General features: G+C 39.4%; 4 protein-coding genes and 1 non-coding gene across 7 annotated transcripts; 2 read left to right on the top strand and 3 right to left on the bottom strand.

The window, feature by feature from the left end:
• Positions 1-135: 135 nt before the first annotated feature.
• LOC121993285 lies at positions 136-291 on the bottom strand. The gene has a single exon (XR_006115152.1). It is a non-coding gene; the product is annotated as a 5.8S ribosomal RNA (ribosomal RNA).
• A 40271-nt stretch (positions 292-40562) lies between these two features.
• On the top strand, positions 40563-44590 carry LOC121991723 (3-hydroxyisobutyryl-CoA hydrolase-like protein 3, mitochondrial). Its single transcript, XM_042545742.1, has 7 exons — positions 40563-40722; positions 40812-40908; positions 41293-41422; positions 41792-41970; positions 42791-42918; positions 42995-43096; positions 44230-44590. The coding sequence occupies exons 1-7, from the start codon at positions 40654-40656 to the stop codon at positions 44326-44328; spliced, it is 804 nt and encodes a 267-aa protein (XP_042401676.1). The 5' UTR covers positions 40563-40653; the 3' UTR covers positions 44329-44590.
• A 618-nt stretch (positions 44591-45208) lies between these two features.
• On the bottom strand, positions 45209-52255 carry LOC121991722 (26S proteasome non-ATPase regulatory subunit 12 homolog A-like). Its single transcript, XM_042545741.1, has 11 exons — positions 52101-52255; positions 51479-51667; positions 50169-50276; positions 49965-50069; positions 49771-49827; positions 49479-49675; positions 48017-48116; positions 47830-47942; positions 47573-47726; positions 47407-47484; positions 45209-45722 (listed from the first exon to the last, which is right to left on the bottom strand). Exons 1-11 carry the CDS (start codon positions 52113-52115, stop codon positions 45504-45506), a joined length of 1335 nt encoding a protein of 444 aa, XP_042401675.1. The 5' UTR covers positions 52116-52255; the 3' UTR covers positions 45209-45503.
• Positions 52256-53611: 1356 nt separating this feature from the next.
• Positions 53612-59310, bottom strand: LOC121991720 (E3 ubiquitin-protein ligase At1g63170-like). 2 transcript variants are annotated; one of them, XM_042545739.1, is made up of 5 exons: positions 59029-59310; positions 57422-58304; positions 54569-54694; positions 54201-54492; positions 53612-54069 (listed from the first exon to the last, which is right to left on the bottom strand). In XM_042545739.1, exons 2-5 carry the CDS (start codon positions 58066-58068, stop codon positions 53860-53862), a joined length of 1275 nt encoding a protein of 424 aa, XP_042401673.1. In that variant the 5' UTR covers positions 58069-58304; positions 59029-59310; the 3' UTR covers positions 53612-53859. The 2 variants fall into 2 exon arrangements, with proteins under 2 accessions (XP_042401673.1, XP_042401674.1); XM_042545740.1 differs by having other exon boundaries at positions 57422-58301.
• An 8207-nt stretch (positions 59311-67517) lies between these two features.
• Positions 67518-70987, top strand: LOC121991719 (palmitoyl-acyl carrier protein thioesterase, chloroplastic-like). Of its 2 annotated transcripts, none has more exons than XM_042545737.1 (7): positions 67518-67635; positions 68161-68654; positions 68740-68873; positions 69485-69598; positions 69688-69859; positions 69947-70015; positions 70561-70987. In XM_042545737.1, exons 2-7 carry the CDS (start codon positions 68169-68171, stop codon positions 70822-70824), a joined length of 1239 nt encoding a protein of 412 aa, XP_042401671.1. In that variant the 5' UTR covers positions 67518-67635; positions 68161-68168; the 3' UTR covers positions 70825-70987. The 2 variants fall into 2 exon arrangements, with proteins under 2 accessions (XP_042401671.1, XP_042401672.1); XM_042545738.1 differs by having other exon boundaries at positions 67529-67612.
• The last annotated feature ends 735 nt before the right edge of the window (positions 70988-71722 follow it).

Genomic DNA, 71722 nt, shown 5'->3' with positions numbered 1-71722 from the left:
CACAGCGACCAACATCTATCGTGCCCGACGACTACCGACTACCCACTCTTCAATCGACTGTGCCCGAGGGCACACGAGGCCAAGTTCTGCGCTCGGCACCAACTGACAATGCATGGAGTAAAGGCAACGATGTCATGACACCCAAGCAGGCATGCCCTTGGCCACAAGGCCTCAGACACAACTTGCATTCAAAAACTCAATGGTTCACGAGATTCTGCAATTCACACCAAGTATCGCATTTCACTTTATTTTTTACCAATGCAAGAGCCGAGATATCCATTGTCGAGAGTCGTTTGATTATGAGAAAATCTTCGATGCATTAAGCTCCCCTGTGCATGACAAGGGGCCCTCCGCTTCCGAGTTCATTGTTACTTAGTGTCGATCACACCGAACTATGGTCAATCGCCCATCGACGTGGGTGGGGCGAGGAAAGGGACACATTCACACATTCATAACTATCCGTCATTCTATATGCTCTCTCAATAATGATCCTTTTGCAAGTTCACCTACGAAAACCTTATTACGGCTTCTCCTTCCTCTAAATAATAAGGTTTAATGGACTTCTCAATACATCGCGAGTGGCGAACCACCCATGCCCCCCCCCCCCATCCGAACACTTCACCAAACCATTCAACTAGTAGAAGCAACGAGCGGTGTGTACAAAGGGCAGGGGCATAGTCAACATGAGCTGATGACTCGCGCTTACTAGAAATTTCTCGTTGAAGACCAACAATTGCAATGATCTCTCCCCATCATGATGAAATTTGTTAAGATTACCCAAGCCTGTCGGACAAGGCAACAAACTCATTGAATACATCAGTGTAGCTCGCGTGCGACCCAGAACATCTAAGGGCATCACAGACTTGTTATTGCCTCAAACTCCCGTGACCTACACGACTATAGTGTTGGTGCAATCGACCTAAGTTTTGATCGGTACGATTATAGTTTTGATGTGTGTGTCAAAGAGTTTAAGTTAGGTTCACCATTGTATCTGATATGTGTATTTGAGTTGTGCAGGTTCGCAGGATACACATGCGACTCAGGTTGATGGCTTCGGGTCCGGTCAAGGATGAAGCATCGAGGGACCGTGGACAAGGCAGCGAGGACAAGGGTCGAGGGAAGCAATTTTGAGGCATACGCGAAGGATGGCATTGGGGGCGAGCCGCGGGCTTGAATGCATCCGAGGGACGAGAGCCAAAGAAAGTATGCTTGAAGGTTCTGTTAAAGCTGCAAAGGAAGCGTCAAAAGAGTCGTAAGGGTGAGGGTACGAGTGCACGAGAGATTGTACTCGGAGTAAAAGCATAAATTTTAGGGTTTGTTGTAGCAGTACCGTAGCGTTACTGTAGCAGTATTGTAGCAGTCGACTGCATGTTTTAGCAGTCGACTGGGCGCGAACAGAATGGTTCTGTTCGTTCGGTCGGTGTAGATCAGTCGACTGCAAGTTTTAGCAGTCGACTGGTAAATGACCGTTGGTGCTGGAAAGTAGCCGTTGGCTACCTCCAATGGTAACACCAATCGAATGCATTTTTAGCAGTCGACTGGTGTCGAGATGAGTTGATATGATGATCAACTCTCTCCTCTAATTTATAGGAAGCTTTGGGGCTTGAAGGAGACTACTCATGCTTGTTGAATAACTCCTTGTCATTGCCCAAAGCTTCCAAGCCTACTCTCTTCCTCCTAAACCTAAGTTCATCATTGTAAAGAGGAAGAGATCCTTTGTGAGAGGTTTGCTCTGTTGGGACCTTAGATGGCTAGAGGGGGGTGAATAGCCTCTTTGAAAAACACTAAACAACAATTTCTTCAAGAACTTTGTTAGCACAGCGGAATTAGAAAACTAGAACAAGAAAACACAGCACACTAACTCAGAGATTTACGAGGTTCGGGGATAACTTGCCCCTACTCCTCGGCGTGTCCGTAAGGTGGACGAATCCTCTTGATCTTTCGGTAGATCATACCCCGGAAGCTATCCGGCTAAAGGATTCTCCTTCTCGGTGGAGTAACCTCTCCACAAAGTCTTTAACAGCAGTAAGAAATTAAGCACAAGACTTACAGTAGTGGCTCAAGTGAAATGATCAAAGGAAGCTCACAGCCACAATCAGCGAAGAACAAGCGCACTGCTTCAATCTTCCAGAGAGTTTTTCTCCACAGTATTTTTCACAGCAAGAGCACAAAAAGCATTGTTCCGAGAGCCTCTCCTCTCCACCTTCATATGCCTCTCTGCTCTGTAACGGATCTCTGCCAAACCTGCAGCAAATCCCTGCAAATCCCTGCAACCGTCCACGACGTCGCCAATCACACTTCTTCCTTGTCTGATTGTCTCAGCTCCCACCAATGGCATCCTCGTTTCCACTGGTACCTCTGAGCTTGAACCTATCAGCACAAGTCAAGCTGATTTCGACCAAACGGCTGCCAGCAGATCGCAAACGAGACGTTGCTACCAAAACTGGTTTGTCCGCAGCGAGACACAGCAAAAGCTTTTTGTTGCCTTCTACTAATGATCCTTAATTTGAATTCACCCAACATCGTAATCTGTAACCTGAAACTTCGAGAAAACTTGCAGCAGATGGTTAGAAACAAAATAGGTAAAAGCAATTGCGAATCAGAAACAATAAGAGAAAGCGCATGCAAAACAAGCCATACTGTGGATCGGTCAGCAGACCGATCCACGCTTCTATTTATCGTCACTGATCGGTCTGGGGACCGATCAGGTGCTTGTCTGATCGGTCCCAAGACCGATCCACCCCTTCACGCGAAATCTGGTAACGAAGCCTGATCGGTCTGGGGACCGATCAGGACTCAGCTGGATCGGTCCCCGGACCGATCAGTATCCACTCAGTGTGCTACTGAGTGTTATCTGATCGGTCCCCGGACCGATCAGTATACACTCAGTGTGCTACTGAGTGTTGCCTGATCGGTCCCCGGACCGATCAGGCAACTGGATCGGTCCCCAGACCGATCAGCCGTGCCACTGTGCCACTGGATCGGTCTGCAGACCGATCCAAAACTGTGAGTCTCGAGTCAAGCTTCAAAGCTTGCTGCCCTCACCCCTGACGGTCCAGAGAGCGTGCTACCGAACCCTCTCCGACATACATGCCAAGCTTCCACACTTGGGCTTCCCAATTGCCTGGTTTCACTCACCAGGACTTTTCAATTGCCTAACATCCCGGTTAGGACTTTCCCGGCTTCACTCACCAGGACTTTCCCGTGCCAAGCTCCTCGCTTGGACTTTTCCCAATCAGGTCAATCAGGTTAACCAAGTCAACCTTGATTAGTAATTAGTCTGAGTTAATTTAATATCTGATTCAAACTTAAATCAGTGTCAACATCAAAACAACATCCAGGTCAGACTGTATCAACAATCTCCCCCTTTTTGTTGTTTGACAACACAATTTAAGTTTAGATCAGAAAAATTCTCATATCCATAATTTCAGGGAAATTAAGATCTCCCCCTAAGATGGATATAACTCAGTTACTTTCTCTTTTTTTCTTTATTGATTCAAAGAGGTCAAATCGTCTCTAAACTTAATTATTTTCTCCCCCTTTGTCAAACACCGAAAAGGTGTAAAATAATGAATAAGACTGACAAGCACCTCCCCCTTTTAACCAATAACGCCTTAATCTTAATCCACAAAAAAACGGTATATGAAAAACAATGGCATATGAAACATCATAAGTGTATCATGAATAGGGAAGCATCATAAATAGCATGAATATAAGAAACACAGCTAACATCCAGTTCAGATAAATGTATCAAAGACATAGTATCAACAAAGCAATCAAAACATAGAGAATGTCAGCCAACATCCTCATCAAGAGGATCATCTGCAGCATCAGCTGGAAGAGTGGAATCCTGAAGAGGCATGCTGCTGCCTGAGGGTAGCTCGCCCGCAGAGTGCTGAGGAGGTGGATGGCCGGCCATCCATCCTAGAAATGCCTGATGTGTCGCCAACTGCTGTCTCTGTAGAGTATCGAAGCGCTGATCAATCTGGAGGCGCAGGCCATCGAACTCTGCAGCCACCATCTCCTCGTGGCGGTCAAACCGGCTCTCCAGCTCAGCGATCTGCCAGCGCAGATCTGGATCCTCCTCGCCATATGCAGCAGCAGGAGGACGAGCAACCTGTCGTGGAAGTGGTAGCTCACCCAGTGCCCTCCCATCCTTCCACCTAACCGTCCCATCCTGACTTAGGATTCCGGACTTGGAAAACGCACGTTTCCCAAGTCGACAATCCTGCCTGACCATCTTCACTATCCTCCCCCTAGAGACGTCAATACCCATGGACTCGAGCCAATCAGTAATTATATGCCCAAAAGGCATATAGATGTTGTCGCCGCTCGGTTCGCTATGGGAAATGATAGACATATAGACACTCGACATAATATCAAAATCTAGACGTCGACGTAACCCATAAAGCATCAGACAGTGATATGGTCGAATTTCTGCCAACGGTTTAGAGGTGATAGGTAGAAGACATTGTGTGACAATTTTGAAAAGAATGTAGTCAGGAGCAGAAAGTCTAAGGGCTGCAAATGTAGGAAAGTCGTCATCTAACTCATCTAAACCATCCAGTCTCGGATGACCAAAGAAGTACTCATAGATTGAGTCAGAAGAGACATTAAGAGGATGAGGTACGGGTTCAGGCAAAACAGGATAGATGGAGAACACCGTCCCCGAACACAAACGACAACCTAAATACCCAAAGAAGGCAATTATGTCGAGATCAATGTTTTGCTTAGCCACTCTTGTTCTATAACTACCATCAGGAGTCGGATGAAGGTTGTTATAGAATTCAGATACAAGATCGAAGTTGATGTCCCTTTCTAGAAAAACCAAAGAATCGAGCTTGTAGTAGGCAATGGTTTCTAAAATAGAGGGACAAGATTCCTGCATGAACTTCTTATCAACAGATCGACAAGGGAGTAATTTGAAAGTCCTCTCCTTAAATGATTTTTCAAATTTTTGGTTGGGGAATCTCCCCGAACTAGCTGGTTGAGGTCGGGAGGTAGCAGGAGCTTTGGACTTGGATTTGGATTTCTCGGTTGGTTCCTTAGAGGTACCCTCACCACTAGTGGGTTTCTTCCTAAGGGGATTCAATGTGGTAAAATGGAGCAATGAGTGAGCACCGGAGCCACCAACAAATAAGAACCGAGACAAACACAACAACAGAAGATGAGAAATGAAAACACAATGCCAAGTTCTATAGAGGTAGGAGTTACCTTGGAGCCATGGAACTCTCGGCTAGGGCTTCCGAGGGATGGAGCTTCGGCGTGCAAGGAGAAGAGAAAGGGTGGGCTGTTGGGAAGAGTCGGCTAGGGTTCGCGTGAATGAGGGAAAGAGTGGATCGGGAGGTTATAAGGGTTAAGATGGGTGTACAGTGAAGAAATGATCGGACGGTTGTCCGATCAGAAGGTATCCGACGTCCCTGATCGGTCACCAGACCGATCAGGAAACCTCCTGACCGGTCTGTGGACCGATCAGAAGGTGATCAGTAGCATTCAGCGAAGCCCCTGATCGGTCACCAGACCGATCAGGGAACTTCCTGATCGGTCCGTAGACCGATCAGAGATCGAACAGTAAGCCCCTAATTCACAGCCTTAAGCAATGGAACCACTGATCGGTCTATGGACCGATCAGAAGAGCCTTATGCGTAACAGATTATCCTGATCGGTCCCTGGACCGATCAGTGAGCCGCACAAAAATAACCTGATCGGTCCCTGGACCGATCAGATTACAGACAGAAAGATTGGGAAGTTTTTGGATCGGTCTGTCGACCGATCCATCTTCTCCTGATCGGGCTGTAGCCCGATCAGTGTCTGATACTGAATTTTCAGTGATTTCAGTAACCGAAATCCTTTGATAGTTCGTAGAAGTTTTTCCAGTAAAACTTTCAAAATCAATATCTAGAACCCTGAGAATCTACAAGCATAACTATGTCCTAACGATGGGCTCTTATGGTGTGAATTTGTTTATAATTTGAGACTTTCATATTCGACTACAAACACTGATATTTCAGACAAGTTTCAAGTTTATCAAAATAGACAACTTGTCCTAATTTGCAATCAAGGCATGAAAGCTGAAGTTCTTGATTCTTGTTATGTTTAGTTTCAAGTTTGTCAAAATATATCCAATTTATTATTATTTCCTTTAATAACCTATCGTTTTATCAATCAAAAGTCATGACATGAACCAATCAACAATACCAATCAACACATTAACCATCAACCATGATTAGAAAAATTTCTAGGCAAATGTCCAACCAAGATTCCTTGGTTGGAATATATGAGTAAGATCTAGGAGCCAAATACACATGAATTATGTAATGGCCTTCCCCATACTCAATTAATGTCTCCTCAACCTAATTATTCAAGGGATGCATAATACATTTTGAATAATTAGGTTGATCCTAGCATCTCACCCCATTTCTAGCAAACAAAAATATTTTGTTAAACCTTATCGTTTGTGTGAGATGTCCCCAAATTGCCCAAATCAGTTTCCCAATTACTCTTGTCATTTTAATAGTCCTTATTGATCATGGTGAAGTTCTAATGACCTAAGGAGCCAAACACATTCCCAACTCCCTCCTTAAATGACTAAATTCATTCTCCGGAAGGGGTTTTGTGAAGATATCGGCTAGGTTTGACTTTGACTCAACATATGTGAGCACAATGTCTCCCCTAGCTACGTGATCTCTTATGAAGTGATGACGCACTTCAATGTGTTTGGTCCTCGAATGATGGACTGGATTTTTAGTTAGGTTGATTGTGCTAATGTTGTCGCATAGCACTTGTACACCCTTATAAGAAAGTCCATAATCCTCTAGGGTGTGTATCATCCACAACAACTGTGATACACTCTCTCCCATGGCAATATATTCAGCCTCGATCGTGGAGAGAGCAACACAATGTTGCTTCCGACTTGACCAACTAACTAAACATGAACCTAAAAATTGGCAACCCCCACTCGTACTTTTCCGATCCAATTTGCACCCAGCATAATCGGAGTCGGTATAACCTATCAAGTCAAATGATTCAGTACGAGGGTACCAAAGACCTACTCTAATTGTGCCTTTAAGGTATCTCAGAATTCTCTTAACTGCAATTAAGTGAGATTCCTTGGCACAGACTTGATACCTAGCGCACATGCCCACAGCAAAGAGTATGTCCGGTCGACTAGCCGTGAGATATAGAAGACTACCGATCATGCTTCTATATTGCGTTAGATCAACTGATTTTCCACTCTCATCATTGTCAAGACGAGTGCTCGTCGCCATAGGAGTGGATACTTCCTTAGAATCACTCATTTTGAATTTCTTAAGCATCTCTTGAGTGTATTTTGCTTGATGGACATAAATGCCATCTCTAGTTTGTTTGATTTCTAGTCCAAGGAAGAATGTCAATTCTCCCACAAGACTCATTTCAAACTCACTTTCCATGTGAGTGATAAATTCATTTAAATAGCCCTTGTTATTTGAGCCACAAATTATGTCATCGACATATACTTGGGCTACAAAAATATTTTCACCATCTCGACGAAGAAATAGTGTTGGGTCTATTTGACCCCTTACAAAACCCTTTTCTAATAGATAAGTCGACAACCTTTCGTACCAAGCTCGAGGTGCTTGTTTTAGCCCATAAAGAGCTTTCTTGAGCTTGAACACGTGGTTTGGAGCTTCGGTATTCACAAACCCCGGTGGTTGTTCAACGTAGACTTCTTCTTTAATGAAACCATTTAAGAAGGCCGATTTAACGTCCATTTGATAGAGCTTGAAACCTCTATGTGCAGCAAAAGCTAGCATTGAACGAATGGACTCCAATCGTGCCACAGGAGCATAGGTCTCATCATAATCGAGGCCTTCAACTTGACTATAGCCCTTGGCTACTAGTCTTGCCTTGTTTCTTACTACCTCTCCCTTTTGGTTTAGCTTATTTTTGAAGACCCATTTAGTTCCAATAATGGTGGTCTTCTTAGGTCTAGGAACCAAGTCCCACACTTGGCTTCTTTCAAATTGACCTAACTCATCTTGCATAGCTATGACCCAATCAGGATCATGCAATGCCTCATCAACTAGTTTAGGTTCGATTTCTGAGATCAAAGCAACCTCATTCGACTCATTTCTGAAGAATGATCTAGTCCTAACCCCTTGTTGGATGTCTCCCACAATCTGGTCTTGTGGATGACTAGAGACTATCCTAGATTGCCTTGGAGTTGGCGGTGCCTCATGAGTGGTCTCACTCGGCACAGGCAAGAGATCAGATTGAGCCCTTTCTTGCCTTTGCTCATCATCTTCAGAGTCAACTTCGACTCTTCCAATGTTTTGATCATTCAAACTTAGATTTCTAAGTTCGAATTGAATTTCTCCTACATCCCTTGATTGATTATCAGGGATTTCTTCAAATGCTACGTCTGAGGACTCTTCAATCAATTTAGTCCTCTCATTGTAGACTCGATAGGCTTTGCTGGTAAGAGAGTACCCGACCAGTATCCCTTGATCAGCCTTAGCCGTGAACTTCCCAAGATGGTCCTTGGTGTTTAAGATAAACACTTTACAACCAAACACCCTAAGATGTTTAATTGTAGGCGGTTTCCCAAACCAAAGTTCATAGGGAGTCTTTCCTAAAAACCTATGTATTAAAACTCGATTTTGCACATAGCAAGCTGTATTCACAGCTTCAGCCCATAAGTAACTCGGTAGTGAGTACTCATGAAGCATGCTTCGTGCAGCCTCTTGTAGGACTCGGTTCTTTCTCTCCACAACCCCATTTTGCTGTGGGGTCCTTGGAGTAGAGAACTCATGCCTATATCCCTTTTCTTGACAAAACTCTAAAAACCTATGATTTTGAAATTCCCCACCATGATCACTTCTAATGGTTTTAATTGTTGTCGATTTTTCATTTTCAGTTCTTCTACAAAAGGAAATAAAAATATCTATAGTTTGGTCCTTATGTTTCAAGAAGAAAGTCCATGTGTATCTAGTAAAATCATCAACGATTACCAAACAATATCTACTTCCATTCAATGATATTACACTACTGCAATCAAATAGGTCCATGTGCAATAAATCTAAAGCAATAGATGTACTTACATTGCTTTTACCTTTATGGACAGCTTTTGTTTGCTTACCCTTTTGACATGCATCACATAGTTTGGTCTTGTGGAACTTGATGCTTGGTAAGCCTCGCACTAATCCTTGGTTGGCCAACTTCGAGATGTTCTTCATGTTTACATGTGCCAATCTTCTATGCCATAACCAAGACTCTTCTTCTTTCGACATGAAACACTTAATCAAAGCATTAGTAGCACTTTTAAATGATACTTGATAAATATTGTCAACCCTTGTGCCTACTAGTACAGTGTCAAGTGTGTCAATGTGTTTAACCAAACATTGACTTGAATGAAATTCAATTGTGTAACCCGTATCACACAATTGGTTGACACTTAGGAGATTAAAAGTCATCCCCTTGACTAGAAGGACATTCTTGATATGAAGACATTCGGATATATGAATGTCTCCAATTCCTACAACCTTAAGGCTACCATTATTACCAAAAGACACATTACCTCTACTTTTGTTTTGAAGTAGTGATTTGTTCCCATCATGTGCTTGGAGCATCCACTATCAACAAACCAAGTTGATAGATGCTCCCCTCGACCAATGCCTACAATACACGAAAAATAGAGGTTTTAGGTACCCAAATCTTGGGACATAATGCTTCTACAACGAAAGACCTAGGAACCCATGCCTTGGTCATACCTTTCCTAGTTCCATGAACTCTAGAAACATGTGATCTACTATTTTGAGTTCTAGACATTAGAGAAATGAAACTCGACTCCTTGGGTTGATACCCTAACCCGGCTTTGTTGTAAACTGCCCTTTGGGCATTTAGAATCATGTCTAGAGTCTTAGAGCTAGTTGAGAATTTCTCAAGCATTTTCTTGAGTTTCTCAACCTCACCCTTTAAGGCCTTGTTCTCATCCTCAAGGACTTCTAGATGTAGGTCATCGACCTCATCTTCCCTAAGGGTCCTTAAGGTTTTTACTTCTTCTTTCAACAATTTATTTTCTGTTTTTGACTTTTTAAGCAATGTAGATAAGTGAGTGATAGTTTTATAACACTTTTCTATATGAGAAGGTTACCTCTTCATCATCCGAAGATGATGAAGCCGTGGTTGAAGCGCTTGAGTCATCACTCTCGGATTCGGACTCTTCCCTTGCCATGAGTGCCAATTGCCGAGTGCTCTTTTCCATCTTCTCTTCTTCCTCCGATGAGCTTGATGAGGACTCATCCCAAGTGGCCTTGAGGGCCTTCTTCTTCTTGGCTCTTTCCTCCTTCCTTTTGGCTCGTTCCTCCTTCCTCTTTAGTTTCGGACACTCGCTCCGAATGTGTCCTTTCTTGCTACACTCATAACATGTAACATTAGATTTATCAAAATTTTGATCATTAGTTTTACCTTTTCCTTTGTATCTTCGGCCTCTTCTCATAATCCTCCTTACGAAGTTCGCCATCTCGCTTGATGATGATCCACTTTCATCATCGGATTCGGAAGAAGAGGTGGATGAGGAAATCTCCTTTTCTTTCTTCTTTTCCTTCTTCCTTCTTCCATCCTTGCTCTTTGGTCCTGCAAATAAAGCAATACCCTTCTCTTTTGACCTTTGTTAGCAAGCTCATGAAGTTCCATCTCACAGAAAAATTCATCTAGTTTAACAATGGAAAGATCCTTGGATACCTTGTAGGCATCTACCATGGATGACCACAAGGCATTCCTAGGAAAAGATTTAAGAGCGTACCTTACTAAGTCACGGTTTTCTACCCGTTCATCCACGGAGTGGAGACCATTGATGATCTCCTTGAATCTCCCATGAAGTTCACTCACCGTTTCATTGTCCTTCATGGTTAGATTTTGGAGCTGATTCAAGAATAGGTCCCTCTTGGCAATCCGAGAATCCCGAGTTCCCTCTTGGAGCTCGATGAGTTTGTTCCATAGGTCTCTTGCACTTGAGAACGGACCTACCTTGACGAGTTGGTCCTTGGCGATTCCTCATTGCAAGGTGACCATAGCCTTGGCATCGGCTTGTGCTTTGCGGAGTTGTTCGGTAGACCACTTTGACGACTCGAGTTCCTTACCTTCTTCATCCTTTGGTGGTGTGAAACCTTCCTTGACTGAGAACCACATGGCTATGTCGGTTTTGAGGTAGTACTCCATGCGGCCCTTCCAATATTGAAAATCTGCTCCTTCGAAGTAAGGTGGACGGTTGGTGCTAAATCCCTCCTTCATGGCCATTGTTTTGCTCTTCGGGTTGTTAAGCCGAAATGAAGAGCGCCAGGCTCTGATACCACTTGTTGGGACCTTAGATGGCTAGAGGGGGGTGAATAGCCTCTTTGAAAAACACTAAACAACAATTTCTTCAAGAACTTTGTTAGCACAGCGGAATTAGAAAACTAGAACAAGAAAACACAGCACACTAACTCAGAGATTTACGAGGTTCGGGGATAACTTGCCCCTACTCCTCGGCGTGTCCGTAAGGTGGACGAATCCTCTTGATCTTTCGGTAGATCACACCCCGGAAGCTATCCGGCTAAAGGATTCTCCTTCTCGGTGGAGTAACCTCTCCACAAAGTCTTTAATGAAATTAAGCACAAGACTTACAGTAGTGGCTCAAGTGAAATGATCAAAGGAAGCTCACAGCCACAATCAACAAGCGCACTGCTTCAATCTTCCAGAGAGTTTTTCTCCACAGTGTTTTTCACAGCAAGAGCACAAAAAGCATTGTGCCGAGAGCCTCTCCTCTCCACCTTCATATGCCTCTCTGCTCTGTAACGGATCTCTGCCAAACCTGCAGCAAATCCCTGCAACCGTCCACGACGTCGCCAATCACACTTCTTCCTTGTCTGATTGTCTCAGCTCCCACCAATGGCATCCTCGTTTCCACTGGTACCTCTGAGCTTGAACCTATCAGCACAAGTCAAGCTGATTTCGACCAAACGGCTGCCAGCAGATCGCAAACGAGACGTTGCTACCAAAACTGGTTTGTCCGCAGCGAGACACAGCAAAAGCCTTTTGTTGCCTTCTACTAATGATCCTTAATTTGAATTCACCCAACATCGTAATCTGTAACCTGAAACTTCGAGAAAAACTTGCAGCAGATGGTTAGAAACGAAATAGGTAAAAGCAATTGCGAATCAGAAACAATAAGAGAAAGCGCATGCAAAACAAGCCATACTGTGGATCGGTCAGCAGACCGATCCACGCTTCTATTTATCGTCACTGATCGGTCTGGGGACCGATCAGGTGCTTGTCTGATCGGTCCCAAGACCGATCCACCCCTTCACGCGAAATCTGGTAACGAAGCCTGATCGGTCTGGGGACCGATCAGGACTCAGCTGGATCGGTCCCAGGGACCGATCAGTATCCACTCAGTGTGCTACTGAGTGTTATCTGATCGGTCCCCGGACCGATCAGTATACACTCAGTGTGCTACTGAGTGTTGTCTGATCGGTCCCCGGACCGATCAGTATACACTCATGTTGCCTGATCGGTCCCCGGACCGATCAGGCAACTGGATCGGTCCCCAGACCGATCAGCCATGCCATCGTGCCACTGGATCGGTCTGCAGACCGATCCAAAACTGTGAGTCTCGAGTCAAGCTTCCAAGCTTGCTGTCCTCACCCCTGACGGTCCAGAGAGCGTGCTACCGAACCCTCTCCGACCATACATGCCAAGCTTCCACACTTGGACTTCCCAATTGCCTGGTTTCACTTACCAGGACTTTCCAAATGCCTAACATCCCAGTTAGGACTTTCCCACTGCCTGGCTTCACTCACCAGGACTTTCCCGTGCCAAGCTCCTCGCTTGGACTTTTCCCAATCAGGTCAATCAGGTTAACCAAGTCAACCTTGATTAGTAATTAGTCTGAGTTAATTTAATATCTGATTCAAACTTAAATCAGTGTCAACATCAAAACAACATCCAGGTCAGACTGTATCAACAATCTCCCCCTTTTTGTTGTTTGACAACACAATTTAAGTTTAGATCAGAAAAATTCTCATATCCATAATTTCAGGGAAATTAAGATCTCCCCCTAAGATGGATATAACTCAGTTACTTTCTCTTTTTTTTCTTTATTGATTCAAAGAGGTCAAATCGTCTCTAAACTTAATTATTTTCTCCCCCTTTGTCAAACACCGAAAAGGTGTAAAATAATGAATAAGACTGACAAGCACCTCCCCCTTTTAACCAATAACGCCTTAATCTTAATCCACAAAAAAACGGTATATGAAAAACAATGGCATATGAAACATCATAAGTGTATCATGAATAGGGAAGCATCATAAATAGCATGAATATAAGAAACACAGCTAACATCCAGTTCAGATAAATGTATCAAAGACATAGTATCAACAAAGCAATCAAAACATAGAGAATGTCAGCCAACATCCTCATCAAGAGGATCATCTGCAGCATCAGCTGGAAGAGTGGAATCCTGAAGAGGCATGCTGCTGCCTGAGGGTAGCTCGCCCGCAGAGTGTTGAGGAGGTGGATGGCCGGCCATCCATCCTAGAAATGCCTGATGTGTCGCCAACTGCTGTCTCTGTAGAGTATCGAAGCGCTGATCAATCTGGAGGCGCAGGCCATCGAACTCTGCAGCCACCATCTCCTCGTGGCGGTCAAACCGGCTCTCCAGCTCAGCGATCTGCCAGCGCAGATCTGGATCCTCCTCGCCATATGCAGCAGCAGCAGGAGGACGAGCAACCTGTCGTGGAAGTGGTAGCTCACCCAGTGCCCTCCCATCCTTCCACCTAACCGTCCCATCCTGACTTAGGATTCCGGACTTGGAAAACGCACGTTTCCCAAGTCGACAATCCTGCCTGACCATCTTCACTATCCTCCCCCTAGAGACGTCAATACCCATGGACTCGAGCCAATCAGTAATTATATGCCCAAAAGGCATATAGATGTTGTCGCCGCTCGGTTCGCTATGGGAAATGATAGACATATAGACACTCGACATAATATCAAAATCTAGACGTCGACGTAACCCATAAAGCATCAGACAGTGATATGGTCGAATTTCTGCCAACGGTTTAGAGGTGATAGGTAGAAGACATTGTGTGACAATTTTGAAAAGAATGTAGTCAGGAGCAGAAAGTCTAAGGGCTGCAAATGTAGGAAAGTCGTCATCTAACTCATCTAAACCATCTAGTCTCGGATGACCAAAGAAGTACTCATAGATTGAGTCAGAAGAGACATTAAGAGGATGAGGTACGGGTTCAGGCAAAACAGGATAGATGGAGAACACCGTCCCCGAACACAAACGACAACCTAAATACCCAAAGAAGGCAATTATGTCGAGATCAATGTTTTGCTTAGCCACTCTTGTTCTATAACTACCATCAGGAGTCTGATGAAGGTTGTTATAGAATTCAGATACAAGATCAAAGTTGATGTCCCTTTCTAGAAAAACCAAAGAATCGAGCTTGTAGTAGGCAATGGTTTCTAAAATAGAGGGACAAGATTCCTGCATGAACTTCTTATCAACAGATCGACAAGGGAGTAATTTGAAAGTCCTCTCCTTAAATGATTTTTCAAATTTTTGGTTGGGGAATCTCCCCGAACTAGCTGGTTGAGGTCGGGAGGTAGCAGGAGCTTTGGACTTGGATTTGGATTTCTCGGTTGGTTCCTTAGAGGTACCCTCACCACTAGTGGGTTTCTTCCTAAGGGGATTCAATGTGGTAAAATGGAGCAATGAGTGAGCACCGGAGCCACCAACAAATAAGAACCGAGACAAACACAACAACAGAAGATGAGAAATGAAAACACAATGCCAAGTTCTATAGAGGTAGGAGTTACCTTGGAGCCATGGAACTCTCGGCTAGGGCTTCCGAGAGCTGGAGCTTCGGCGTGCAAGGAGAAGAGAAAGGGTGGGCTGTTGGGAAGAGTCGGCTAGGGTTCGCGTGAATGAGGGAAAGAGTGGATCGGGAGGTTATAAGGGTTAAGATGGGTGTACAGTGAAGAAATGATCGGACGGTTGTCCGATCAGAAGGTATCCGACGTCCCTGATCGGTCACCAGACCGATCAGGAAACCTCCTGACCGGTCTGTGGACCGATCAGAAGGTGATCAGTAGCATTCAGCGAAGCCCCTGATCGGTCACCAGACCGATCAGGGAACTTCCTGATCGGTCCGTAGACCGATCAGAGATCGAACAGTAAGCCCCCTAAGTCACAGACTTAACCAATGGAACCACTGATCGGTCTATGGACCGATCAGAAGAGCCTTATGCGTATCAGATTATCCTGATCGGTCCCTGGACCGATCAGTGAGCCGCACAAAAATAACCTGATCGGTCCCTGGACCGATCAGATTACAGACAGAAAGGTTGGGAAGTTTTTGGATCGGTGTCTGATACTGAAATTTTCAGTGATTTCAGTAACCGAAATCCTTAGATATGTTTGATAGTTCGTAGAAGTTTCTCCAGTAAAACTTTCAAAATCAATATCTAGAACCCTGAGAATCTACAAGCATAACTATGTCCTAACGATGGGCTCTTATGGTGTGAATTTGTTTATAATTTGAGACTTTCATATTCGACTACAAACACTGATATTTCAGACAAGTTTCAAGTTTATCAAAATAGACAACTTGTCCTAATTTGCAATCAAGGCATGAAAGCTGAAGTTCTTGATTCTTGTTATGTTTAGTTTCAAGTTTGTCAAAATATATCCAATTTATTATTATTTCCTTTAATAACCTATCGTTTTATCAATCAAAAGTCATGACATGAACCAATCAACAATACCAATCAACACATTAACCATCAACCATGATTAGAAAAATTTCTAGGCAAATGTCCAACCAAGATTCCTTGGTTGGAATATATGAGTAAGATCTAGGAGCCAAATACACATGAATTATGTAATGGCCTTCCCCATACTCAATTAATGTCTCCTCAACCTAATTATTCAAGGGATGCATAATACATTTTGAATAATTAGGTTGATCCTAGCATCTCACCCCATTTCTAGCAAACAAAAATATTTTGTTAAACCTTATCGTTTGTGTGAGATGTCCCCAAATTGCCCAAATCAGTTTCCCAATTACTCTTGTCATTTTAATAGTCCTTATTGATCATGGTGAAGTTCTAATGACCTAAGGAGCCAAACACATTCCCAACTCCCTCCTTAAATGACTAAATTCATTCTCCGGAAGGGGTTTTGTGAAGATATCGGCTAGGTTTGACTTTGACTCAACATATGTGAGCACAATGTCTCCCCTAGCTACGTGATCTCTTATGAAGTGATGACGCACTTCAATGTGTTTGGTCCTCGAATGATGGACTGGATTTTTAGTTAGGTTGATTGTGCTAATGTTGTCGCATAGCACTTGTACACCCTTATAAGAAAGTCCATAATCCTCTAGGGTGTGTATCATCCACAACAACTGTGATACACTCTCTCCCATGGCAATATATTCAGCCTCGGTCGTGGAGAGAGCAACACAATGTTGCTTCCGACTTGACCAACTAACTAAACATGAACCTAAAAATTGGCAACCCCCACTCGTACTTTTCCGATCCAATTTGCACCCAGCATAATCGGAGTCGGTATAACCTATCAAGTCAAATGATTCAATGCGAGGGTACCAAAGACCTACTCTAATTGTGCCTTTAAGGTATCTCGAATTCTCTTAATCGCAATTAAGTGAGATTCCTTGGCACAGACTTGATACCTAGCGCACATGCCCACACAAAGAGTATGTCCGGTCGACTAGCCGTGAGATATAGAAGACTACCGATCATGCTTCTATATTGCGTTAGATCAACTGATTTTCCACTCTCATCATTGTCAAGACGAGTGCTCGTCGCCATAGGAGTGGATACTTCCTTAGAATCACTCATTTTGAATTTCTTAAGCATCTCTTGAGTGTATTTTGCTTGATGGACATAAATGCCATCTCTAGTTTGTTTGATTTCTAGTCCAAGGAAGAATGTCAATTCTCCCACAAGACTCATTTCAAACTCACTTTCCATGTGAGTGATAAATTCATTTAAATAGCCCTTGTTATTTGAGCCACAAATTATGTCATCGACATATACTTGGGCTACAAAAATATTTTCACCATCTCGACGAAGAAATAGTGTTGGGTCTATTTGACCCCTTACAAAACCCTTTTCTAATAGATAAGTCGACAACCTTTCGTACCAAGCTCGAGGTGCTTGTTTTAGCCCATAAAGAGCTTTCTTGAGCTTGAACACGTGGTTTGGAGCTTCGGTATTCACAAACCCGGTGGTTGTTCAACGTAGACTTCTTCTTTAATGAAACCATTTAAGAAGGCCGATTTAACGTCCATTTGATAGAGCTTGAAACCTCTATGTGCAGCAAAAGCTAGCATTGAACGAATGGACTCCAATCGTGCCACAGGAGCATAGGTCTCATCATAATCGAGGCCTTCAACTTGACTATAGCCCTTGGCTACTAGTCTTGCCTTGTTTCTTACTACCTCTCCCTTTTGGTTTAGCTTATTTTTGAAGACCCATTTAGTTCCAATAATGGTGGTCTTCTTAGGTCTAGGAACCAAGTCCCACACTTGGCTTCTTTCAAATTGACCTAACTCATCTTGCATAGCTATGACCCAATCAGGATCATGCAATGCCTCATCAACTAGTTTAGGTTCGATTTCTGAGATCAAAGCAACCTCATTCGACTCATTTCTGAAGAATGATCTAGTCCTAACCCTTGTTGGATGTCTCCCACAATCTGGTCTTGTGGATGACTAGAGACTATCCTAGATTGCCTTGGAGTTGGCGGTGCCTCATGAGTGGTCTCACTCGGCACAGGCAAGAGATCAGATTGAGCCCTTTCTTGCCTTTGCTCATCATCTTCAGAGTCAACTTCGACTCTTCCAATGTTTTGATCATTCAAACTTAGATTTCTAAGTTCGAATTGAATTTCTCCTACATCCCTTGATTGATCATTTGATTTAGGGATTTCTTCAAATGCTACGTCTGAGGACTCTTCAATCAATTTAGTCCTCTCATTGTAGACTCGATAGGCTTTGCTGGTAAGAGAGTACCCGACCAATATCCCTTGATCAGCCTTAGCCGTGAACTTCCCAAGATGGTCCTTGGTGTTTAAGATAAACACTTTACAACCAAACACCCTAAGATGTTTAATTGTAGGCGGTTTCCCAAACCAAAGTTCAGGAGGAGTCTTTCCTAAAAACCTATGTATTAAAACTCGATTTTGCACATAGCAAGCTGTATTTACAGCTTCAGCCCATAAGTAGCTCGGTAGTGAGTACTCATTGAGCATGCTTCGTGCAACCTCTTGTAGGACTCGGTTCTTTCTCTCCACAACCCCATTTTGCTGTGGGGTCCTTGGAGTAGAGAACTCATGCCTATATCCCTTTTCTTGACAAAACTCTAAAAACCTATGATTTTGAAATTCCCCACCATGATCACTTCTAATGGTTTTAATTGTTGTCGATTTTTCATTTTCAGTTCTTCTACAAAAGGAAATAAAAATATCTATAGTTTGGTCCTTATGTTTCAAGAAGAAAGTCCATGTGTATCTAGTAAAATCATCAACGATTACCAAACAATATCTACTTCCATTCAATGATATTACACTACTGCAATCAAATAGGTCCATGTGCAATAAATCTAAAGCAATAGATGTACTTACATTGCTTTTACCTTTATGGACAGCTTTTGTTTGCTTACCCTTTTGACATGCATCACATAGTTTGGTCTTGTGGAACTTGATGCTTGGTAAGCCTCGCACTAATCCTTGGTTGGCCAACTTCGAGATGTTCTTCATGTTTACATGTGCCAATCTTCTATGCCATAACCAAGACTCTTCTTCTTTCGACATGAAACACTTAATCAAAGCATTAGTAGCACTTTTAAATGATACTTGATAAATATTGTCAACCCTTGTGCCTACTAGTACCGTGTCAAGTGTGTCAATGTGTTTAACCAAACATTGACTTGAATGAAATTCAATTGTGTAACCCGTATCACACAATTGACTGACACTTAGGAGATTAAAAGTCATCCCCTTGACTAGAAGGACATTCTTGATATGAAGACATTCGGATATATGAATGTCTCCAATTCCTACAACCTTAAGGCTACCATTATTACCAAAAGACACATTACCTCTACTTTTGTTTTGAATGGTAGTAAACAGTGATTTGTTCCGGTCATGTGCTTGGAGCATCCACTATCAACAAACCAAGTTGATAGATGCTCCCCCTCGACCAATGCCTACAATACACGAAAAATAGAGGTTTTAGGTACCCAAATCTTGGGACATAATGCTTCTACAACGAAAGACCTAGGAACCCATGCCTTGGTCATACCTTTCCTAGTTCCATGAACTCTAGAAACATGTGATCTACTATTTTGAGTTCTAGACATTAGAGAAATGAAACTCGACTCCTTGGGTTGATACCCTAACCCGGCTTTGTTGTAAAGCGCCCTTTGGGCATTTAGAATCATGTCTAGAGTCTTAGAGCTAGTTGAGAATTTCTCAAGCATTTTCTTGAGTTTCTCAACCTCACCCTTTAAGGCCTTGTTCTCATCCTCAAGGACTTCTAGATGTAGGTCATCGACCTCATCTTCCCTAAGGGTCCTTAAGGTTTTTACTTCTTCTTTCAACAATTTATTTTCTGTTTTTGACTTTTTAAGCAATGTAGATAAGTGAGTGATAGTTTTATAACACTTTTCTATATGAGAAGGGGTTACCTCTTCATCATCCGAAGATGATGAAGCCGTGGTTGAAGCGCTTGAGTCATCACTCTCGGATTCGGACTCTTCCCTTGCCATGAGTGCCAATTGCCGAGTGCTCTTTTCCATCTTCTCTTCTTCCTCCGATGAGCTTGATGAGGACTCATCCCAAGTGGCCTTGAGGGCCTTCTTCTTCTTGACTCTTTCCTCCTTCCTTTTGGCTCGTTCCTCCTTCCTCTTTAGTTTCGGACACTCGCTCCGAATGTGTCCTTTCTTGCTACACTCATAACATGTAACATTAGATTTATCAAAATTTTGATCATTAGTTTTACCTTTTCCTTTGTATCTTCGGCCTCTTCTCATAATCCTCCTTACGAAGTTCGCCATCTCGCTTGATGATGATCCACTTTCATCATCGGATTCGGAAGAAGAGGTGGATGAGGAAATCTCCTTTTCTTTCTTCTTTTCCTTCTTCCTTCTTCCATCCTTGCTCTTTGGTCCTGCAAATAAAGCAATACCCTTCTCTTTTGACCTTTGTTAGCAAGCTCATGAAGTTCCATCTCACAGAAAAATTCATCTAGTTTAACAATGGAAAGATCCTTGGATACCTTGTAGGCATCTACCATGGATGACCACAAGGCATTCCTAGGAAAAGATTTAAGAGCGTACCTTACTAAGTCACGGTTTTCTACCCGTTCATCCACGGAGTGGAGACCATTGATGATCTCCTTGAATCTCCCATGAAGTTCACTCACCGTTTCATTGTCCTTCATGGTTAGATTTTGGAGCTGATTCAAGAATAGGTCCCTCTTGGCAATCCGAGAATCCCGAGTTCCCTCTTGGAGCTCGATGAGTTTGTTCCATAGGTCTCTTGCACTTGAGAACGGACCTACCTTGACGAGTTGGTCCTTGGCGATTCCACATTGCAAGGTGACCATAGCCTTGGCATCGGCTTGTGCTTTGCGGAGTTGTTCGGTAGACCACTTTGACGACTCGAGTTCCTTACCTTCTTCATCCTTTGGTGGTGTGAAACCTTCCTTGACTGAGAACCACATGGCTATGTCGGTTTTGAGGTAGTACTCCATGCGGCCCTTCCAATATTGAAAATCTGCTCCTTCGAAGTAAGGTGGACGGTTGGTGCTAAATCCCTCCTTCATGGCCATTGTTTTGCTCTTTGGGTTGTTAAGCCAAAATGAAGAGCACCAGGCTCTGATACCACTTGTTGGGACCTTAGATGGCTAGAGGGGGGTGAATAGCCTCTTTGAAAAACACTAAACAACAATTTCTTCAAGAACTTTGTTAGCACAGCGGAATTAGAAAACTAGAACAAGAAAACACAGCACACTAACTCAGAGATTTACGAGGTTCGGGGATAACTTGCCCCTACTCCTCGGCGTGTCCGTAAGGTGGACGAATCCTCTTGATCCTTCCGTAGATCACACCCGGAAGCTATCCGGCTAAAGGATTCTCCTTCTCGGTGGAGTAACCTCTCCACAAAGTCTTTAACAGCAGTAAGAAATTAAGCACAAGACTTACAGTAGTGGCTCAAGTGAAATGATCAAAGGAAGCTCACAGCCACAATCAGCGAAGAACAAGCGCACTGCTTCAATCTTCCAGAGTTTTTCTCCACAGTTTTTCACAGCAAGAGCACAAAAAGCATTGTGTCGAGAGCCTCTCCTCTCCACCTTCATATGCCTCTCTGCTCTGTAACGGATCTCTGCCAAACCTGCAGCAAATCCCTGCAAATCCCTGCAACCGTCCACGACGTCGCCAATCACACTTCTTCCTTGTCTGATTGTCTCAGCTCCCACCAATGGCATCCTCGTTTCCACTGGTACCTCTGAGCTTGAACCTATCAGCACAAGTCAAGCTGATTTCGACCAAACGGCTGCCAGCAGATCGCAAACGAGACGTTGCTATCAAAACTGGTTTGTCCGCAGCGAGACACAGCAAAAGCTTTTTGTTGCCTTCTACTAATGATCCTTAATTTGAATTCACCCAACATCGTAATCTGTAACCTGAAACTTCGAGAAAACTTGCAGCAGATGGTTAGAAACGAAATAGGTAAAAGCAATTGCGAATCAGAAACAATAAGAGAAAGCGCATGCAAAACAAGCCATACTGTGGATCGGTCAGCAGACCGATCCACGCTTCTATTTATCGTCACCGATCGGTCTGGGGACCGATCGGTGCTCCGATCGGTCCCAAGACCGATCCACCCTTCACGCGAAATCGGTAGCGATCGGTGCGGGACCGATCAGATTACCGGATCGGTCGAGGACCGATCGGTATCCACTCGGTGTGCTCGGTGTTATCGGTCCCGGACCGATCGATACTCGATGTGCTCGAGTGTTGTCGATCGGTCCCGGACCGATCAAATACCCACAGTTGCTCCTGATCGGTCCCGGACCGATCAGAGGTCGATCGACTCCCGCGATTCCGTGCCCTGCCGGATCGGTCTGCGGACCGATCCAACTATGAGTCTCGAGTCAAGCTTCCAAGCTTGCTGTCCTCACCCCTGACGGTCCAGAGAGCGTGCTACCGAACCCTCTCCGACCATACATGCCAAGCTTCCACACTTGGACTTCCCAATTGCCTGGTTTCACTTACCAGGACTTTCCAAATGCCTAACATCCCAGTTAGGACTTTCCCACTGCCTGGCTTCACTCACCAGGACTTTCCCGTGCCAAGCTCCTCGCTTGGACTTTTCCCAATCAGGTCAATCAGGTTAACCAAGTTAACCTTGATTAGTAATTAGTCTGAGTTAATTTAATATCTGATTCAAACTTAAATCAGTGTCAACATCAAAACAACATCCAGGTCAGACTGTATCAACATGCTCCACCGAGAAGGAGAAAGCTCTAGCCGGAGATTGCCGGGAATTGATCCACCGAAGGATCAAGGGCTCGTCCACCTCAAGGATGTTGGTGCAATATCCCTCAGGTCAAGGGTGACCTGGTTAATCAAGCTGAGTCTTGGTTAGGGTTTAGATGTTTGCCAATAAGATATTGATTGAAGAAGAGTCAAGTAGGTCAAGGTTGACTGGATACTTGACTGGGAAGTTCTAACTGGAATGTCAGGCAGAAGGAAAGTCCTAGTGAGTGAAGCTAGGCAGAAGGAAATCCTGGTGAGTGAAGCCAGGTGAAAGTCCTAGTGAGTGAAGCTAGGCAGAAGGAAATCCTGGTGAGTGAAGCCAGGTGAAAGTCCTAGTGAGTGAAGCTAGGCAGATGGAAAACCCTAGTGAGTGAAGCTAGGTGAAAGTCCTGGTGAGTGAAGCCAGGCAAGGAAGGAAATCCAGATGGATCAAGGATGATCGGACATCTGGTGTTGGGAAGTCCAAGTAGGTCAAAGGGATTGACTGGATACTTGGCAAGGAAGGAAGTCCAGATGGGTCAAGGTTAGCCAGACATCTGGGGGAAGTCCAAGTAGGTCAATGGAGTGACCGGATACTTGACGAGTAAAAGTCCAAGTGGGTCAAAGGATTGACCGGACACTTGGTGGGGAGTCTGGCAGGTCAAGGGAGTGACCGGATGCGAGGCATGATGTACCAGCAGTCAAGGTTGACCGGATGTTGGTTAGGAGGTTTAGGACTTGGTTTTGGGCAAAACCAAGTCTTGGATCGATCCGTGGATCGATCAGCCGTGGATCGATCGGTGGATCGATCCGATTCTTTCAATGACGAAGCTCGGATCGATCCGTGGATCGATCGAGGTCGATCGATCGGCCGATCGATCGGGACGATGCCGCCGCGATAAGCGCCGGATCGATCCGTGGATAGATCCAGGCGTTCTGTGCGCGCTCAGATCGATCCGTGGATCGATCCAGCCTCCCGATCGATTCGGAACATTGAATCGATCGGGATCCGACCGCTGGCGCTGGTTGCAGGCGAGCGTGGTCTTCGGTATCTCTTCACGAGCTCTTCTCAGATTCATTCCAGCTCCTCCACAGCTCTCTACAAGCACGTGATCGCCAGTTCTTGAAGGTTCTTGGAGGCTTTCCAAGTCAAGAGGCGGATCTATTGCAAGAGGAAGAAGTTAGGGTTAGGGTTTTTACTGCACATCTTGTAAGCTTTTGCTTAACTTGTATTTCCCTTTCTTCTTCTTGTATTGAGAGTGTTGTAGGGCTTCTCCGCCTTTGGTAGTTACCATAAAGGAGTGTTATTCATAGTGGAGGGTGTGTGCGTTGGTGTGGATCCTTGGATTAGTCACCTCTTGTGAGGTGGATACCAAGTAAAATCCTAGTGTTAGCGTTTTGTGTTTGTTTCTGTATTTTCCGCTGCACATCCAAGAAGAAACAAGCAACGCCAAGCAACGAAGCGCAACGAGCGAACGCGACAAGCTATTCACCCCCCCCCCCTCTAGCTACTTTTGGTCCTAACAAGTGGTATCAGAGCGAGGCCGCTCTTCACCGGAATCATCGCCGGAAGGGTCAAGCATATCAAGAAAAGCTAGAGGGTGAAGAAGTTGGAGCAAATTCTTCAAGTTCAAGATTTTATCAAGCTCAACTTCAAGATGCAATTCCAAGATGGACTTGGATTTGACACAAGGGTGGCTCCACCATACACTTCTACAAGTTTTGATTCTTGGAGATCAAGAATCGAAAACTTTCTTATGATGGAGATAGAGCAATGGTTTGCTCTAATGGAAGGCTTCGAAGCTCCAACAAACTCCAAGGGCAAGCTTCTCAAGAAAAGCAAATGGAGCTCGGAGAAAATCCAAAGGTGCGAGGCCAATGACAAAGTGACCAAGCTATTGGTCAATTTATTGCCAAGCACCATCCTTTGCAAAATTGGAGAATTTGAAGATGCAAAGGACTTATGGAGCAAATTGGCCAAGCTTCATGAAGAGATCCCCTCCACTGTACAAGAGCAAGAAGAATCCAGAGAGGGTGACTCTTTGGAGCAAGACCAAGAGGAGGATTCCGAGGTTGAGAGATGCTCAACCTCCGAAGAAGAGGAAATCCAAGAAGCTTCATCCTCAAGGGAATGCAACGAAGGGAACAAGGAGGGAGCATACTCCTTGTTTCATATTCAAGATGATGAAGCCTCCACCTCTAGGATTGAGGGGGAGCAATCCTTGGTGACACCGGATCAAGAAGAAGAAGAAGCTTCTACATCCGGGTCAAGAGAAGAAGAGGAGGAAGAAGCTTCTACCTCCACAAGTCAAGAAAAATCAAATGGAGGAGAATCAAGGTCCGATCAAGAGGAAGCTTCTACCTCCGGATCCAAAGAAAAAGATGCCACCCCTACAAGCAAAGGTATAAATATTTCAATTAATAATAAAAATTATATTATATGCTTTGAATGTAGGGAACATGGGCACTACAAGAGCAAGTGCCCTAAATTAGCCAAGAAGAAGGGCCAAGTGGCACAAAAGGGCAAGGTGAGGCCGAAGGAGACGATACCCAACACAAAGAAGAGCAAGGAGCATATTATATGCTTCTCTTGCAATCAAAGGGGCATTATCGTAGTCAATGCCCCAAGGGAAGAAGAGGGTCAAGGCTCAAGGAGGCACTAGTCAAGGGGGAGCCTCCAAGGTAAAGAAGAAGGTAACATTTATTGAGCCTACTCCTTTACATTATGGTAAAAAGCATGATAATTCTAATTTTTATCATTTTAATGCAATTTACCATAAGAATAGGAAGCATGAGGGCTTTAAGGAAAAGCATGTGGCCCTACATGCCAAAACTACTACTCCTAGGGTTAGGAATGTAGGTAAAAGGCTAGGCAATAACTCTAAGGATTTTAGATACAAGCCTAGAAACCAAAATGCTCATGGACTTAATGAAAAACCAAATTCTAAGGATTTAATGATAGAAAATCAAGTCTTGAGATCAAGACTTGATAAAATGGAAAAGACCCTAAAAAGGATGGAAAATATCCTAAAAGGGCAAAATGAGCAAAACCTAGGGCTAGGAAAGCTAAAGCCATCAAATAGCCATAGAGGTTTGGGATACAAACCAAAGGCTAAGAAGGATGTGCCTAGTTATCATAGGGTTCCATATAGTTATGGAACAAACCCTAGGTTTAGTGGTCAAGTCAAGAATACTAGGGAAGTCATCCCTAAGAGTATTTTTGCAACCAAAGTGACTAAGACTTCTAAGAAGTCTAAGAAAGTCACTAACAAGGTCACAAGGGAGGCTATCCCTAGGGTTGACCTAGAAAATGTGACCAAGGCTTCTAAGAAGCCCAACAAGGTCACTAGGAAGGTATCTAGGGAAATTATCCCTAGTGAGTACCTAGAGCATCCAAGGAGCACCAATAGATGTTGGGTTTCTAGGAGCATCTTCTCTATCCCATAAATGGGTTAGAGAGTGTCAACTCCAATTAGAAGGGTAGTTAACCCAACTTTGAGGAAATTGACACTCAAGGAGCATTTTCAAGGTTTTTGTTAACCTTTGAAAATGGAATGGAACTATTATTTACTCCTTGAAAGAGTAAAATGTGTCTAGTGGTGAAAATTTGATTTTAATCTTAAAAGACACATATTGGGAAATTCATAAGAGCTACCAAGTTGGGGTTTTGGTATGTTCTTAGAAAATTTAAGGCAATCCGGGCCTTAACTTTAAAGTGCTACTCTTGTGGAAAAATGAAATATGCCAACATTTGAGGAATATGCTTAATTTCAATTGGCATAAATTAATCAAGGGAATTAGAAATGCCAATTTAGGTTTTGGCGTTTTCTTGACGCACTTAAGGGCAATCTAGGTTTAAGTTGTAAGTTTAGCTAAGGTTTTAAGGATACTTAGATAGCTAATCTAGGTACATTTTATTTATGCTAAATCTTGCCATGATTGTTTGCTCATCATATGCCATGACATCATGTCTACTTTTGCATTCATGACTTATTATGAAAAATACAAAAATACCATGTCATGACATTCATACATCATGTAGTTATAGGATATTTTCTTTTGAAAATTATTTCCTTTTGATGTATGCCATAACATTATCATGCATTAAGTTTAATTTCTTGTAATCAAGGACAAAAGGCATTTACCAACACTTATTATCAAGTGACATCCTAGGTGGGTGTTTAATATCTCCAAAATGCCTAGATAGTATGCATGATCCCTAGATTAGGGCAAAACCAATCTCTACATCTCACAAAGACTATAAGGTGACTTGTATGTGCTTTAGTGCACATTAGATACAAGTGAGATGTTAGGATGATGAACAAAGCTCAAGATGTTGATTTAGTGCATTCTTTTGAGTTTTAGGTTCATCAAAACACATAGTTATGTGTTTTCCCATCATTGGGAAAGCTAATGTACAAGTCATGTGCATTATGCCCAAGGAACATGATGGGATATTGGTTTTGAAAATGTTTTAAAAATGTTTTTGGAAAACCTTGGTGAAGGCTATCTTTTGATAGTAATCACCATTGAATAGTTAGACACAAACTTGAAGAAAACACTAAAGTTTTTGTAAGTTTTCAAGTTTGTGTCAATCTTTGAAAATATGATGTATTTTCATAGAAAACTATTTTTCCTTGATAATATATGCCCTAAACAATGTCTACACGAAATTTCATAATTTTTGGATTTTTGTAGAATTTTCTAGGGGTTTCTGAAGTTGACTGAAATGGAATTTCAGCAACTATCAGAGCTCCGATCGATCCATGGATCGATTGGAGTGCCTGAATCGATCCATGGATCGATTCAGAAGGCATTTCCCGCGAGCAGAAGCTCGCTGGATCGATCAGCCGATCGATCCAGGGTGTCTGAATCGATCAGTGGATCGATTCAGAGAGGTTCAATCGATTGGAACCCAACTCCAATCGATCCAAGTTGCTGATTTTGGCTGGGAAAGCCTGATTTCAGCACTTTGAACCTATTTTAGTCTAGGTAACCTTTCCAAACCCTTAAAATACATTTGTATACATAAAAAAGGGTGTTTTCGTGTTGAAAACAAGGATGGAATGGTAAAGGAAGACTAAGTTGAAGTTTAGGTTGAGGTTTGTTTCAAACTTTGAACATTTGAACCTCAAAACTTCTAAATTTGGGTTTCCTAAAGGTTTAGGGATTCCAAGTCATTGTTGGTGCAATGACAGAAGTTACCACCATGTCTTTAGGGGGAGGGACTCTGTAAAGACATGAAAATTATTTTTCATGAACCTTGGAAGGTGGTTAACCTTCTGCCGTGAACTTGCTCAAGGTTGAGCATTTCAACTTGAAATGGGGATAAATGGGGAGTGGATATCCTCATCATTTCAAGTGGCAACTCAAGTGGTTGAAAATGCTCAATGTTAGGTATTTGTCAACATTGAGGGAAAAGTTAAGGATAATGAAGGGTATGGGACCTTCAATATTGAGTTGATCACATAAGTGAAATTGTGATCATGATGAGCAACTCTTCAGGGGGAGAGTCTTCAACAAATGGAGTTGTTGAAGTGTGCCCAAAATTGGAGCATAGGTTGATGTGTGTCCAAAGACGGGTTGATGTTTTTTGTAGGGGGTTGATGTGTGCCAATAGGGGGAGAATGAAAGGAAGTAAGTTAGGTTTTCATTACCTAGAGGGAGTTTGCCCTCTAAGGGGGAGAATGGAAAGCTTAATTTATGGGTTCATTACCTAGTGGCATGAAGAAGGAGGCTATAGGATTAGCCTAACTTACATGTGGGATTGTAAGTGTTTTTGTGGTATTGTCAAACATCAAAAAGAGGGAGATTGTTGGTGCAATATCCCTCAGGTCAAGGGTGACCTGGTTAATCAAGCTGAGTCTTGGTTAGGGTTTAGATGTTTGACAATAAGATATTGATTGAAGAAGAGTCAAGTAGGTCAAGGTTGACTGGATACTTGACTGGGAAGTCCTAACTGGAATGTCAGGCAGAAGGAAAGTCCTAGTGAGTGAAGCTAGGCAGAAGGAAATCCTGGTGAGTGAAGCCAGGTGAAAGTCCTAGTGAGTGAAGCTAGGCAGAAGGAAATCCTGGTGAGTGAAGCCAGGTGAAAGTCCTAGTGAGTGAAGCTAGGCAGATGGAAAACCCTAGTGAGTAAAGCTAGGTGAACGTCCTGGTGAGTGAAGCCAGGCAAGGAAGGAAATCCAGATGGATCAAGGATGATCGGACATCTGGTGTTGGGAAGTCCAAGTAGGTCAAAGGGATTGACTGGATACTTGGCAAGGAAGGAAGTCCAGATGGGTCAAGGTTGGCCAGACATCCGGGAGAAGTCAAGTAGGTCAATGGAGTGATACTTGGCACGACGAGTAAAAGTCCAAGTGGGTCAAAGGATTGGCCGGACACTTGGTGGGAGTCTGGCAGGTCAAGGGTGACCGGATGCAAGGCATGATGTACCAACAGTCAAGGTTGACGGATGTTGGTTAGGGAGGTTTAGGACTTGGTTTTGGGCAAAACCAAGTCTTGGATCGATCCGTGGATCGATCGCCGTGGATCGATCGGTGGATCGATCCATTCTTCCGATCACGAAGCTGGATCGATCCGTGGATCAATCGAGGTCCCGATCGATCGGCCGATCGATCGGGACGATGCCGCGATAAGCGCCGGATCGATCCGTGGATCGATCCAGCGCTTCTCACAGAGCGCTCGAATCGATCCGTGGATCGATCTAAAACCTCCCGATCGATTCGGAACATTGAATCGATCGGGATCCGACCGTGGCGTCGGGTTTAAAGCCGGCGAGCGTGGTCTTCGGTATCTCTTCACGAGCTCTTCTCGATTCATTCCAGCTCCTCCACAGCTCTCTACAAGCACGTGATCGCCAGTTCTTGAAGGTTCTTGGAGGCTTTCCAAGTCAAGAGGCGGATCTATTGCAAGAGGAAGAAGTTAGGGTTAGGGTTTTTACTGCACATCTTGTAAGCTTTTGCTTAACTTGTATTTCCCTTTCTTCTTCTTGTATTGAGAGTGTTGTAGGGCTTCTCCGCCTTTGGTAGTTACCATAAAGGAGTGTTATTCATAATGGAGGGTGTGTGCGTTGGTGTGGATCCTTGGATTAGTCACCTCTTGTGAGGTGGATACCAAGTAAAATCCTAGTGTTAGCGTTTTGTGTTTGTTTCTGTATTTTCCGCTGCACATCCAAGAAGAAACAAGCAACGCCAAGCAACGAAGCGCAACGAGCGAACGCGACAAGCTATTCACCCCCCCCCTCTAGCTACTTTTGGTCCTAACAAAGGACACGCCGTGGAGTAGGAGCAAGCAATCTCCGAACCACGTTACATCGAGCTTGTTAGCGATTTGGTATTCTTTCTTTATTGTTTTCATTAGTTAGTTATATTTCCGCGTGTGCACTAATCTTTTGTAGAGAAGAAAACTGTTGGTTGCTACTCGAAAAACCTAGAGGTTCCACTGTACAAAAATTTTGTACAAAGGTCTGAACCTTTTCCTAGCTACCATGTGTTCTTTTAAATTAAATTTTGGATCGCCTGCGGAACTTAACACGTTTGATCCAAAACTTAATCTATTTGTTCTTTTAGGTTTTGACTTGAATCTCCTGCGGAACTTAACACGTTCGACCCAAGTCACCTTAAGTTATTAATTCCATTAAATATTAATTTCCATAATTGGTTCCCAGTACTGACGTGGCGAGGCACATGACCTTCTTGGATATGGGAGCAACCACCACCGACTAGACAAAACCTCTTATGGAAAGCTAATATTTAATTTCCTAAAATAACTTTAGGTTAACCGAAAAGAACAATCAAATCACAAGGAAAAAAAAAACAAAAGAACACAACATCGAAAAACATATTCGAAATTCTAGAATCGTAAGCCTCTTGTATTTGGTATTATTTCCATAAATAACTAGTATGATGCGGAAAGAAAAATTACTAGTTATACCTTTTAGAAAAACCTCTTGATCTTCTACCGTATTCCTCTTCTAACCTCGAACGTTGTGTGGCAACGATCTTCCGAGATGAGAAATCACCAACCACCTTCTTCTCCTCCTAGCTAGGTTCGGCCAACAATAAGAAAGCTTCACCAAGGAAGAAGATCAAAACACCAACCAAGCTCCAAGAGATGCTAGCTTTCTCTCCTTCTTATTCTTCTTCTCCAAGTAGTATCCGGCCACCACAAGAACTCCAAGAGGGATGAAGTATTTGGCCACCACAAGAAGAAGAGAGGGAAAGGATGGCCGACCACACCAAGGAACAAAAGAGGGAGAGAAAATAATAGAGGTTGTGTCTTGTGAAGGCACCCTCACCCCTTCTTTTATATTCCTTGGCCTAGGCAAATTAGGAAATTTAATTACAATAAAATTTCCTTAATTCCCTTGACATGATTTAATTGAGAAAAATAAAATAAAATTTCCCCAATTAATCTCTAATGGTCGGCCACCTCATGTAGAGCAAATAGGATAATTTTAATCAACAATTAAAACTTCCTTATTTGTCTTTGGAATTTTTTTTTTAAAAAAAAAAATTTCCTTTTAAAATCTCTTCATGGTTGATAAAAAGAAATTTCCATAATTTTAATTTTATCAACATATGAATAATTTTAAAGAGAAAATAAAACATCTCACCAATCTACAAATAAGGAAAGAGATCTAATTTCTTTCTTTAATCTTTTATAGATCTTTTACAAGAGAGATATTTTAATTTAATTCTCTTTAATAAATTATTTTTTCCACATAATAAAAATTAAAATTAAAATTCTTTTTTAATTTTAATTTGGCCGGCCCCTCCAGCTTGGGTTCAAGCTTGGGCCGACCACCCCAATTTATACCTAGGCCGACCCTAGCTTGGTTCCCAAGCTAGTTTGGCCGGCCCCCTATTGGTGGGTATAGGTGGGTATAGTACTCTATAAATAAGAGGCTACGATAGGGACCGAGAGGAGGAATTGGTTTTGGTCTCCCGATAAAATTAAGCATCCCGTGTTCGCCCCGAACACACAACTTAATTTTATCAATAATAATTCATTCCATTGGAGAACTATTATTGAACTACCGCACCAATCCCAAATTACATTTTTGGGCTCCTTCTTATTATGAGTGTGTTAGTCTCCCTGTGTTTAAGATATCGAATGTCCACTAATTAAGTGAGTTACTGACAACTCATTTAATTAATATCTAAATCCAAGAGTAGTACCACTCAACCTTATCATCATGTCGGACTAAGTCCACCTGCAGGATTTAACATGACAATCCTTATGAGCTCATCTTGAGGACATTATCAACCTAGTATCTCTAGGACACAGTTTTCTTCTATAATCAACAACACACACTATAAGTGATATCATTTCCCAACTTATCGGGCTTATTGATTCATCAAACTAAATCTCACCCATTGATAAATTAAAGAAATAAATATCAAATATATATGCTTGTTATTATATTAGGATTAAGAGTACACACTTCCATAATAACCGAGGTCTTTGTTCCTTTATAAAGTCAGTATAAAAGAAACGACCTCAAATGGTCCTACTCAATACACTCTGAGTGTACTAGTGTAATTATATAGTCAAGATAAACTAATACCTAATTACACTACAACCTTCTAATGGTTTGTTCCTTTCCATTTTAGTCGTGAGCTACTATTTATAATTTATAAGGTACTGATAACATCATCTTCTGCATGTGACACTACATACTATGTTATCTACAATATAAATTAAATGAACAACTACAAAATATAGACAATTTGACCAAATGTGATTCTTTATTCATAATGAATGTTTACAAAGCTTAGGCTTTCAGTATACACTCCAACAACTATCTTACATCATTGTACCTGTACGATCCACTTCTCTTCGAAGGTTTCGGAAAGAAGTGTCATAGTGGTTTGCCCATCGGTGCGGTCAAGAACCGCAGGCCTTCGAGTAGGAGTCGAGCTAGGCTCCGAACGAAGTAAACAAACGTGTCTCTCTTTTTACTTTCCGCTGCACATTTCTGATTTCAAAAAGGAAAAGAAAAGTTTTAAAGCAAGCGATATTCACCTCCCCTCTATTGCTCACATCCGATCTATCACTCTCAAGGAAGCTAAAGGCAACCTCCATGATACCTTCATTTCATTTTCATCCTATGTGTAAGGACGTGGGTATTACACATCTTGTATATGTCGATGACCTAATGCTATTTTGTAGAGCGGATGAGACATATACCCAACATCTAGTGCATTGCATGAATCATTTTGGAAGGATCTTGGGCCTTAGGACAAATCCACAAAAGACACAAGTATACATGGCGGATGTGGACATAAGCTTGAAGAATCGATTATTGCAACTTATGGGTTTTCAAGAAAGGGAATTTCCTTTTAGATACTTGGGCATCCCTTTGGCGGAGAAGAAGCTAAGGATTGCGAGCTATGGGCCACTTCTTGTAGTTATTACAGGGAAAGTCAATTCATGGCCGAAACACACTTTATCCTATATCGGGCGTTTGGAGCTAGTGGGGACGGTCCTTCAAGGTATGGAATATTTTTGGCTTTTGATACTCCCTACTCCTAGTGGTGTGATTGACAAGATAAAAGCTATTTGTCGAACGTTTGTGTAGTCCTCAAAGCATCTACCCATTGCATGGTCGAAGATTTGTTTATCTAAACATGATGGGGGCTATGAGCTCTGGAACCTTTTTGCATGGAATGAAACATTATTAAGCAAATTATTATGGAATATTTAAGCAAAAATTGATTCACTTTGGGTTAAGTGGGTACACTAACATTATATGAAGCGTGCAGATTTTTTGTCATGGCAAGAGAAGAAGTTGGACTCTCCTTTAACCAAGAGGCTATTGGAAATCCAAAGCAAGATACTAGTGACATCAAGTGGTGTGGGGGAGGCAAATATGAGGATGATGGATTGATTTGTTGGAATAGGAAATGGAGTTTCAAATGTATATAATTTCTTCATGCTAAGAGGACCGGAAGTTCCATGGAAGTCTAGGTTGTGGAGGCCGAAAATCATGCCAAAGCATCGCTTCACACTATGGATGCTAGCTTATGGAAGGTTGAGGACCAAGGATAGAATGGAATATGAACCAAGCAAGGAGTGTGTCATGTGCCGACAACAAGGGGAATCAAAACATCATGTTTTTTTGAATGTCTGGTGGTTGCGAACTTTGGTGCAAGGTGAAGCGATGGTTGGAAATCAAACACAACTTCAAATCCTTTGAAGAGTTACATAGGTTTTTGGAAGGCATTACAAGGGTGGTGGCCGGAAAATGAAGGCCAAGCATCTAGGCATCTCTAGCTTAATCTACTATGTGTGGGAAGCAAGGAATAGATGTCGATACCAAGACATTACATCAGACGTGGATTGGTTATTTCGGAAGGTCCAGATACATGTCCACAGATTTGTGGACCTGAAACTTCCATAGTCTTAAGCACTTGCAAATTGAAGGATTGGCCATGACATGAATGACTGACCGGGTATGTATGGATAATCGAGATATGACTGTGTACAGCTAATACCCAGTCGAGACATGAATGACGGACCGGGATATATAGCCGACCGAGATATGAATGGTCGACTGGGACATAGATGGTAGACTTGTACATGAATGACTAATCAAGACATAGGTGGCAGACTTGGACATGAATGATCGATCGGGATATGACGGTGTGCGTGCAGTGAAATAAACTGGGCTATTAATACCCGACCGGAAAATATATATAATTGAAGGAGTTGGTCGGGTGATGGAGGATTGGGTCTTCCATAATATTTTTATGAGATGTTTTGTAAACATTACAATGGGCGGAATTGTGGCCATGTGATGCATAATGGTGTGGTAATTTGCATGAGTTTGTAAGAGTACCGAACGGTGATCAAGGAGTTTACCTCAACTGTAGAGGATAAACTTCTAACTACCTTGTATGGTTTGACATTCAGTTTGGGAGACTTTACCTCCCAAATCAGCAATTATACATGTACCTATTTCCGTGAAAGAGCTCTCAGTCTGTCAATCCTTGCTATGTCTGGACCTGGTAAGTTTCCCCGTGTTGAGTCAAATTAAGCCGCAGGCTCCACTCCTGGTGGTGCCCTTCCGTCAATTCCTTTAAGTTTCAGCCTTGCGACCATACTCCCCCCGGAACCCAAAGACTTTGATTTCTCATAAGGTGCCGGCGGAGTCCTAAGAGCAACATCCGCCGATCCCTGGTCGGCATCGTTTATGGTTGAGACTAGGACGGTATCTGATCGTCTTCGAGCCCCCAACTTTCGTTCTTGATTAATGAAAACATCCTTGGCAAATGCTTTCGCAGTGGTTCGTCTTTCATAAATCCAAGAATTTCACCTCTGACTATGAAATATGAATGCCCCCGACTGTCCCTCTTAATCATTACTCCAATCCCCAAGGCCAACACAATAGGAACGAAATCCTGTGATGTTATCCCATGCTAATGTATCCAGAGCGTGGGCTTGCTTTGAGCACTCTAATTTCTTCAAAGTAACCGCGTCACAACCACGACCAGACCAACTAAGCTAGACACGCATCATTGGCAGAAGGGACGAGATGACCAATACACACAACAAGGCAGACCGATCGACTCAACCTAAGGTCCGACTACGAGCTCTTTAACTGCAACAACTTAAATATATGCTATTGCAGTTGGAATTACCGTGGCTACTGGCACCAAACTTGCCCTCCAATGGATCCTCGTTAAGGGATTTAGATTGTACTAATTCTAATTGCCAAACTCAAAGAGTCCAATATTGTTATTTATTGTCACTACCTCCCCATGTCAAGATTAGGTAATTTGCGCGCTTACTGCCTTCCTTGGATGTAGTAGTCGTTTCTCATACTCCCTCTCTAAAATCGAACCCTAATTCTACGTTACCCATCACCACCATGGTAGACAACTATCCTATCATTGAAAGTTAATAGGGCAGAAATTTGAATGATGTATCGCCAGCACGAGGGGCGGTGTGATCCATCGAGTTACCATGAATCATCGGAACAACGGGCAAAGTCCGCATCAACCTTTTATCTAATAAATGCATCCCTCCCAAAGGTCAGAGTTTGTTGCACATATTAGCTCTAGAATTACTATAGTTATCTGAGTAGGGGCATACCATCAAACAAATTATAACTGATTTAATGAGTCATTTGTAGTTTCATAATCTGAATCAATTCATACTTACATATGCAAAGCTTAATCTTTTAGACAAGCATATGATTGTTGGCAGGATCAACCAAGCAACATATCTTCTAAAATTAGAGTCCATCATGACAATAGCCAACCATGAGGCGAGCCAAAGTGTGAGGGGCCTTAACTTTTACCTAAAGGATCGATTTCAACGCTTGAGCCCGAGGGCAAAACAAGAACCACATAAACAGCACCAAAGAGCATTCAAGAGATCACATGGTCAGAAGACCCCAGGGGATGAGTCAAGGACAACATCTGTTAAGAGAACACGGATCAAATGTATTTTCACTCCAAACTCCATAAGGCGATCGAATGGAAAGTTATATCTGAAAGTGCTCATTTTCCATTGGAAGTCAGCACATATCACAAGCAACGCCCGTAGCCCACGAAAACATAGCGTGAGCAAGCCAAAGATGAAATGACTCAGAGACGACAGAATTGGACACATGATGGCAAGGTGCCCATCAAAGCATCGGAGCACATAACAACTCACGTGCTGTCACGAACATTCAGCTTGATGCGCATCGCCCAGGCACACTCGACAAATACGAGAGCAAAAGGGCTCAAGCGCAATCCAAACTAAAGCACCGCCGAGCACGAAACGAGAAGCAACCCGAGAGAGAAACCAACCAAGCAAAGGAACAAATTGATAGCACACACAACCATGGAGCGGCACGGGGGCAACCCCTGGTGCTGGACATATGATTGGTTCGAAGGGGCCACTCAAGATCGACCAACCTTGTGGAGGGACAAGCCGAAGGCACGCACAACCATAGATGGACACATGGGCTCGAGACATTTTTTTGTCATCGACTAACCTTGCGAAGGGACAAGTTTACTTAACACATCTATAGAGTGGCACTGGGGCAACTCCCGGTGCCAAGCATATGGTTCAAAGGGATCATTCAGGATGACATTTTTTGTCAACGACCAACCTTGCGAAGGGATAAGCCGACGAAACTCACATATCTATAGAGTGGTATAGAGGCAATTCCCGGTGCCAGACATATGGTTCAAAGGGGCCATTCAGGATGACATTCTTTGTCAACGACCAACCTTGCGAAGGGACAAGTTAACGAAACCACTATCTATAGAGTGGCACGAGGGACAACTCCCGGTGCTAGACATATGGTTCAAAGGAGCCATTCAAGATGACAATTTTTGTCAACGACCTACCTTGCGAAGGGACAAGCTAACGAACCCCACATATATAGAGTAGCACAGGGGCAACCCCCGGTGCCCGACATATAGTTCAAAGGGGTCATTCAGGATGACAGCAAAGGGACAAGCCGACGAAACTCACATCTATAGAGTGACATGGGAGCAACCCCCGATGCCAGACATATGGTTCAAAAGAGCCATTCAGGATGACAATTTTTGTCAACGACCAACCTTGCGAGGGACAAGCGACGGAAACCCACACATCTATAGAGTGGCACAGGGGCAACCCCTGTGCCAGGCATATCGTTCAAAGAGGCCATTCAGTATGATATTTTTTTGTCATCGACCAACTTTGCCAAGGAACAAGTCGACAAACACATACATCTATAGAGTGGCACGGGGCAACTCTTGTGCCAGACATATGGTTTAAAGGGGTCATTCAAGATGATATTTTTTGTCATCGACTAACCTTGCAAAGGAATAAGTCGACGGATATATACATTTATAAAGTGGTAAGGGGCAACCCTTGGTGTCAGGCATATGGTTCAAAGGGGTTATTTAGGATGACATTTTTTATCATTGACCAATCTTGTGGAGGAACAAGTCGTCACCACAGACAACCTTGGAGCGGCTCCACCAAGGCACATAGGGCCTTCGCTCTACACACCATCAAGACACATGGTGCCTTCGCGCTGCGAACCATCATGGCACATGGTGCCTCCGCTCTGCGCACCACCAAGGCACAAGGTGCCTTGGCTCTGCGTACCACCATGGCACTGGGTGCCTCCGCTTTGCATACCACCAAGGCATAGGGTGCCTTTGCTCTGTGCACCACCAAGGCACTGGGTGCTACCGCTCTGCGCACCACCAAGGTACTGAGTGCCTCTGTTTTCTGAACCATCACGATATTGGGTGCCTCCGCTCTATATACTACCATGGCACAAGGTGTCTCGGCGCTGCACACTACCAAGACACTGGGTACTTATGATTTCTGAACCATCATGACACTGGGTGCTTCCGCTCTGTGTACCATTAAGGCACAGGATGCCTCCGCTCTGCGTACCATCATGGCATTGGATGCTTCCGCTTTGCGCACCACTAAGGCACTAGGTGCCTTCGCTCCGCGCACCACCAAGGCATTGAATGTCTTTGTTTTCTGAACCATCGTGGTACTGGATGCTTCCGCTCTGCGCACCACCAGTATACTTGGTACCTCCGCTCTGCACACTACCATGGCATAGAATGTCTCTGTTCTGCGCACTACCATGGCATAGAATGTCTCTGCTCTGCGCACTACCATGACATAGGGTATCTCTACTCTACGCACCATATATATTTTACTATGTATATAAAAATTATAATTACATATAATGTATTAGATTTGAGTTTAAATATTGCTAAATTATTCAGTAAGAATTATATTTTATTTTAGATAAATGATATATTTTTTAAAATTTTCTATACTTATATTTTGTAATAAAAATGAGACCGACGGAAAAGTTGAGACTTTACCTAGGAAGTTTAAGGCAATTTATCCTTTATAAAACCTCATAAAGTAAATTTCAGTTTGCTCGTATATTTAACTTATTTGAAAAACACCTCTATAGTTTTACTATTAATATCATCGTTGAAGTGAATATTAAAACAGAAATCTCCAAGTGGATCCAAAGGACCAAATCGAAGCATTTCGTTTCTCCTCTTCAGGAACTCCCATTTCTTCGAGCTTCTTAGCAGTTAGCGCATCTCCCTCATCCTCGATCTGTCCGCGGACTGTTCTGATCGATCTTTCTCGCGCTGCATCCGTTTCATCGTAATCCCTAGGGTTCTGGTCTACGGGTGTTGGTTTATTGTCTGTTTTCTTCCTGGATCCTGGATGGTGCTGGATCTGGATGGATGTTTGGTGTCTCCGTCCCGAATCTGAGTGTGCCCGGTGCCGATCAAGGTTTTATTCAGCAGAGGAGTCGTTTCTGCACAACGAGGGATCTGGAGTAAGCAACCATGTTTTGGAGGGAAAGGGAGAGGGACGCTACTAGGTTCAGGGAGCAAAACGGCGGCCCTCCTTGTGGCCAGGTCCGCGTCCTCGTCGTCGGCGATGCAGGTGAACTAAGTTGGTTCTTTTGTCTCCTTCCAGAAACCATTCATAGGACTAGGAAGGGACAAAATAGCTGATGCTAATGAATTTCTAGTTGCATCTACAGTAGGCGTACGAGCATTCATATGATTATCTGAAAACGGTGTGCATATATTCTTAGGCATGTTACCTTTAGTGAACATTTATTGCCCCAAATTCTAGCTTCTGTACTTTCCATTGACTTTTTATGAACTTTCTGGTCTACACGAGTAGTCTGGAGGAGACGGTTGAGAAGTGGATTCTTTTGCAATACGGAGGCATTTGAATCTCTTAATTTTAAATGATGGAGCTGCTGCCTGATTCTATCTTCCATAAGTTGTTTCCTTTCCAAATATTTCCGGTATTTGATTTTCATGAAATTCTTTCTAATGTAGCAGCATGTCATCCTGCTACAGATTTATATAAGTTTACATAATTCATTCGCAACATATGCATGAACAGGTTTCATGGTTTAGCCACATTGTGAATGATGATGAATGGATATATGTATCACTTTAACCACATTAGCTTGATACCTGATATCCTGACAGGTGTTGGAAAAACATCCTGGTTAACCACAACTCTTAGGTTATATTACACGATTTGGGTTACACCAAATGTATACTTAAATTTGAAATAATATAGGAAACTAGGATCTTAATAGCACAATGAAAGGGTAGGGGAGCAAGGTGTTGAATTGTGTCCATGTAAGCATTCTCCAGTTCAGTTTTCTTTTAATGATCTTTCCTCACCTAGTCTAGCCATTCTGCTGGGTTTTAGCCAATTCTCTGAATCAAAAAACTAAAAGCTAACGTCCATCCATAATAGCAAATTACAGTAGGGGGTCTTCAAACCTAACCCTTTTCTATTCTTATTTCTACATTTGGTTATTTATTGTGTGGCACTTCATTGTGATTATTAATAAAATCATTTCTTTTATGAATACTTATTTTAAAAATTTCTCTTGTTAGATACCTATCCATTCACATATATATCCACATGCAATTACACGCATATACGCCATTTGGTGATTCAATTGTGTTCAGTGTGCACACATCTACCAAATACCATTTGTTTATTTGGCTTCATCTCTTAATTTACATTATGATCTTGGAATTTGAAAACACTGTATCACATGCACTAACCATGAACTCGATGGTTGCTGTGTATGGACAATAGGAAAAGATGAATAGTTGACTTGTCCTGTGGCTCCATGCAAAGTTCATCTATTATTATATATCTTGTTATATATATAGAGTTTTTTGGTGAGTTGCGTATGCATAACAAAGTTGTTCTTGTGACTAAACCTGGATACTTTTGAATATCTTGAAACTGCTCCAAGGCTGGTGCTCTAAGGTTATCTTTGTTGTAAGGTTATATGGTGTCATTAGTGTTATCTTTTGTGGTATACTATCTTTATGCTTTTTATGGTTTTTCTTTTGCCAACTTATATGTATACATCTCTGATTCTTGTGTTTGGTTAGATATTTTTGAATTTTCTTTCCATATAGACAGACTTTTCTTTCACTTAGGCTTATGGATGTTTCATATTGGTTTTCCTCACAGGTATTTGCTGCAGAGTATTCTTTGATATGTAAAATATCAGAGTATAGAAAGCCTTACATTTCCTTAATGGACGGTGTGACTATGGGGTTTGGAATTGGGCTGTCTGGACATGGCCAATATCGCATCATCACTGAGGTACTTGTAACAATTCTGAATATTGTGCTCTGATGGTTATGATTGCCTTTGCTATGACATGCTTACTTCTATCTTGATGTGGGAGCCAGAGAACTCTTCTTGCAATGCCAGAGAATGGAATTGGTTTGTTTCCAGATGTTGGTTTTGCTTATATTGCTGCCAATACTCCTGGGGAAGGAGCAATTGGTATGCATCTTGAAGCTTATATTGCAAGCATGTTTTTTGTGTTGCAACATTTTTTTTGTCTGAATGGTTCAGTACTTATTTCTCCAAGTCTATGCTGCTATACTATTGCGGTTATAAATCTAGTTCATTCACTATCCCATGAAGAATACTTGAGATGTCTATTTCTTACTAAGAAGTAGCTATATAATCAAGAAGTCTGACATTTCATTCTTCATAAATTATCTAGACACTTGCAAATCCTATTAAAGTATTTGTTTTTCATTCAAACTAAACAGTTGCTTTTCTTGAAGGGTCATCTAAACAACCAACTCACATATATTACATTGTTTCTAGGGTGTTTCTTGTGGGACTTTCCTTTGCTACACTAACTGCCCTTGGTTACAGGTGCATACCTTGGATTGACTGGAAAAAGAATATCGTCTCCTGCTGATAGTCTGTACATAGGTCTTGGAACTCATTTTGTTCCCTCTGGTAGCATAGCTGCCCTCAAGGAAGCCCTGCAAAATATCAATTTGTATGTTTGCGATATCTCTAGTTTACTTTTCTTAATTTATTGTTTGGAGGAGTGCTCTAGCTGTGCATTCTGATAGATGATCATTCACTTCTAGTTTAATGGAACTTTTACTGGTTCTTAAAAGAGAGTCCTGGAAACTATGAAAATTGCATGCTAAGATTATTGCTAAGCCTTTATACTTCTTTTTTGCCACAGATTTTGTATTTAATGGATAGAACTAAAATGTAAAATTTGGTGCTTCTTATGATGAATTTACCAAACTCTAGTTGTTTGTTATTCCTTTGCTCGTGTTCTTAGCTTAAGCTGTTCTTCAAAAATGAGAAAAATAATTTAAATATCAATTTGACATACAATATTTTCTTTTGCCAGCTCCAATGAGCCTCACAAAGATATTGAAGCTGTGTTAGCGGAGTACAGGAAAGAATCTGGTTCAGAGTCTCAACTGAAAACACTTTTGCCTCAAATTGTTTCATCTTTTGGTGTAAATAGATCAGTCTCTGAGACAATAGAGGAGCTGAAAAGGCACCAAACAAGTACTGACACTGCAGGTATGTTATAGTTAACAAGGTTAAAGATAATATAAATTACTATGTTTTTACAAACATATAGTTAGTATGTTCTTGATGTGTGCTACTTGTCTATAGTCTATTAGCAAAACGACAAAGTTTCATGTGCGAATAATAGATCTCCATGAACTACTCGCTTTGCTTTGTTTAGTTTCTTTTAAGTTGTTGGATTCAGCCACTGCAGAGTACATTTCTGAATTCTGATAATTTATTTTAATTATTCACATTCTGTAGAATATCTCTTCGGAAGAAAAGGTGACAGTGTGTTTAATATATCGCTAGATTGAAGGAAAAAAAGGGTTTGAAATCATGTGCAGATCTGGGGTTTCACTTCCCTACCGGCTGTAGAGTTTTGGGTCTGCCAAACACTTGACAAGAGAAATGGGTTGGGAAAATGTTTTATTGTACTTTGGTTGAATCACATTGGTTTGATGTATTGGCAATATGATTCAAGTTAGGTCACTTGGACAGTGCACATGGCAATGGTGGAGTTTGGCAGGTGGAACAAAATTTTCTCTCGTGCCAATTGATATGGAATGAATTCCAAACCCTGCAAAAAAAAAAAATGTAGTCGCTGACTTTCACAAAGGATATATTAAGTTAGATTATCATCTAAAGAAATATCTCCTTGCGTCTCCAATTTATATATATTTTAGCATCACAAGTTGGAAACTAGCTAGCCTTTATTTTCTGTGAAATTCTTTTAGTAATAGACACATGCCATGAACATCTCTCTCTCAGATTTTCTTATCTTTAATTTATGGTTCCACAATATGCGACTAAATTCTATCAATTTTGTCAGTGGCAGCATGGGCTAGCGAGGCTCTTTCTGGAATAGCTAAAGGTGCTCCGTTCTCTCTTTGCCTCACCCAAAAACATTTTTCTGAAGTTGCATTAGCACATAAAAACAATCAACACCATCTATCAAAAGTAAGTCGTTTCAACAAATCATATATTTTATTTTCCTACAAATGATTATTCAGTTATAACCGGTTTTATACTACAGTTAACTGGAGTAATGAAAACTGAATTCCGGATCGCTTTGAGATCCTCACTTCGAAATGATTTTACTGAAGGTGTTCGGGCAGTCTTGGTGGACAAGGACCAGGTAACCCTTCTGTCTGAGAGAAGCTTTTATTATGAGAATATAAGAACTGATACATTGATTATCATTTTCACACTATTGTAACTATAATGATTATTGAATTGTAATTGGAGTACTTTGATACCTTCATCTTCAGAAGCATGCAAACTAGGATCCTAAGTCAGATCACTAATCTATCCTGTTATGTAGAGGATAAACTATAGAAACAACCATCTTTTTTTATCATCACTTCATTTATATCATATAAATTCATTCTTCAGTATGGTTGATCTTTACGATGTTCTACGATGACCTAGGGTTCCTTTGGCATGGTAGAGAGAAAATTCAGAGAATGAAATGCAATCTTGATTGGAATTAGTCTGAGTGATTTGATTCCAACTTTGTTTTTTTTTTGATGAAACAGATTAGAAAACTTCTTCCAAGTTATGAGCATGGTGAAAGGAAGATGCAATTTATTTTCTTCAAGAATTATTGCAATTAATTGATTAAATCTCAAAAATTATATGGAAAAAATAGCTGTTAAACTCTTAGTAACTTTAGCATTAGCAATTACATTTTACGAACCTAACTTTTCTATAATTAGTTCAACATTATATGTCAATTCATACCGGTCGAAAATATGTTACTGATTCCATATGCATTTTAGTTCACAAAAAATTGTTGAAAAACTTCCTGATCTCCTAAAACTCATTCGAAGTTCAATACAAACACTGCCCAAATGGATACTTTTGGGTAATACTATGAAGAATTCTATGATTCTGACGACCATAAGTCTAGTTCGGTTTTATATTTTGTGTTCTGAATTTTTTTTTAAGTGTCATCATAAGATTAGGTCGGTCAATTGAAGTAACTGCATAAATGTAAATGCAATATTTGAAGGCGAAATGGACACGGGGAATGCCCTTTTCTTTCACTTCTGCTTTATCAGAGATGCTTTCCACTATCAACTAGCAACCAACTGTAAGCATGAAATCTAAAAATGAATGATTCTCATTTCTCTAATTCCATTGTACCAAACATGTCGAAGTAAAATTATCAGCATAATGATCAAGAATTTCATTTGTTTCTATTATCGCTGATCAAGCGTTTCATGTCTTCTTAAGACGCACTCATCTTTTAGTTTTCACATTGTGCAGAATCCGAAATGGAACCCATCCAGATTGGAGGAAGTTGACACTGCTGAAGTGGAATCAGTTTTTGCCCCATTACCTGATGAAAATGAATTAAATGTATGACAAGGAAGAGTTAATGAAGGTGAAGAAAAGGACCTGCTGCAAAACCTTGTTCTGGTATGCCGTCGGAAAACATTAAATGAGACAATTATGTGGTCTCAAATTGTAGGTATTTGTCTTCTCTGAATGTAATTTTAGTATTTTCGACTTGAATAACATTTACATAAAGGATTGCTGGAAGTGAAGACACATACGTTTTATGTAAGGTTCCTTGCTGAACTACTCCATTAGATGGTTTAACAATATCTTATTGATTTTATGATTATTTTCAGCAAGCTTTGTTGAACATGAAAGCTTCAAGGACGTCACATCGATTTACTACATATTTGAGAATACTGTACCAGGTAAGAACTATTATTCAAATAAATAAATGGAGTGGATTGCTAAAGGTTCATACATTAATCGGGACAATTTTAGGGGAAAAGACGAGGGATAAAAATCATTTGGATGTTTGTGTACATGTAAAAATAAATTTAAAAAACTCATAAGAAAATAATTACAAGTTTTTTTGTTTAATTTTTATAAAGAGAGGAAAAATTTAATATTAATCTAAATTAGATTTGAAAAGGAAAAAAAATTTAAAACATTCTAAGTTAGGAATTGAGCTTTATTACACACTACAGTGAATTTTGTTATTGAAGTCTGACCGAAATATCATATAGATTTTTTTTTTTAAAAAAATATCTTTTTATTTTCTCAAGAGAGAGTAAGAATGCCATTTAGAAAGTCTTTATGTTATCTTCTTTTCCAATCATCTTATTTTAGTTTGCTTGACCTATTTGCCCCAATCCACTTGGCCACTCAACCTGTTCAACTTAGTAATTAAATAGATTTACTTAGCTCCTTCAATCTACTTGGCAAGTCAACCTGTTCAATGTATCTCTAACTCATAAGACACTAATACGAACAAGTATTTCATGGTATGATGCATAGCAAGATACATAATCAAAATCTAATCACACATCCAAGCAATTATGAAAGGATTTTGGTAGCTGACCCAACACAATCTGTAATTCAACATGGAGGAGAACAAAAGGCATTTGCATGAATATACTTAAGCCCTGAGTTGCGAGATTCAAACAGGCCAAGTAGTCACCAAGTTGGAACTCGAAGCAAGCTTGTCATCATTTAAATCCGAAATTGTTAGGAAACCACTGTATACTAGACAGAAAAATAAACTAGGCTTTGAGAACAGCTTTGTGAACCATGGTCTCCTTGTGGATCTGGTGGCAGCTCTTCTCAACAAGATCAAGTAGCTTCTCCAAATTCGTTGCCCATGCATTGAGTGTGTCGTTACTATCCTTGACAGTCTGAAAGCACACAATTCCCATGGGCCTGTCGATCTTCGCAACTAAGGCTCTTGATACTACCATATCTGACAGATGCTTCTCCGCCTCCTGAAACAGTTCGAGAAGATTCTTCGAATCAGGCACCAGATCTAGGACAGAATTATACTACTCTTGAAGACCACAGAAGCAAATAAACCGCGAGAAAATTTCCTGTTTAAAAATACTAAATAATATCTACCTGTGCACATTAACATTAACAAATACTATGTTCATGGGCCAAACCACAGGTCTTTATATACTCCAGATGAATCTTATGTCTCATTGATGATATGATTTGCAATTGTATTTGAACACCAAGAGCAGGCAATAGAGATTTTGCGAGTTTGCAACTGTGCAGGTGGCAGTCTGATCTGACCATTTGAGATGATTTTACATTAGCATATTCCTTTCTAGAATTATACTTGTTCAACTTTCCCTGCTAAATCTTTTCTCATACCTCTAGGTCCATAAGCGAGAGTGCTTAGTTTTTACATCTGACTTGAGATTTGACCAGTGTGTAAGAACCTACTTTGAGGATACATCCTACATCTCAAGGATTTCTAGATAGTTGAGCTTGTTTGTGTTGTTTCCCTTTCATTAATATTTAGATTTACACACTATACAGGTAATTTTGTACTCGGGGCAGTACTAAACTACCTAAAATATTGATCGTCTTTGAACAATTAATGTCTAATTTCTCTCATTTTAACATTTGACTGGAGTCTGGAGTTCCACTTGATCGGTCATAAATAATAATATTTTTCAAGAATTTTTTTTTCTCATTGTCCTATAAATATATATTTGTTTTCCTAAGTGCCCAAAAAATCTGAACCCAAGTGTTGGGTTGTAAGGTTACAAAGTCCCACATTAAAAATACATGAGAAAGATCATAGATTTATAAGAGAAATATATCTCCATTGGTATAAGGTCTTTTAGGTAGAGCCCCAAAATAAAACCATGAGGGCTTAGGCTCAAAATGGGCAATATCATGTCATTATAAAAATATCTAAATTCCTTTTGGTCCTAACAATTGGTATCAGAACCCGGACTGTCAGAAGGTCTAACTACCGACTGTGCACAAGAGCTATGGTCTAATTGAGCCATGTGAGTAGAATATTAACCTCGAACAAAGGAAGTGGGGGCTCTCATGTCTAAATCAAGAGGACCAAACATCAGGCAAGAAGTCTTAGTTGTGGCTAAGCAAGGAAGTCCTAGTAAGTCGGGTGTACCGAGGGGTAGGAAAACCTGGTGGATCGAGACTCGAATGTGAGAAGCTTGTGATTCTTCGTTTGAGGGAGGGATTTTTGGGTTGCAAGGTTGCAAATAAAATCTCACACTGAAAATACATAGGAAAGATCATAGATTTATAAGAGAAAGATATCTCCATTGGTATAAGGTCTTTTGGGTAGAGCTCAAAAATAAAAATATGAGGACTTAGGCCCAAAGTATACAATATCATGTCATTATGAAGATATTTAAATTCCTTTTAGTCATAACACCCAAACGCAAGTGAGATAAAGTAAACAAATAAATACAAATAAAAAATCTAACAGTGTTGCCTAGTATCGGGATCAGGCATGACCGCGTGATGCATTAGGAAAAAAATAAAAGAGAGATCAGTGTAGAAAATGACTATTACTTTGCTTATCCAGTAGAATTTCCAGCAAACGAAGTTCAAATAAAAAGAAAATAGAGCAACTTTCGAAAAAATTGAAGCAATCAATAATGTTTAGGAAACGACAAAAAACCAAACCTGTAAACTGAGGCACAGTAAATCAGAGAGTCTCTTCAAGGTTATCCTCGAATAATACTTGGACACAACCAATATATTCTGAAAACAAAACAAAGTTGAATTTTTAACGCCAAAAGAATGTTGAAAATGCAATAGAAAAATATAGTTGGCTTTAGGAAGTAGGTACATGTTCAATGATCCTCAGCTTTAGATCATCAGCTGCCTTTGGAACCAAAGATCCACCAAGAAGATTCTTCTCAATTTCAAACTCATTCTTGTACATCTCCCAAAGATTAGCCCAATGAATAACCTCCATAGTCACTAGTTGCTTCAACAAAAAGCTAGCATGGTGGACGGCAAAAGAAATAAGAATATGACATTACACTAGAGAATTATCTAGCTAATAGAAGCCACTAACAGATAAACATCCAAATATATCCCCACCGAAAGTTAGGAAGTTCAGAAAGATTTTTATCTTCTAGTGTAGAGTTGAGAAGACTTGATTGCATAGGATCATGTGGCGACAACACCAAGTACCAACAAATTTTTCTTAGCACCTATAAGGAGATTATCCGTATGAATAAATCTAATACAGTGTCCAAGGAAAACCGAGAAAAAAAACAAAATTTACCGGAGTCCATTTTGCTGGGTCCTCTTTTACAGATGGAATGTCATATATTGCCTTGTAACTCCGGCAAATCTCTAAATAATCATTGTTATGAGAATGGTATCTGCACCAGAATCAAGTTAAAAAATCAAATCTTTAGTTATTCATTAAATATGTATAATGTAAACACAAAATGACAAGTAATGCAATAAAAATGACAGCCCGGTGCACAAAGCTCTTGCTATGCGGGTCCCGGGAAAGGATCCATTGTACGCAGCCTTATCCTGCTTTTTGCAAGAGGCTGTTTCCAAAATTCGAACCCGTGATCTTTAGGTCACAAAACAACAACTTTAGCGTTGCGCCAAGACTAACGCTACCAAGACTCTCCTTCAATGACAAATAATGCAATATACAAGCAAATTTGAGGGAGGGCCACTAGCTTCCCTTGAAGCAATTTAAATAAAATTCAGGAAGCATAATTAGGGCAGAAAGGAGAATTTTAATATATATGCAAGAAAACTATCCTATTTTCCCTTAGTACTGAAGGCCAGAGAAAATTGAGAGGAATCTCCTTGATAGGTGTACAGAAGGAGAATTCCCTAGAAGCACTTTAAAATACACTTCAGGAAGCATAATTAGAGCAGAAAGGACAATTCCAATATATGTGAAGAAAAATATGCTATTTTCCCTAGTCATGAAGGAAAGAGAAAATTTGGAGGAATATCCTTGATAGGCATACTCCTAGAAATAGCCTCTTGCAGAAAAAACAGGTAGGCATACAAAAACCAATTCTCTAGCTGACCCCAAGTAGTTGGTGGCTGGCAATTGTCGTACAAAACAATTCAAATGAAACTACAAGTCCAAGTATGGCATTAAGCTTGATGCAGAATATCAATTAAAATATTTGTGAATAATTTTAAATTGTAAAAAAAAAGCTAAATTGCAGAGAATTTCTTATAGCTGATAAAAATTTTACTCTAAGGGTGCACCAGGTTTGAAACAACTGTTGCAGTTCCAAAAAATGGAACAATACACAAACACACAGATATGATTTTCACCTAATAAATGCACAGTTGAACACCTTTAGTTGATGTGTGATGAACTTACAGGTGCCAGACTAAAACAAATTGAATGGTACTATATATAGTATTTTTTTTCTCAAAAAGTTAAACACCTTGAATGCTCTTTTTACAGATTAAAACCAAATAAATATGTTTTAGAAGATCTCAAATCTCAATTAGGCATATTTGTTTACATCAGTTAAGTTAGTTGAATATTCACATATGTGAGAATACCATAGCATTCTGTTAAGTTTGAAACAAGATCTAGAGCATAGCAAAATAGTTTCCAACGCTAGGTCAGCATAAAAAGCTTAAGTAACAAGCTATTAGAAATGCTTTGATGAATTGAAAAACATGGTTTGTTGCAATGGATGAAAAAGAACAAAGCTATTGTATCAACAAGTTCTAAAGGCAAGTGGAATTACTGAATCATAAGCTCATAGTAGATGCGCTTCAGCTCCAATAGGGAAGGTATATCTGCAGGTGCCTCTTCGACAACACTGTCCCCTTCCTTTGGCTTCTTTTTTTCCTTTGAAGCATCTGCATCAAACACTCGAGGACTGATTTTTCTTGACAAAATTTGTGCACGCATATAATCTTGACGATCTAAGCACAGCCGAACCTGGAATTGTTTTTTTAATGCACTATAAGCAAGAAAGTTTATGGCAGTAAATGGTATTTGGTTATTAACATGAATGCACATTTATAATACCATACTTGTTCAAGAATGAAAGCAATTTTCTCAGTTTTGGCCATTGCTCCAAAAGTCTCCACCTAAGAAAACCACCATGAAAATAAAATTAACCAATTCTGCAAGAAATAATTTACTTGAATAAGAAGAAAAGATAACGTGAAGCAACAAATTCTGGTTTGAGTTATGACTTAGGACTTCATATCATGCCTTAACTTACAGCAATTTCTTGCATCAAATCAGCTGCCTCAGCAATAAGGCCTTGCTCTTCTTTAATCTTTGCAAGTCTTTTAATTAACCGTGCTCTTTCTATCTCAACATATATCTATGAGTTAATGAAAGACATTCTCAGTACCAGTGAAGAACATTGCAAGTCTACCAAATAAGCATAGTGGCCTAGCTCATCAAGAATTGGATCATCTACCTTCCCAGCTGAGACATTGCTCAAAGTTTGGATTAACTCAATGCGAGAATCAATGTCAGGTGTTTCATCAATGTATTGCATAGCTTTTTGCACCATGGCAGTCACAGCCTGTATCAAAAAAGAAGTAAAAATGAATGTCTGACAAGTCGGTAACAGTTGTACACCAATTAGTAGCTATTTCCATTACAAGAATTCAACTACTACAACAACCAAACCTTTATCCCACTAAGTGGGGTTGGCTAATTTCCATTACAAGAATAGATATAAAATATTTATTTAACAAAAGACTCACTCATAATTGGGTTCAACAAATTGATAATCAAAAATAAGTTCAAAGGAAAATTTAGGTACAAATACGAATGTGAACTTGAAAGTTGAAACAAATATAATTGCCAACATGAGGAACATAAGTTATTTCCTCAACAAGGTAAGGAGTAAACATAAGGTCAAGAAAAAGAAAGAACCAAAACAAAATAGCAGGATGATCCATCACATAGCTTTCACATTTTTTACACCATAATAAAAATGTTGTATGATGTTCGAAGTAAGACTTCATGCTTTGCTATTTCAGAGCAATGAAGAAAATGATAAAAGTTGTTCCTATAGTCAATGTTTGTCTTCCTGATCTGTAGCTTGATTCAAGTGATCTTATGAAACATCATGGGACCTATTGTTGATAGGAGTAAATTATGTACCAAGTTGAATTACAACAACTATATCGAGTATCATGGCCATATAAGATTATTAATATGTTGTGCAGCTGCACAAGTTGAGTTGGAATTTACAAAATAGGTATTTGTAATTCTATTGAGCATTTTGAGAACATATGATATTTTGCTACATGCTAGATTCTCTACCATCTACAAGGCTTCTCTCTTATAGGATAGCACATGATGATTTCCTAAGAGACAATTCTAGATAGAATAAAAGATGAAATGCTAATATATTGTTCAATCTTGGTAAACAAACATATTTGCAAAAAAAAAAAAAGGAAGTATATTCTCATAGCTATTATCATTTTATAACTAAGCATCTGGCAGCAACTACTGCATTAGCAAATAAGCAGAAGGGTAGGTACATATGATATCTCAAACTTTTTATGTAAGAGAATCTGAGAGCTATAGCTTGCAAGAAAAGAATTCTTCCAGCAGGTCACACAAAAATAAAAAATCCCTAACTGCGGTGTCAACTGATGTGCTCTTTGAATCTAGGTTGAACATTGTTTGTCACTCTCGGACATAGGTTCACAATACTTCCTAAGAATCATTTGCTAAAATAACATAAGTAATCTAAGAAACTGAAGAACATACCTGCTTAAGTTGCCCTCTTCTCTTTGACAGAAGAACAATCTGATCATTCAGTGTCTTCCATTGGCGTGCCTTATAGCAAAGCTCCACAATATCAATAACTGCTTTCTTCGTTCCAGCCACATCACCAGCAAGCCTCATTTGCTTCTCCACGTTCAACAAAGAATCTATCGCTGCATCTAGGTTCTCTTCCTGCATCGAGAAAGTATTAGGATAGAATACCTGCAGATGCCTTTTTATCTTAGAGACATCGTAGACACGAATACCTCGGTAAATTTTATAAAAAAGAAGTATATAAACCGAGATCCAAGGCGCCACGTTAACAAGATTAGATTTTTAACATATTTGAAGAAGTAAAAAAAAACACAGATCTAGAACCGACGTCTCTTAAGTTTCTTCACGAGCAAGCAACTCTAGAAAAGATAAAATAACCAGCCGCGAGACAAAAGACGCAATTCATCATCATAGAAGAATCAAAGGGCGCTACAATGGGGAAAAAACTAAGCAACAGTTTGCAATTGAAGCAACCAACAATAACCATGGAGACGATTTGAAAACAACACGGAAACAAAAGATGAAAACCTCAATAAGAAGGATCGGATCTAGCGACCGAAGAGTAGCTCACCATGTTCGCGGCCATTCAAGAGTTGTCGTGCAGCGCAAAGTGAGAGAGGCAGGAAGGGAGCAGTCCGGGCTTTGCTTCTCCCCCACGCTCGCTGCGATGTACGCCCTCCGGCTCGTCGATCGCGTCGCAGTTGGCCTCGGGAGCATTATAGGCTCATGTGCTTCACGCAGAACCGTTGGATCAACTACGTGCGGCGAAAGGTGAGGATTACCGGCCCGGTAATTTGTATAGAATTTGATAATGCGAGAATTAATGTTATAAAATTCGATCCATAAAAAAAAATTGATATCATTTTGCAAATGGAGAATTTTTTTTTATATTCGATTAAAATAATCAGATAATCAAACATTAAGATTTTTAATTAAATAATCAGATAATCAAACATTAAACATTAAGATTTTTAAGTTCGGGAGACGAAAGTCAAATAGAATTCAATCGAGATAGGACCGTAACCCTTGGTCCACTTAGGGATGTAAATGAATCAAACGGTTCGCGAGTTATTCGGAGCTCGATTCGGTAAAAAGCTCGTTCAAGTTCGTTCGTTTATCTTATCGAGCTGAGCTCGAGCTCGATTTCGAGCTCGACAGTTTTTCGAGCCGAGCTCGAGCTTAAAGATATTCGGCTCGTGAGCTCGCGAACATGTTCGTTTATAGGCTCGCGAGCCAAAAAAATGAGCCTTAAACTGAGTCAAAAAATGAGCTCTAAAACGAGCCTTAAAATGAACTTTAAAATGAGCCAAAAAACAAGCTTTAAAACGAGCCCAAAAACGATCCCGAGCTCGCTTAACGAGTTAGACTCGTTAACTTTGATAATCGAGCTAATAACGAGCCGAGCTCGAACTGTTCGTGAGCTTGATAATTCTAAAACAAGTCGAGCTCGAGCCTTGTGATAAATGCTCGATTCGTCCGAATATAACTTAAACGAGCCGAGCTCGAACCTAATACTGTTCAGCTCGGTTCGTCTCGTTTACATCCCTAGGTCCACTCCTTAACAGAGGTTGCTAATAGGTTGGATTCCATGGACGCTATCTATATAACAGATGAGGTCCATGAGATCTCACTTATGAATGAAGTGGTCCATCCTTTGAACCGTACTTTACGATCCAGAGGATCCGACCTCGATAGAATTCTACTTACCCTCGATTTAAATATTCAATTAAATTATTAATATAGGGTTGATATTATTTTTATAGGATAATAATATTTATTATTTCTGTATGATGGTTAGTTTGTTAATTTTAATTTTAAATTTTTTCATATTATTTTGTTAAGAATTTGATAAATATCTATAAAAGTAATTCAAATTTGAAAAAAAAAAAATACAATGATGGATGTTAAGAACATTCTATCCCCATAGTGACAAATATAAAAAATGGAGACGGAGATAGAAGAATTAGAATCTGATTAAAATCCTACCTATCATCATCACTAGTGACAGTAGACTATTAGATTAGGATTCATATGAACATACTAAACATATTGGAATAGAAAGAAAGAAATATATAATCTCAATTAGATTTCAATTGTTCCAATAAAAATGATTTGATGATGATCGTCTCTGAATTCACTGATACATATATATACAAAACTAGAACTGTTCAAAAGAGTTGACACAGAATCAAGGCATCTGCTGCATTTCTTTCTTTCTGTTTTTTTCTTTTGCTCTACATGGGAAATCAATCCTTTGACATAAAGGATTCAGCGACTCGTCGTAGGGGATCATTCCGATTGCGATAAAGGCATCTGCTCCTTGTTTGTTGTTAAACGCTGCTTCCTGCCATCCACCGGTTGCGGTTGTTGCCACCGCTCGTTATGGAAGACGCGGTGTCTTCAATCTCCGTTTTGCAAAGGGGACAGAGAGCATTTATCTTGAGCCATTTATCCACACACCCCTTGTGGAAGAAATGGCGGCACGGCAGTTCACGGAGCTCCTCGTTGTCCATATATTTAGCCAGGCATATGCAGCAAACCTACAAAGTTCCATACCGATAAGAACACTTGAGGATCCGTGATCACTGTCAATGGTGTTTCAAACTAAAACTCAGAAAGCATATGATCTTGTTTACAACTAACATGCAAGTTTCGGTAGATAGAAACTCACAGCATCTTCGGCAGACATGATTCTCTCTTTATCTGTGCCAGGAGCAAATACCCCTCCACCTTGAGTATCCGAGTTACTTCCGCCCTCTCCTCTGTTATGCCGCCGCTTAGATTTAAATTTGTATGTTGGGAGTGCGTTGATTGATTCAGGAGTGGCACCTCGATCGTGGTTCGTGTCTTCTCGAAAACCCATGACGGATATTATACACGGCAAGCAGCAACAGATGGTTGCACACAAAATGAAGGGCATTGCATACCCAACACAGCTGAATGCAAGGAAGACTATACATAACCTGTGATTTGAGAAAAAGTTGATATAGAGAATATTGATTGCTGGAAAATCAAGAATTAAGAAGTTTGTAGGCATACCGGAACAGATTGGGTGCGTCCTCAGGGGAGGAACGATCACCAAATATCCATACATTTCCGACAACAAACCATGCAGCAAAAAAGCAATCCAAGCCCATCTTGAAATGATCAAAAAGTGCATTAATCCTGAACATAGAGCAAAATTCACAATAAGGGGGTGTATTTGAAAGGTAGAAAAGCTACAATCAAGTAACAGTTTGTTTAAAAAAAAAAATCTAATTATCATTCAATAAGGCTCACTAGCAAGGATGTGAAGCGAGCTAATATGTGAAACAACATGTGGGCAAGCAAGAAATGCATGAGGGGGAGCGACAATAACTGAGAACTTTAACAAATTTATTTCCCTGTAAAACCGGAACTTATTTAACACAAAAATAAAGAGGAAATGGAGAGGAAGAGAAGTGATGAGAAAAAAAATGCCATTACTGCTGTCTTACTATACAAAAATTATTTTCAAACACTACAGTTTGACTTTAAACCAGTGGATGGAAACTTGAAAAGTACAGTGAAGTAGTTGATCACTGGAAAATTGAAATCGAATGTTGATTAATCTCGTTCCTCTCAATGATTAATTTATGATTTTATTTTAATTCTTTAATAATTTATTTAAGAATATTCAGATGGATATCTACTCTGAATATTAACTCCTTGACTCGGACCTTTGTTTGTACAGTTCAGATCTATGATCAGTTATGCTGTCCAACAAGTACAAGAGTTTCTTGCTATTAAAATTACCACTTTTAGACCATATTCACAGAATAGGGATGACAATTCCAAGATCTAATATTTGGCATTTATTGTTGCGTAAGTATTAACTTCCATTATCTATTATTACTATGAAGATTTTATATTTGCGTCATCTTAATATCACAAAAAATATATGAACAATGTAATATAAATACTAGTGTTAAACATATATACAGCAAGTAGTAATTTTCATATGGGCAGGCAATGAAGAAAATTAGAAAAAAAGTGGATTTTCTATTTCAAGATCAAATAAGTTATCATACTATTAAAAAAGTGGTATAATGATGGTCTACTTCTAATGAGCATCAAGTTAAAAATTATGTGAATGTAAATTTAACCTGTTATTAAGGTTATCCTGTTGTCAAGGTTATCCTGATCGAGATCCTATGTAGGAAGAATAATGAGAAAACAAAACATCGGACCATAGGAAAGTAAATATCTTTAGCCCATTTCAAATCCCACTTGGGATTGGATGTCAAACCCAACAATGGGTTGTAGGACCTACAATCTAATTGTAAGCTCAGACCACAATTTCAACAAGCATAGTTTATATCCCTAGTGTGACAAATTCTATAGAAATGTCACACACAAGCTATTTCGTTTTCTATTTTTGGACAATGTAGCTCTTTTTATTTTCTATTTTATTAATTTTATCCTCTTCACTTTGACAATAATTGATATTGCTACTAATAAGAATGGTTATAGTTATTTTCTAAGCAAGTCCACTCTGCTAGTGTGCTATTATTCTTGTGTTTTTTTACTTTGACAAAAAAGTTCAAGAATGCACGTCTGAGATTTATGCCTATGTTGCATAGGCGAGCCATCAGAAAGGCTGTAGGTATAAACTTCCCAATCTGTATTGTCTATTTGATCCTGTTGATCCCTGGGACTAGGTCTTCTTTACCAATTCCAGTTACTTCCTTTGGTCTTATTTGTTATGTGTGATCGAACTCGAGCACATTTAGTTCTCTTAGTTTGATGAAATAACTTTTCCGTGCACACTCAGAGACTTCATACTATGGTTGATGTTGCACTTACCAGTTTCAGTCGGTGCCTCTTCAACATCCATCCCGACAGATGAATGATCCACATACATCTTACTCGATCTATCAATTGCTCATCTGAAGACCACAAAACTACCACTTGATGATCTCTGTCTGTGTTGTATGGTTCTTTGACATCTTATATCTTAGTATATACATTCTTATGATAACAGAAGAGGCTTACCTTACCACACATATCTAGCAGCTATGCTGGAATTAACTTTATCAAATAATAAGAGAACCTAAAATTTGTTATCAATTCTAGAGAGACGATGGACGTGAACAATCCTACTTCAACACACCATCTCATTCTTCATCATAAATACTTGTGCTATAGCTATTGCCAGCCTAGTAACCACTAAACAGACATTAAGTATAATAAAAAAAATTAATGAATTTTAACATAATGGTTAACTAAAGAGGGATACTACATAAGTATCTCACAAGTCCTTGGAACTAAGCACGCTGCATGCTTGATTGTGCCCCTACAGTTGCTATCACTATAAACCTTGGGCTTGTTCCCCTTCTCAGTTCCTTACAGAGCAGTATATTGGATAATGAGAGTAGAAGCTGCTAATTGCATCAGACCTTAACTTCTAGTAGACGCTCATATTAGCCTGCCCTAGGCACAATTTTGATTTGGACTAACAGCAGACCTTTAACATGTGTTGCTTAATTTCTAACTTCCTAAGCAAATGTCAGCTAGGTGGATTCTGTCGACTGATATGATTTGAAATCAGTTGATTTTAAAAAGTCTTATTTAATGCAGATAAGCCACTTAAGAACTTCAATCAACTGATTGGTCATGACGGACCAAAAATTGCAAAAGGAATTGATAAATTCAAATAACTATATTGGAATTTGCGTAAATTACAATTACTAAAGCTAGAACTAGGTCTATGACTCACATCATGATACGTTAGAAAGTAAATATGTAAATGTGGTCCATACTTTTGTGGTACATGAAGTTAAAGCATTGTCTTTAGCACCGAAAAAAAAACCCTGAAAAAATGACAATATAAATAAACAATTTCGACTTCCATATATGCTCATAGAATAGTACCTTGGATTAGAAATTATAATGTTTTGTCCAACTTGTGCGTCAGAAGCAATTGAATGGTTGCTTTCACGCCCTGAGTTTGCGGTAACAGAAGCAGATTCATATTCAGGAGTATTGTTGTGGATGTTTGTCTGGTTTGAATGAGTTGACTCTTGAATAGAACCTTGATTGTTGCGATGAATGTAGCGCCAATAAAGGTGAGGAAGAGTAGCGACACAGCCTACTGTATAACCAATGATCCATTCAAATAATGGAGCATGAGGATGCTCATTTCTAGACAAGCAGAGGACTATAATAGCTGCTACAATCTGGCTGACGTTGACAACAAGTTCAACAGAAATCCACAAACCAGAATTTAAAGGGTTCCTGCTCCTTCGAACATAATTATCTGCTCTTCTATTTACAGAACCATTTTCAGAGTTAGCATTGTCAGGTGACATTGAAGATGTTCGAGAGACAAGAGGAGATGTGCTGATTGAAGATCTGTTGATCTGATGCGCCTCTGCTGACAAATTTTCCACATTATTAACCTGTGGTATATCAACCAAGTGTTCGTGGCCAGTTGTGTTACTTCCTCTATCCATCAGGAGAGGATGCCTGTCAGTTTCACCTTCACAATGTATTTCCGCAATGGGAACGACCCTCAACATCCACAGACACTAATGAAAGTGAAACTAACAAGTGAAAGTAGCAGGTCACTTCTACACTATTTCATGCAAGTAAGGCAAATTATCCTTGCACGATACAAGTAGCCCTTTGCAGTTAATAGATAGTACACAGCCCAGATTTCATTTCCGCAGGCACCAGAGGCTGGACAAACCCAATGAAGTACGATTTTAGTACTCTTCTCCTGTTGCCGATAGCAATTGTATGATAAGAACCTCTGCTGCAAAAGTGTATGCGTGTAGTGAAATTAATAGATCAATCCGTTGATTGAAACATGGCAGAACTGGACTTCAAGGGAAACATAGAATTGGCAATAGTACATGTACATGCAAAAAACAAGATCCTTTTTTTCCCAATGAAAACGCAGTTCATGATGAACTGCAGCATAACACTTGTCTTTGAAATTGGTGACAACTTAAATCTAACAGTTCTTTTTGCTGCCCTAAAAGATAAATTTGACATGCATATTGAAATGAAAAACCAGAGTGCATAAGCATTTAGCAGAAAAAAAGGCAGCCTAATAGCGTAATTCCCACAGAAAAAATGGCACAAAGATCTAAAAGAAGAAACGATCTATGGGTTTCGATGGACTGGGTGAAGCAAATGTCTTCACTGGTTCAAAGTCTAGGGAAGCCTCCGTCGAATACAAGTACTTAGAATTCAAGAATATCGTATTTGCAAGCCTATCAAATACCGAATGTCCAAAAAAAAAAAAAATCCCTTTTCATAAGCACGTAGCGCAGGCACGGAAGATCGTCAGAAACCGGTGTGTAATTCACATCAAAATCACGCAGCGGACATAAAAACCACCGACGTATCCAAGTACGGGAGAGAAAACAAAGCCGGATCATGTGTTCCATAGACTTGCAAATCAGAAGGCAACCTAGCGATCAAAAGCAAGATGTAGGCACGAAGATACGCTAACAAAGAAGGAAAGAACTCACCTTAGAATGATCACGAAAGCTGCGGACCTCGGCTTTTACTCATGGTAAAAATAAAAAAGGCTAATTTCCTGATGGTATGAGCTAGAAGACATATCCATCGCTGGAGCTGGAAGTTGGAAGCGGCACCCCGGAGTTGCCCGTCCGTTGTCCGCGGCTCGGCGGCCGAGGAGGCGTAGGGAGGAGGAGGAGGAGAGGTAGGATGAAGGAGCGGGGGGAGGAGGACCAACCAAATGCGACCTGCCCCTCGCGTCGCGGTCATCGAGGGCTCGGCTCGTCGCCATCAAAGGCCGTGGCCACTGGCAAAGTGGGCTTGAATGCACCCTTTTGAGTTGGCCTGCTGTGACCACCCATCGTTTCCACAATATTGTATGATCATGATGTTGTTTTCTCGACATGGTCAGCATATGATAATATTATCATCATAAAAATTTAGAATTTGAATTTTGATAAATCAAAATAAATATCTTTCTTTTTTTTTTTTTTTTTTTTTTTTTATGTATTAGTCATTATTTCAAAAATTAGTAATCGTCTATAATTTACCTTCTTCTATTGACCTTAGGACAAATTAATGAGGACACTAGGTGAACATATTCATCTTCTCACCATCATGAATGATGATGATGTCATAAGGCAAAATCAAAATTTTAAATTTTGAAAAAAAATTAATACTATCGAAATATAAATTTAAATTATTTTATGAAAAATATTTAAAGCTAATACATCTTCTTCAAATGGTTTACTTGCATGCATTTTTTTTTTGTATAATCAAATATTTAACTTTCGAATTAATTAATTTTGAAGCTGACTAGTTTGAGCTCATAAAAAAAATTTTATAAGCCACCAGCAAGATCAATCAATGAATTGCTTAACCATGCAAGTAAATACCAAGTTAAAGGAAAAAAAAACATGAGGTGCATCTCATTCGGATGGGTCTAATAATTAACGCATAAAATATTATCATCATGAGATATGGGGTTTAAATCTCGATAAAATCGAGATAAATATCTTCCTTATGTGTTAGTCATTATTCCAAAAGTTAGTAATCACTCATGATTTACCTCCTCCGTGTTGATTCTGGGACAGATTGACAAGAGTGTTGGGATGAACGTATTCACCTTTTGTCACCATAAGTTAAAGAAAAAAAACATGCGTTACATCTGTTTTCATAATTATTTTTATTTTGTTAATTCAAAATATTTTAATTTACCTATAAGTTCTCGTGTAATCATTTAAATTTATTGTATCTCCATCCTTCATCTTCCGTATTTTGATAAAAAAAAATATCTTACCTCCTATCATTTTATTTTTAATTCAATTGCATATTTATTTAATTATTTTTTTCTATTTTATTGTAATCATAAATACAGATCAATTTAAACTTGTAATTTGAAACATACTGCTATATTAGTTCCTTTTGTCTCATTCATCCCACTTCACTCACATCCCTCCTCATCCTCTTTGGATGATATTGTCTCCCTCTCCTTCGCCTCTCTTACTTATCCTTATGCCTCTTTTTCGATTGTCGCTTGCAATATGGCTAGACCCTCACCCTTGGAGGCATTGTCATCAACATGACTACTCTCAACCGTGATTATCATGACCAAATAGACTTATCCTCCATGTTGACATACCTTTACGTTGATGCAAAATGGGAACAGCTATGGATTGAGTTCCTGCAAGAAATGCTCAAGCACGGCCTAGCACCGCACTTGTGTACTGACTAATTCTACCTCATTATCGGTGGCATACTCCTTACATCATAGCCCCTAAATTTTTCAATATATACAAAATATATATCATTATCGATAAATTAATTTAATAATTTCATAAATAATGAACAAAAATTATTTAATAAAAAAATTAAAATTTAGTGAAACATAGGACAGACGAGATAGTAATGTGCTAAAAAACTAAACTCAGACCACTTTTACATCATCCTTAACTGATTGAGACAACTCTTGATCAATATAGCCCAACCCATCTTTAATTGTTAGATCCGTACTTGGCTATCAAAATAAATAAAAAAGCGTTCATAGGTCCATTCATATAACTAAAGTTTCTAAATGACACATTTCTGCGCCTCACCTTACGATTTCTTGAATGACTCATTTAATTTCTATCCTTCTTTGTTCTCTGACAAACATTGAACCATCGAACCGATAAACATTATGCATATCCTATTTCGCACAAACAAACCTAACTTAAATTTTTTACTAAATACATTAAAATAAAACAATTGAATTTGACTACTCATGTGGTGGCAAGAAGTAAGAACGAAATTTCACGTTGGATATTTTTTTGAATAATTGGTGATGCAGGTGTCATGCCAAGATCCATTTGTATTATTCAGAGTTACTTAGATCATCAATACGTGGGATCCGGTTATTTATCTTGGCCAGAGTTGAGTTGGCTAATAGTGTCAGAATTATTATCATAGGACAATAATTCAAATTTCGGTAAAATTTAGGGAAAAAAATCCTCCTCATATTAACTAACTATAGCTTTGAATTTATCTCCTCAAGAAAAACGTTTGTGTGGAACCGCCAAGTGGCATATGCCACTTTATTTTTTTCTAATATTATCTATATTGCTCTGTTCATATGGAAAAGGTAAATTGTCTTAAAATTTCTAACATCAAATTTAACTTTCATCTCAGTATCTAGTATGTGTATCAAAAAAAATAAAAAAAATAATATTCTCATCCTTTGTGTATAATTTTTCTTTACTTCAACTCCCTAATACTCTGATTTACTTAATTGTCTTTATTTTTTAAATAAACAAATCTAAAATAAAATATAATTTATCATAAATTCAATATAATTTAACTAAAATCATTCAATCGATTCAGCCTAGCCTAATCAATTGATCAGACAAAAAAGAGTTGTGTTTAATTAGATAGAAAATATACTCGATTTTAGTTAAATGATGATGAATTTAGGAGGAAGTAGATCTCATTTTAGATTTTTTCTACCTATAAAAAATAATAAGGGTTTCTTTTTTCCTTGCGAAAAAAGAATTATGCTTAATTTAATAGAAAATATACGAGATTTTAGTTTAAATGTGATGAATTTAAGATGAGTTATACCTCCTTTTGGATTTTTTTACCTATAAAAAATAATGAGGGATTTTGTTCCCTTGTAACAAATGGGAAAAAGTCGCGTTTATAGAAAATATATTAAATTATAATTTAAATATGTTGAATTTAAAAGAAATCATATCTCCTTTAGGATTTTTTTGTACCTATAAAAAATAAGAATAATTAGGTAAATTAGAGTACATTAGGAAGTTGAAATGAATTTTAAGGAAAGGAAAATTTACATGCAGGGAATGAAAATAAATTTTTTCTGACATGCCACTTGACTAAGACTAAATAAGTCTCATGATTTATCCCTTTCCAAAGTGTGTAGGGTTGTCCTGAAACAGTCATTAAGGTGACGATTTTACTTTTTATCACTAGAGAATACATAATTGAGATGAGTGTCACAAATATATTTACTTACCAATGCGTGAATAACATAAAGCTGTCGGTACAATATTAACCTAGGAGGTGATCAGTCCCATAAAAATTTCTCATCGGCCACTGGGATAAATTGAGAAGCACAAACTGTTCGTCAATCCGCACAACAAACGTTCTAGGGTTGTCGTCCTATTAAAAGAAATTAATTTTGCAATGTACCATAGTTGGGAATTGATCCGTAAATGCATGTTTAACTACAAAAACACCTTACCATTGCACTATAACCTCATAGGCTTTTGTTAATTTTTTTTTTGGTAATCCGATTATTCAGCTCTTTGAACTGACCAATCTTGGAGGTGGCTAGCCCGGCCCCACGAAAATTTTCCACCAACCATTAGGGTAAATCGAAAAGTGCTAATAGAAACATATCCAAATGGTCAACATTCTTAGGCCTATTTCTCATTAGATGGAAAATCTCTTACAATACACCACAACTGAGATTTAAACCTTAGATCTCTTAGTTATCTATTGAAAGACCTAATAATTGCACCATTATCCAGGACTCTTTGTTAATGTTTTCATTACATATATAAGATGTTAAATACTTATTGATCAAAAATATTAGGTGGCTTTACAATACTCAAATAGCTAGGTAATATTTATCATGAATGTCTTCCACCTTGTTGAGAATTCAATTAAAGTCTCATATTACAAAGAAATGGAAAAGATCATGAGTTTAAAAGGATGAAGATATCTCTATTGATATAAGACCTTTTGGGTAGAGTTCAAAAATAAAATCATGAGGACTTAGACTAAAAGTAGATAATATCATATTATTGTGAAGATATCTAAATTCATTCGGTCCCAACAATTGGTATCAGAGGCATAGTCCGTACCAGAGGTCATATGGGGTGACCTTGAACGAGGTTGAGGGGATACCCAGAGTAGGTCAGGATGCTCGTGAGGAGGCCTAGAGTAGGACAAGAGTGACCAGATGCTTGCAAAGAGACCTTAAGCATGTCTAGGCGATTGGATATTCGTGTGGAGGCTCAGAATAGGTCAAGAGTGATTGAATGCTCGTAGGGAAACTTGAAATATGTCAGGATGATCAGATGCTTATAGGGAGGCCCAAAGCAAGTCATAGTGATCAAATGCTTATGGAGAGACCCAGAACATGTCAGGGTGATCGGATGCTTACGGGGAGGTCCAAAGCAGGTAAAGAGTGTCCGAATGCTTAAGGAGAGTGTACGAACCATGAGAATAGTGGTGATCCTTTGTTTGATGGGAGGATTGTTAGGAATACAATCAAAGTCTCACATTTAAAATACTTTGAAAAGATCATGAGTTTTAAAAAAAAAAAGAAATCTTCATTGATGTGAGACTTTTTGGGCAGAACCCAAAAATAAAACCATAAAGGTTTAGGCCCAAAGTGGATAATATTATAACAATGTGAAGAAATGTAAATTTTTTTGGCACTAACAAATTGTATTAGAGTCATGGTCTAGACCGGATATGATGTGGGGTGACCTTGAACGAAGTTGAGGAGAGACGTGAAGTAGGTCATGGTGACGAAATGTTTGTGGGGAGGTCCAGAGCAAGTCAAGAGTGACTGAATGCTTGCGGGGAGACCAGGAACAGGTCAGGATGACCGAATGTTTGTGGGTTGGTCTGGAACTGGTTAAGAGTGACCAAATGCTTGTGGAGAGACCTAGATCATAAGAGTAATGGTGGTCCTTCATTTCAGGGGAAGATTTTTAGGAATACAATCAAAGTCCTACATTAGAAAGACATGGAAATGATCATGAGTTTAAAAAGATGAAGATATCTCTATTGGTATGAAATATTTTTGATAAAATTTAAAAATAAAACCATGAGAACTATATCATATTATTATGAAGATATTTAAATTCTTTCTATGCTAACTCTCCTATAAAAAAAATTAATTAATATTTTTCATATCATACCATAATGGCCTTTTGAATGGGATATATATTCTTCATTGACATTTTTCATGCACTTAATCCATGGATACTGAGTTAATAAAGGTGTTTGGTGTAACCATATTGTCCAAATAGTAAAGTATTTATTTATCGAAAGACTTTATAGTTGCAATAAAAAGAACATAATTATCACCCGAGGCTCCTCCAAATTTATCTTCTAGGATATTAAAGGAAGATAAATCATAAAGATAATTCCATGGCCTATTATAACAACATATAGATATTAACTGTATTAGTCCGTAGATCTATCGAAAGACTTATAATGCTATATAGATAATGGTTTGCTAGAAATACCTTCCTTGTGGTCTGTGAAATTCACATACATTCTTCATTCATCAATTTCATATCGATCTACTTATCATTAAAAAATTCCTAGTGTAATAAAAAATTGATTTCAAATAAAAAAAGTATTTTTTAACATGCATAGTTATATATAAGGTATATTTTGGCTTAAGTAGAATGACAATGCGACATGGAAAAAATGTCATTTAAAGATTAAAAAAATTCAAAAGGCATTTATTTTTTTTAAAATTATTGTACTAGAACTAAATAAAATCAAACTTGCTTTTCAAGTTTCCAAAGTAAGAAGAAGCATTTTTCAAAGCTACTTTTGTTTTTTAAAAGATTTTTTTTTTGTTATAGACCTCTAACTTTATGTCAACATCATTTTTATTAATTTTTAAGGTATACTTCGAATTAATTGTGGAGATAGACCGTCTATCTCTTTCCTTCATCTTGTAAATCTGATCTTTCTTTTTCATCCGGTCCTTTCATCCATATAAGTAAATTTGAAAGGGCAATGACTCTTCAACTTAGACTGCAAATGAATTAAATCGGCTCGCGAGTTTTTTTTTTTTTGAATCAACTCAAAAAAATATTTGATTCGTATTTAAATTTATCGAATTCGAGCCGAACTTGAACATATTTAAATTTTTTTTCGAATCGAATTCGAGCCCAAATTATATTATTCGATAATTCATGAGCCGCTCGTGAGCCTTAATATTTTATTAATATAAATTAAATATATATTAAATAACTAAATTTCGAACCTTTCAAGTACCTATTTTCGAATAATAATTCGAATAGTTCATGAACATGTTCGAATCTTTCGAGCCGAACTCAAACTCGAGCCCTAATTCAAATTGAATTCGAACACAAAATTTTAACATTTTCGAAGTTCAAATCAAACTCGAGTTCGAATATATTTATTTAGAGCCGAATTCAAACCTTAAAATTTTCAACATATTCAACTCGATTGAGCTCATTTATACCCCTACTTCAACCACCTTCTCAGTTTTTTATTCTATTAAAAAAAAATCTTATAATTTACGATTCAAATCCTGATCCTACCGCTGCACCATGCTAGGGGCGCTCGTATGTGATTCTTGGTTATTGAAGTGTGTTCCACCATTTAATTAAAGTAGGGTTGTCTTTTCAAGTTTATCCATGAATGAAGTCATTGTTTAATTAATAATTAATTAAAGTAAAGTTAATGTATTGAGCTCATTAATGAACCATGTCATCTCCACATAGTGTTTATTGATTAATTAATTAAGTAAAGTAGAGTTATGTTTCACATTCATTAATGAACTAGGCCATCATAGACCCTAGTGAGAAGCAGATCTCAAAATGCTATCGTCTCGATGAGCTTCCATTAATACTAGTGTGATCGTATACATGTGTATAATATAATAATATATAAATTATTTGGATCTTTAAAAATTTAAATTATTTAGATTTTCTAATGTTACCCTTATAAACCAAGAATTAATTATTTGAATAAGATTCGTCAACCCATATAATAGTGACTACTGTAACGAGTTTTCCTATGCAAAAAATTATTTTAATTTAATATTATACTTATCTTAGTAAAAAAAACTAAGAAAAATATATTTTTTAACATTATCGGCCTAAAATATTTATAGAAGCTTCTTTGATCATAGTGTTGTCAATTCTAAGATATGAGACTAAAGAGAACTATATTTTTTTTTATATAAAACAATCAGAAAAAATTAATGATGAGAAAAATCCATAATAATACACTGTAACTGAGTATCGAACTCTAGATCACTGATTGTTTCGCTGGTAGAATTATTAATAAACCTTAGAATTATTTTTAGTGTAAATAGAAAAAAGGACATTAACATAAATGTATTTTAGGCTTCACCAAAATTAATTAATAAAGGGGGAAAGATTTTTAATAAAATAGTAAGATTTATGATGACTAATAAAATTTTTTCTTAGGATCAAATTGATTATTCTTAGAATTAGTTGATTCAAATAATTAGATATTTGATAATAACTAAAAAAAAATAGATTATTAATTATTCACACCTATTGTTTGGATATATAGAGAGAAATTAATATCGCCATATTGATTTCATCGAAGAGGAAATCGACAAATAACTAGTTGTGTATTTATTGATTCTATTAACAAATAGGGATGCATTTTTAGTGTAGGTTGTATTTGATAGCTTGACAGCTGGTTGTCAATTTAAGGAGGACTGTGAATTTCATTCATTTATTAATGAGCTGATTATAAATGGAGTGAAATAATTTTGTGGGTTTGATATAATATTATAAAAAAAATATCACTGCTCTATTACTTGTAAGTTTTTTATAATATTATAAAATTGTGCTGAGAAGTAAAATATAATAATTAAATATCAATAAAAAAGAAGACTATTAATAATTTGTTCACAAATAAGGTAAATTCTGAATATTTCTTCCATTTAGTTTATACAACTATTTATTATTAAGAAAATAATATTAATAAAGTATAATTTGTTTTCATAATTATATCTGTATTTTCGATAAATATATTTGAAAAAAAATATCTATAAATTATACGAATGTTATAATTTGTAGATTATATAATTTAATTAATCTATATATATATATATATATATATATATAAACATATGAGAGGTCAAGATCTTCTTCTGGGAAATGATCGACGGCGTGTATTGATTTGGAAAGGTCAGTGCGGACAAAGCCAACACTGCGTCACCTATTTATGCACTCCTCGACAAGCCCGAGGCCGCTCCGACAAACCCTAGCAGGAAGAGGAAGAGGAAGAGGAAGAGGTCGCGTGGCGATTTGTTTTGTTGTTCAGCAGTGGAGGCAGGTGGAGTTCTTCTCTTCTTTCTGGTACGGTTTTCTTTTTTCACTTCTCGTCGATTCCCTTTTTCCTGCATTAGGATCACTTGTTGGGTTTGCTCTCTTTTCGATAAATGTTTAGTTTTGCTGCGGTGGTTGTGGGATCTCCAACGGCAGTTAATTTGCCTCACTTTGCATGAGTTTCTGGTGGACCGTTGTGTGGTTATGATTCAAGGGATTCTGTTGGCAGCTGAATATTGTGTTTTTTTTTTATTCTATCGAATTGTTTCGATTGTTAGCGTATAATGCTGATTGATTTTTGCAAGGAAGTAATGAGTTAATTAAGTTAAATTTGTTGATTGGGGTTTTGTTTTTCCTATTTATTAGCTTTTTCTGCATGATCTATTAATCTCATCTTACTTCCTTTGTGAGAAGTTGGTGGTGATTTTTTTCATTGTTAGGGGTGCTTTAATCTTTCATGAACTTTTATTTTACTACGCTAGAGAAATTCCTTTCTTGTGAACTCTTCAGGTGTTTTATGTTTCTAATTCAAGCCATTCATATAATTGTTAAAAGGTTTAAGAATGGTTGCGTCTGTGGCGTCCTCGGCCTTCTTTCCTGCTTCATCTTCCTCGTCAGTGGTTTCGGCTAAAGCATCACAGCGTGTCGGTGACGGCCCTCAAAACTTGGGTGTCAGAGGCATTGTAGCAAAGCCTACCTTATCATCTGGTGCAATGAGGGTGGAGGCACAAGCACCTTCTAAGGCCGGTCTGAAATCTGAGACTCTTAAAGTTGAGGAAGATTCTCCATCAACTGCAAGGACATTTTACAACCAATTGCCCGACTGGAGTTTTCTATTTGCTGCCATAACAACAATCTTCTTGGCTGCTGAGAAGCAGTTTACCCTGATTGACTGGAAACCTAGGCGTCCTGATATGCTTGCTGATGCATTTGGGCTGGGAAAGATAATGCAGGATGGTTTTGTTTTCAGGCAGAACTTCAGCATTAGGTCATATGAAATAGGAGCGGATAGAACTGCTTCTATAGAGACTTTAATGAATCATCTGCAGGTTTAGTGGAATATAATACCTTGGTTCAACTTGTTTCTTGCTTTTGCTAGTGTTGTTTACTACTTTATCTATTTATCATATGCAGGAAACTGCCCTCAACCACGTAAGGGGTGTTGGGCTCATGGGTGATGGGTATGGTTCGACGCCAGAAATGTGCAAGAGAAATTTGATTTGGGTGGTGACCAAGATGCAGATTCTTGTTGAGAAATATCCTTCCTGGTAAGTTTTTCGTCTGTAATGACTTATTGACAAAATATTTGGTATTAATCCGTTCCTCACTGCCACTATATTGCAAGCTAAGCAATTGTTTAAATGTATGAAACATTTTTTTTGGCTACCAATATTTTTCTTTGTTTTTTTCCTACATCAGATAATTTATTTATGATATTTGAGGATAAACTGTGGTTGATTATTCCTGTTTTCAAACTTTTGTTTAGGGTGTTTACTCCTATGTACACCTTGTAACTTTTATTGTAAGCTAATTGGTTATTAAATTAGCCTCCTGGATTTTTTTTTAAAATTTCTTTATAGTTATGGTGGTTACCTTTGAACTTCTTTGTTGAGTTTTTGCTGTCGTTCAGTCTCTTGAACCATTATTGATTTTTTTTTTAAAAAATTTCTTTCAAGTTATGGCCTACCTTCGAACTTCTTTGTGGAAATTTTGCTGTTAGTCTCTTGAACCATTGGTCGCCAAATAGGATATTTGATTTAAAGCTCACCTAACTTCCTGCATGTTAGTTGAGTTAATCTTACATTGAGTCATAGTTTCATCACTTCATTGTGTAGTTTTTTTTCTATCTTCTTTATCAACTTAACCTTGTTATTTTCAGGGAAGATGTTGTTGAAATAGATACATGGGTGGCTGCGTCAGGGAAAAATGGGATGCGCCGTGATTGGCATGTCCGTGACTATCGAACAGGACAAACTGTTATGCAAGCAACCAGGTTTGGAGATTTCATCACAACAGACTTGAATTTTTTGTGCAAGTTTTGTATAAATCCATTCTTTTTCTATTTTGGATTTTGTTTTGCAGTGTGTGGGTGATGATGAACAAACAGACCAGAAGATTGTCTAAACTCCCAGAGGAAGTTAGAGCAGAAATAGGTTCCTATTTTATGGACCGGGATCCTATTTTAGATGAGGATAACAGAAAGTTTCCGAAGCTTGAAGCTAACACCGCAGACCATGTTCAAAGAGGCCTGACTGTAAGTCTTGTATAATTTAGTTATTATTTTTCTGTTTTCATTCATTCTATTAGTCAGCTCATAGTCATTCATTTCTTTTAAATTCAGCCTCGGTGGAGTGATTTGGATGTCAATCAGCACGTGAACAATGTCAAGTATATCGGTTGGATCCTTGAGGTAATTTAGCTGATTTTATGAACTTAAAGCTGGCAAAAGTAAACCAAATTTGTACTTTATAATCATTAAGCAAACGTTTCCAAAAATCAATGTTTTTGATGCCTAGAAAGTTATTGTTAAGTTGCAACATACATAGTTTCTGATGATTCAACAAGTTGAATATTCAATTCATTCTGTGATATTTCAGTATATTACAGTAAGAAATCATTCAGTCCGTGGTAAACATAGCTAGTAAGAGACCTCCACACAGCAAACTATTGTCTGAGAATCTTCGTAATTGTTTTAGCCATGCGAGGAATTTAGGTTATCTGTTTCATACTGGTCCAATCACATTGTTTAGGTTAATGCAAGTCTCATGACATGACGATGCTATTGGTTTTTTCCTTTTTAAGCATTCCTTGCCATCATCTCTGTAACTAATTTAATGGAACGGTCGAACAGTGTTTGTTTTGGCTAAATACGATCTGCTTGCATACCTCTAGTTTTATCTTTGTCGCACGACATGCTGGTTGTTATACCTCTTTTGACGATCTAAAATAATGCAGGGTGCACCGATCACAATTCTAGAGAGTCATGAGCTCGCGAGCATGACTCTGGAGTACAAGAGGGAGTGTGGGAGGGGCAGTGTGCTGCAATCGCTTGCTGCTATCTCCAGCAACAACGCAGGTGATTCGGCTAAGCCTGGCATTGAGTGCCAGCATCTTTTGCGTCTGGAATCCGGTGCTGAGATCATGAGGGGTCGAACCGAGTGGAGGCCTAAGCGTGCCCAAGGTCTCCAACCCGACTGGCTTCAAGCTAGGATTGCATAAATGCATTGGCTACTGAACTTCGAGGGCCAGTTCGACTAACAAAGCCTCCTTGATATGTTGCTCTGCTCAAATACCATGAGTGTAAAATGATGCAGTCCATATAAAGCCCCATGTATTATTTTTGTAACCTTACGGTTTCTATCTATATGTTCCTTAGCATCTATTTTACACTTATATATATATATATATATATATATATATATATATATATATGCTGAAAGGTTATGCTGCGGAATCTTACGTGCGGATTGCTGCGGACCTGCCCTCTGGTAGGTCTACATCAATTTTTTTTTTTACATATAATAGTTTTTTTTCCCTTGTTTTTCGAAAGGCAACTATAGCAGTCCTAATTTCTCTTGCCGATTCTTCTCGTTGTGATGACTCTCACAGGCACCCTTGTCAAAGCGAGTCGTGCCTAAAGTTACCCGCCCTTTCCTCCTTTGTTGCGATGCACTCGTCGTGAGGAAAATCCACAGGTGCTTTCCCTCGTCGTGCCCCTTGTGATTCTTTGTTGTCGCACCCAAACTAGGGTTTCTGCCCCTTCCTCCTTTGTCGCAACGCATCCATCGAAGAGGATAACCCACAGGCGGCTTCCTCCTTCGTCGCGCCAAAGCTAAAGTTTCCTATTTGTTGTTATTTGATCGGCAAGCTGAAGCTAGGGTTTTTCCGCACCTCACTCCTCTTCATTTGTTCTCCTCGACGATACATTCTATTGCTTGGTTTTCTTTTCTCCAATCATTTGTGACCTATAGAGATTTGTGCCCTTCATCTTTCATCTGGTCTTGATTTTCTTTCCTCCAATCATTTGTGACCTACAGAGATTTCTACTCTTCATATGGTAATTTATGCATTTTGTAATGTATAATATTTTGAATATCGGTTAGTAAGATATTAATAA

This window comes from Zingiber officinale, chromosome 6B, assembly GCF_018446385.1.
Source record: "Zingiber officinale cultivar Zhangliang chromosome 6B, Zo_v1.1, whole genome shotgun sequence".
In the NCBI taxonomy this organism is placed as follows: domain Eukaryota; kingdom Viridiplantae; phylum Streptophyta; class Magnoliopsida; order Zingiberales; family Zingiberaceae; genus Zingiber; species Zingiber officinale.
The sequence above is the reverse complement of the archived record's forward strand: the minus strand, read 5'-3'. Positions and strand labels throughout refer to the sequence as shown.

Excerpts from the sequence above, each read along its gene's own strand:
- LOC121991723 (XM_042545742.1), top strand. The coding sequence starts at position 40,654 with ATGGACGGTGTGACTATGGGGTTTGGAATTGGGCTGTCTGGACATGGC. Across the intron at positions 42,919-42,994 it reads ATCAACACCATCTATCAAAA|TTAACTGGAGTAATGAAAAC; the intron begins GTAAGTCGTTTC and ends TTTATACTACAG. Across the intron at positions 43,097-44,229 it reads TCTTGGTGGACAAGGACCAG|AATCCGAAATGGAACCCATC; the intron begins GTAACCCTTCTG and ends CACATTGTGCAG.
- LOC121991722 (XM_042545741.1), bottom strand. Across the intron at positions 50,277-51,478 it reads GAAGAGGGCAACTTAAGCAG|GCTGTGACTGCCATGGTGCA; the intron begins GTATGTTCTTCA and ends TTTTTGATACAG. Across the intron at positions 49,676-49,770 it reads TTGCTTTCATTCTTGAACAA|GTTCGGCTGTGCTTAGATCG; the intron begins GTATGGTATTAT and ends AAACAATTCCAG.
- LOC121991720 (XM_042545739.1), bottom strand. The coding sequence starts at position 58,068 with ATGTTGAGGGTCGTTCCCATTGCGGAAATACATTGTGAAGGTGAAACT. Across the intron at positions 54,493-54,568 it reads GACGCACCCAATCTGTTCCG|GTTATGTATAGTCTTCCTTG; the intron begins GTATGCCTACAA and ends CTCAAATCACAG. Across the intron at positions 54,070-54,200 it reads TCATGTCTGCCGAAGATGCT|GTTTGCTGCATATGCCTGGC; the intron begins GTGAGTTTCTAT and ends GGAACTTTGTAG.
- LOC121991719 (XM_042545737.1), top strand. The coding sequence starts at position 68,169 with ATGGTTGCGTCTGTGGCGTCCTCGGCCTTCTTTCCTGCTTCATCTTCC. Across the intron at positions 68,655-68,739 it reads CTTTAATGAATCATCTGCAG|GAAACTGCCCTCAACCACGT; the intron begins GTTTAGTGGAAT and ends TATCATATGCAG. Across the intron at positions 68,874-69,484 it reads GTTGAGAAATATCCTTCCTG|GGAAGATGTTGTTGAAATAG; the intron begins GTAAGTTTTTCG and ends TGTTATTTTCAG.